The sequence below is a fragment of the Hibiscus syriacus genome, unplaced genomic scaffold (genome assembly GCF_006381635.1).
Source record: "Hibiscus syriacus cultivar Baekdansim isolate YM2019G1 unplaced genomic scaffold, ASM638163v2 tig00111812_pilon, whole genome shotgun sequence".
NCBI lineage: Eukaryota > Viridiplantae > Streptophyta > Magnoliopsida > Malvales > Malvaceae > Hibiscus > Hibiscus syriacus.
In genome coordinates this window covers 435,042-507,130 of record NW_024063187.1, presented here as the reverse complement: position 1 = coordinate 507,130, position 72,089 = coordinate 435,042, and the positions used below count along the sequence as shown (strand labels likewise).

Genomic DNA, 72,089 nt, shown 5'->3' with positions numbered 1-72,089 from the left:
TTCAGCAAGTTCATGACTGCTTAAGTAAAAAGGAAAGTGCTTTAGTGTTTCCTAACTTAATTACTGCCTTATGTCGTAAGAAAAAGGTTGAGGAAAATGCTTTTGATGAAATTTTACCTGGATTATCGGGCATTACTAGAGCCATACTCCCACTGCTATTAGGACTTGAAAATCCTAAATCTAAAAAATCTTCTCATGAGCAATCTACAGGTACTATACAATCAAATGCCGAGGCAAGGCTAATTGCTCTCGAGGAAGCTGTGATGCAGACTCAGACACACCTGCATGCTTTACACTGTGATATCCATAACTTCTTTGGATACGTGAAGCATAGAGATGCTGTGGTGGAATCAATGTTTCAAGAAATTATTCCCTACGATCAACGGAATTTCCCTGGCTTCCCAGACAAAATTCTGCCGGCATTTAATGCCGAGGCATCTCCAGAGCCCGAACAAGATGCAGTTGATCCTCCCGCTGATGATCCGATTCCTGCTCCACACCGTTCTGAAACTCCTAAATATCTGCCCACTGTCCCTGTCGAAGAAACACCCAGCCTTGTCCCAGCACCCAATCCTTCTCCAGCCACATAGTGGTCGACGCACCAAGACCACGGCTGGACGAATTGCGCGTCATTACTCCACTTCTTCCGAGTCCATCCCAGCACCAATACGCAAGCGCACCAAGCAAGGAGCTGCTAGCACCTCCAAGGCACCACCACCACGCAAACATTGAGGTACCTCCTTTGCATTCATTATAATTTAGTTGCATTTCATTGTATGGCATTTAGTTTATATATAGTTTAGTTTAAGCATTGAGGACAATGATTCCCTTAAGTTTGGGGGATGTATTGTTCTTGGTAGGTCATATGCATGATAGCATTAGCGTAGTATTATGCCATGGCATTAGTAAATGGTAGGATAGTTAGATAGAATGTTTTTAGGATACCTGATGATGATGATTTTTATTAGGCTAGATTCTAAATGTAAATGACTGTTGAGAATGATAGAACTCACTCTAGGGCTTGATGCTTTGTGAAAATTTTACACGATTTGTATGCTTTTTATACTTAGAAAATTTAGAAAAAAAAATTTATGAAATAACTCTAGTTAGTTTTGGCATTGAAATATAGTTTTGTGCTTAAAAGAAAAAATAAAAAACAACTCCCTTGGAAATGAAACTGTGAATAAATGCTTAGGCATAGCTGTAGAGGGACACTCCTCTTTGCCGTGGCATTGCCTGGAACTTTCTTTAATAAATGGCAGCCTTGTGCATATGAGTGAATGAAAGTAGTCACGGGATGACTCTACTTAATTAGCTCGGGGGTGAAAGGTATGCTCTCTTTCATCTAGAGTGTGGGAGAGTAGGTGTGATGAGCTGACTCCCATCATAACAACAGTTAAAAAAAAGTTCAGAAAAAAGGGAGTAAAAATGTCCTTAATGAATAAGTAAATGCCTTGGCAAAAACTAGAGGACTATATTAGAAATTGTTTAAGTTTGCTAAGTATAGATTGGATACAATCACGCACACACACTACGACAAAGGATCTTGACCTAGGGAAAAGTACTTGAATTCTTGATAAGTCTAGTATGTTGAAGCTTATTTTTTTTTCTCTGAGGGTTGAAATTCAATTTTATCCTACTGTCTTACTGTCAAACATTGCCATGACATTTTACTTATGTAACTGCTATCCATTGCTTGGGGATAAGCAGTAGCTTAAGTTTGGGGTGTGATAACTTCTTAAAAAGGCTACTTTTAAGGCCTTTTTCACTTGAGTTATTGTTTGTTTAAAAGCTCATTTGAGGCATTTTAGGATTATGTAGTTGCATTTGTGGTGGTAGTGTTATTTTATTTCTTAATGGTGCTCTTGAGGGAAAGGTGCAGTTTGGTTGTGGTGTGCAGGGAATAGCAAGAAAAAGGATTCTTTGGGAAACAATGCCGCGGCATCATACGTTGCTAAAGTAGAATGAAATGCCTCGGCATTTATGGTACAGAAAAAGACAAAAAAGATATTTCTGCACAAGGACAGCTGGCACTAGACAACTGTCTCTGCACGTGAAGGACTGTTGTAACCTCCTGCCAGAGCCGCCAGAGGACCACTTCCACTTGGAGGATAAGATTCACGCTCAACATGTGATTCTAGGGGTATGAGGGGTATTTTTCACCCAATAATATCATCATTATCCCTAGATATTTTTTTATTATATATGAAACCTCATGGGAGAGAGGAAGAGGGGATTCACGCACACGCATACTGTAGCAAAAATCAGATTTTTATTTTCTTTTTCCTTTCTTCTTCCTTGGGATATTCCTCCATTGATAAAGCTCCAAGGAGTGGCAAGCTAGACGCCGAAAGGAGCTAGCGAGCTAGGTGGTTCACGGTGGTCGAGAGGAGACCTCCGGTGGCGCGTCGAAGGCTTCTTCTCAACTTTCCATTTTGCTGCTATTTTATATTTATTTGTGGGTTGTTGGAACAAATATTTTCATGACTTTGTGTTTGGATATTTTGAACCCCACCATGAACTAACTTATTTGGTGGTGGTTGATTTAATGGTTATTTGAACTTTATTTTTAATGGTATATTTAAGTTTATTTTGGTTCTTTATTTGCTTTGCTTATGAATGCTTCACCATCTAGGCTTGTAAGAGGCATGGAAATGTCCATTTTTTAGATGAAGGTTAGGTATTCGGAAAATCCTAGACTAAAAATACTTGTAAGTATTCGGAAGAAACACAAGATAAGATCCTCATAAGTAATGGGTTATAGTATTTTCAAGGGGCTTTGAACAGGCCTAGGAATATTATAACTTAATCCCTTAGATCTCGGAAGAGACTAGGATAGGATTTCAATGACTAAAAATGATGTCTTTATCAATAGGGTAGGCTGGGCAACATCGTTGAGTGAGAGCAGATGCCTTGGCATCCTATTCTGTTAGGTTCTTTTGAACACTTTAGGAAAGCTCTGTCGAGTAAGTAAAGACCAGATAGCTTAAATATACTTGAGAAATAAGTTTAGCATCCTTAGATCAATCCCTACCACTCATTCCATTGGAAGCTTGTCACGTGAGGATTATTTTCTTTACATTCTATTTTCTTTTTATTTACTATTTTTACCATTTTTCATTGCCTTGATATTTCACCATACTGAACATTAAACATCCATCATTGCCATTGCATTTCTATTTGCTACACCATCATACCATCACTCCATATCCACCAGCATACACATTTACATTGCCGTGACATTTGTATATATCAAGACTAACTATACTTAGATAGAATAGTGCATTGTTTTGGTTATACTTTTGTAATTTAACCCAATCCCTATGGAGATGATACCCACTCATCATTATATTACTTGAGCGATTGTGTATACTTGCACATTATTTGCGTATAATTTATAATACTTACAACACGCAAACAGGGTGGTCTGAGGCTAGTTTTGAAGTATTGTTAGGTTTCCTAAAAGATGTCTTACCATTAAATAATACAATACCTAACTCCCTATATGATGCCAAAAAATTGCTAAAAGGAGTAGGTCTACAATATGAAAAAATTCATGCATGTGAAAACGATTGTGTTCTATTCTGGAAAAAACATAAGGATACTTCTCAATGTCCAACTTGTGGCACATCTCATTGGAAGGAGAATACCAAAAACGTACCTTTAAACATTTTATGGTATTTTCCTCTCATCTCCAGATTTAGGAGAATGTTTTCGTCACCAGAAATGGAACATGACTTAACTTGGCATTGACAAGGTCAGACTAATAACAATATGTTAAGTCATCCTCGTGATTCCCCCTCTTGGAAGCTTATTGATAGAACGTGGAAAGAATTCGGAGAAGAAAAATGGAATCTTATATTAGCCTTGTCCGTTGATGGTATCAATCCTCACAAGTCATTAAGTTCCAAGCATAACTATTGGCCGGTTATCTTAATAACTTATAATCTACCCTCTTATTTGTGCATGACAAGAAAATTCATTATGTTGACTCTATTGATATCAGGTCCAAAACAACCTGGTAACAAAATTGATGTCTACTTGGCACCATTGATAGCAGATCTAAAACTCTTATTGGAAACTGGCGTGAAGACATATGGTTCTTATAAGAAAGAATACTTCAATCTAAGAGCAATATTACTTTGGAATATAAATGACTTTCTCGCATATGGTAATCTTTCGGGGTGTGTTACCAAAGGTTATTATGCGTGTTCAATATGTTCAGAGAATACTTGTTCACAGTGGTTGCCAAATTCGAAAAAAGTATGCCTTCTTGGTCATAGAAGATTCCTGCCACTTCAAGATCTTCTTCGTAAAAGAAAAAAATATTTCAACAATCAACAAGAGGATGATGTTATAAAACAACCATTATCAGGTGAAGAGATTTACGACTATCTGAGGGGGTTTGAGACTTCATGGGTTAATAAGACAACGTCTAAGAAGAAAACGCCAACGAAGAAAATGTCAAAGAAGGAAAAAGAAAGAATCGTTGAGAGAGCTAAATTTTGGCACTACAAATCAATTTTTTTTGAACTTGAATATTGGAAGAAGTTGCTTGTTCGTCATCAGTTAGATGTTATGCACATAGAGAAAAATGTGTGTGAGAGGGTTTATGGGACATTGTTGAATTTGCCTGGCAAGACGAATGATAGGTTAAGAGCACGAAAAGATCTTGTGGCGATGAGCATTAAGCCTGAATTACAAACTCAACCAAGAGAGAATAGTACTTGGCTTCTGCCTGCGTGCTACACATTGAATACCACAGAGAAACACCAGTTTTACGAGACCCTGTCTACCATAAAAGTGCCTGATGGGTATTGTTCAAATTTCAAGAATCTCGTGTCTGATGATGTATCAAAGATGAATGGTTTGAAGTCTAATGATTTTCATGTACTGAAGCAACAACTTCTCCCTTTTGCAATAAAGGTGATGTTACATGTGAAATATGTTTGTGTCATTTTTTTCAACGTGTTGTGTAGTAAAGTCGTTGACATTAATAAGCTAGTTAAGTTACAAAGTGACATTGTATTAACTTTGTGTTTGTTAGAGAAGTATTTTCCACCTTCGTTTTTCAATGTCATGATTCACTTGATGGTGCATTTAGTTAGAGAGGTGAGGTTATGTGGCCCGGTTCATTTTAGGTGGATGTATCCATTTGAGAGATACATAAAAAAACTCAAAGACTATGTACAAAATCATAATCGACCCGAAGGTTGCATTGCAGAATGTTATGTGGCAGAGGAAGCCTTGGAATTTTGCTCAGACTACTTAAAAAACATGAAATCAATTGTCAATCCTCATGAACGTACTGATGAAAGAATTCGCACAGGCAAACCTTTATCACGAGGTACAGTCAAGGTTGTAGATGCTAAGCTACTTGATGAAGCTCATCTTTACGTATTACGAAACACTGCTGATGTGGAGCCGTATATAGAGTAAGAACCACTGTGTCTTCTTTGTACTCTATGTAATGCATTAAACTTTTCCTAACTTCTAATATGATTTTAACTTCTAATATTATTTAGGCAGCATATGTTGGAATTGAATGATCATAACCCCCGTGCCTCTCGAAATAGTAAATGGTTGCAGACTCAGCACAATCAGACATTTATTAGTTGGCTTAAGACTAAGGTTGATACACATTTGGCTAACGGGGAAGACATTTGTGAAAGTGTTTATTGGTTGGCCAAAGGGCCAAGTTTTACTGTGAAGAAATATAGTGGTTTTGCCATAAATGAGTATCGGTTCCATACAACATCTCGAGATGAATCAAGAATAACTCAATGTAGTGGAGTATCTCTAGTTGCACATGCTATCCAGATTGCTAGTGCAAAAGACTCCAATCTCGTGTATGGCACTGTTACTTACTATGGTCGTATACAGGATATATGGGATCTTGATTATCGCATATTCACTGCTCTTGTTTTCATGTGTGATTGGGTTGATAGTCATGGAATAAAAAAGATGATTTTGGATTCACAGTGGTTAACTTTTCTAGGCTTGATCACCAATCTGAACGCTTCATATTAGCTAGTCAAGCCAAACAAGTTTTTTATGTTCAAAATCAACAAGATGCAAATTTGTCTGTTGTCGGCTTCACACCACATAAGATGTACAATTATGGAGCAAATGGTGAAACTGATGATATGTTGGAATACCATGCTACTTTTGATTTTTCACAAGACTCCCCTTTAGTAGAACTTGATGATGATTTCTTGTGTACACGCTCAGATAGAAATGGAATATTAGTTTAAAATATTGTGTGCAAAATAAAATCTTTAATTTTTGGTATGCTATTTTTCAACATCTGTATGTTATTAATTCTGTCTCAACTGCAAGAAATAGCAATGTACTTACTTTTTTTATTTAAATCATGTTGAAACAAGTTCTACTTGGTACCATGGAATCGGATCAGTCTTCGAGTCATGATGAAGACTCTAAACAAAGAGGCCCGACAATAAAGGGAAAAACTACTAAAGAAAAAGTTATCGTTACTTGCAATAAAAAGGGTGTTCAATTGGCGTTAAAGCAACGAAACTTGCTACCATTGAGGGCATGGTAGCAAGATCAATGGTGTCTATCACTTATGCCACTTGGCGAGATGTTGAACAGGAAAATAAGAAGACTTATAGCAATACATTCTGGTAAGTCTAACATCTGATCTTAACTTCCAATTATCTTTTTTTTGTTAAAAAAAATATTTATTAATTAATGCTTTATGTTTCAGATGAATTTTGAACTTGATCCAAGGAGTTGGAAGAACACCCTTCAATCCATTGGGATAAAGTGGAAGAACTTTAAGCATTATTTGTATAAGAAATTCATTGAGAAGTTTAAGAATAACCCTAATGCAAATCTGCTCAACCCTCCAGATATGTATCCTTATTTGAAGATATATGACTAGAAGGTTTTTGTATCGCAAAGACTTTCAAAGAAGTGGCAGGTTAGTTAAACTTTTCGTATCTGTATTTGTTATATATATTAGTTTTAGAAACCAATCTTGACAGTTTTAATGTTTCTAATGCAGGAAACAAGTTAGAAAACTAAAAAAAATGTGTGGATAACATAGATACAATCATCAATTGAGTAGAAAAGGATACGCTGGACTAACTCTTGAGATTGTATGTAGTAAATTAATTGAATAGTTTAGATATGCATCTGTTTATGTTAATTCATTGTTGTTATTCTTCTTAATTTTGATGCAAGAAATGGGAAATGAGGAAGATGAGATTAATAGAGCATTGTTGTGGAAAAATGCAAGACAAATGAAAAAGGTGGTTATGACACGAATGTCCAGATTGTTGTTGATAAAATGGTAAGTTCCAGTGAACATTCCTACTTTATTTATTTTCATCTTATTGTTATAGAACCAAGTTAGTATATATATGTCTGCTTATTTCAAACTACTTTATTTATTTCCATACTTGTTACACGTTTGAAGGTGGCAACACCAACTGCATCAATTCTGGCAAATAATTCAATAAACTGGATTCTTTGACTTTTATATTTAGATAAAATTTTCGATAGATGATAATAATAACAATTAATGAAATTAATGAAAGGGTGTTTTACTTGACAAAACCGACCTTTCGACCTCACCAAAGTTAAATTGACTCTAAGCTTGTTCTTCTACAGTTTCCGCCCTTCATTGGCATTAGGGGAAAACAAGTAAAGGATTTATATTCACGAAATTTGCACAAACCGAACGATCTCAGTAGTTAAGGAATTATTAAGGAATTGTTGTTATTTCTTGAGATTTCTTAGGCACATAATTCTAGTTAGAAATTAAGACCTACAATTTTGATTCTTTTCATTTTTGGTCTTAAATGCATAATTTTTATTAATAATTTAACCTCATATTTCTAATTATTTTCAATTAGCTCCTAGAAGTTTAAGCTCTTTTTAATTTGGTCCTTAATTTAGAATGACTTAATGAATTTGGCTTAATTTCTTAAGTAAATATCATTTGACCCATAATTTGTAGGTTAAAATAAATTGTGGTCTGTTCATTATTATGATTGGTGTTAATTCGATCATTAATAATGTTCTCTAATAAGCCTCATATTTCTTCTACTTTTAACTTTTATTTATTTGGACATGTTTGTTATTTTTTGTGCAATTTTATCATTATTTTATCTAACCTCATCAATAGTCTTTTCTTTTCGTGCAATTTTTATAACAAAGTTAAGATTTGCGTGCATATTTAATTGGAGTTTACTTTTATACCATTATCTTATAACTATTAAATTATAATTTTGAATCATTTCAACATTGAAATATACTAAATTATTGATTTTGCCCTTGCATCTAGGTGGACAAAAGAATGGCCAAGTTAACCGGTCACTACCTACTTAACAAATATTCAATGTCGAAATGGAAATAGTTTTACCTAACAATTATTTTTCAGTTATCTTTGACTATAACTTTGTGCACATAAAAACTATAGGACAAGCATTTGTGGTCCTTTTAATTTGGAATTAGTTATGAGGTGTGTTAAAAAAGAGTTTTACCTAATGTCCTTATGTGCCACGGTTAGTTATACTTTGACTAACTAATATCTAGGAATTTGACTACATTATGTGCTTGTGACACCAAATTTCCAAAGAGCAAACGAAAAATAAAATAATGTGATCTCCCCGAGGAATAAATTAAAAAATGATAATAAAAAGGAAATACACTAATTATAGACTTTTTCCTCCTCATAATAGGATAATGATATGCCTTGGGTTTTTGCTTGAATTCGATCAAGATTTTATTACAGTGATGAATAATTGGCGCTAGGAAAAAAATACAACAACAATATTTACAATGCTAGAACTTAAAACCATATGAGCTTTAATCCTTTGGCATTTTTTAATATGAATATTTGCTTTCACTACAGGAAGAGATGCAGAACTCAGAAACTTTAGGATAGGTCACTTATGGAACAAATGACATGCTTACTCAAGCCCTAGGTACCCAGGAACAACGTGGCCGTGTACGAGGGATTGGCAAATTTGTAAGGCTACACCAATACTTTTACTTACCTAAGACCGTGAATAACTACTTAGATGGTGAGAAGAAAAAGATTGAAAAAAGGTTCAACCAAATTGAAGGTGCAATAGAGAAACTACAAAAAGGGATGAATTATGCTTCTGAAGGCACAAGTTGCCAAGGGTGGGACAAAGCAGATTTTGAAGACAACCCACCCGAGGAATTACTTGTAAGTCTTTTTAAATTATAGTATGAATTAAATGTAAGTCTTGACTACAACTAATATTATATATTTATAGGATACTTCCTGTTATCTTGTGATTGATATTGCCTCCAATATAGTTGCCAAAGGAATGATAGTGAAGCACAATGATCTATCGGGTATTACAAAAAATATCAGTTTTCTTTTTTCATTTTTAGAATATTGGATCTTAGTTTTACCTTTATATAACAGGTGAAAACATTGAAGTAATAATGTAAATGAGTGTGCAAGGAGACACTTTACTACCGTTTCCACTAGATGAGGAGTTCATTTACAAGGTTAAAGATATAGTGGGGTTCCTAGTGAAGTGGCTTAGACATCTAGTCATTCGATGCTCTGATTTGGTAATATTTTCATTTATTTAAAGAAATTATATAGGTCTAATTTAAATGATGACTTTATATTTTTTTATAGGAAAAAGTGTTGGCGTTTATGGGAAAAAAAGTGTGAACAGAGATGAAGTAGATATTAAGAAAGGAAAAAACGGCAAAGATAACTTGTTGAAAAGGAAGAGGAGAAAGGAGAAGGGAAACCGAAGACGGAAAAAAAGAAAGTAAAGGAAGAGGGGAAAGGAGAAGGGACACCGCAAAGGAAAAAAGAAGAGGGGAAAGGAGAAGGGACACCGCAAAGGAAAAAGGAAGAGGAGAAAGGAGAAAGGAGAAGGGACACTAAAGAGGGAAAAAAGAAATAAAAGGAGGGAACACTGCAAAGGAGGAGGACGAGAGAACAAATGAGGACAAGGCTAAGAGTTGAAAGCAACCGTGTTTTGAAAGTGTTTGCACGTATGGTTGATATACAACTTAAAAATGTGGAGTCCGTGAAAGTGCAATGTGAGGACGATATGTTTTGGTATGAGAGTTTCACGTACATAACATGGGAAGATTTTGAAGTGGTTTTTACTGTGGATGATATGATCGGTTCTGCGATTACTTGTTATATGATGTAAGTGCTTAATTTTAATTTTAGTAAAACACAATATATTTAATCATTTTAGTTTTTGTATGTTAATATATAGGTACTTGTTTGAGGAAATCAAGAATGGGCCAAAAAGATATCAAGGAATTTGCTTTGTGAGCCCGTCTACAATCTCGCCATCAGGACGTAAGGCAAAATTCAAAAATAACGATGAGGCAATTTGAAGCGTTGCAGATCGATTGTCTCTAAGAAATGATAATGACATAGTCCTAGTGCCATATAATCCCGGGTTTGTTTTTTCATTTGATTATCAATATATTTTAGTAAATTAATTTGTTTTTTGGTTTATATAGAAGACATTGGGTGTTGGCGGTGATAGATATGAAAGTAACAAGTTGTTCTTATCTTGATTCATTGAGGCCTACCAATGTCCATCAACAGTTGAAGCAGATTATTGATGCGTAAGTAACATAAATTATCGAAACATTATAGTATATTCTTTGATATATTTCATCAATTTTTATAGGGTAATGAAATTGTACACTGCTCAAAGTGGATCTAACAAAAGGGTTAGCCTCAATTGAATCAATGATTTGGTGAGGACTTTGATTGATCATTCCTTGTTTAAATTGTAGCTTTCATTTTGACTAATCGTTTATTGTAAATTGTTTGTAGTGTCCCCGTCAGTCGGGAGGTACCGAGTGTGGATATTATATTTGTAAGTTCATGAAAGAGATAGTCGAGAACGAACTTGAAGTGTTGGCCAATAAAATTGTAAGCAAACTTTTCTAATACACATCTGTCATATCATACATACACATTAGTCATACAACTATCATATGGACTTGAAGTAGGATGCTATTCTAAACAAATTAATGCAAGTACTTGTTAGCAAGATTGAAAACTGTGAATTCGTGCCGTGATAATGTATATAATTTATATGGGAATTTTTACTAATTAAATGTGTAAAAGTTACTTTTAAATATGCTTCAAAGAATGCATATGTAAAATTGGTCATTTTAGTACTCTTTGATAGATATATACTTCACTTTAAATAAGTACAAATTATATACTTATTTCATATTTTTTACTTAGGTTGGCGATGGGAAGGAAGAATACATGGATGATGACATTGATGATATTCGCAAAGAATGGGTATCTTATGTGGCAAACTTTATTATGTTGTGATATTTTGTATCGATATATGATTACACTATTTTTTATAACTTATTGTGAATATATTGTATGCAAATGGATTGCTTATATATAATATGATATATATATATTTAGGATTATGAGGCATTAAATGTGATTTAGTTTGATTATTTGTCAATCTACAATATATATATATATACATATATATATATATATATAAAATTTACGAAATACAATCACGACACACGAATGTGTGTCATCGTTTTTAATGATATGTGCTTCAATGACACACAATGTAAGTCATACATGCGTGTCATAAATTTATGACACACAAATGTGTGTCAACTTCATTTATGACTGGGGCTTCAATGGCACACAATGTAAGTCATACATACGTGTTATAAATTTATGACACACAAATGTGTGTCATCTTCATTTATGACGGGGGATTCAATGACGCTCAATGCGCGTCATAAATGAGCGTCATAAATGTGTGTCATAAATGCGTGTCATAAATGCGTGTCATAGATTTATGACACACAATTGCGTGTCATCTGAGATTTATGTCGGTGCTTTCGATGACGCACATTTGTGTGTCATCTGCACCCATAGATGACACACAATGAGCGTCATTAAAGGATTTTTCTAGTAGTGTGCGTTGAAAACCCGCTGCCCGATTTACTCATTTTAAACCAAAAAATTAATTTTAAATGTCGTTTAAATTATTTTGTTAATCAAAATTGATGAATTAGGTTAACTTAGACATCGTACTTTCCATGGCTTTTGGTTGCAATACGTTCATGGAGTGGCTTCTTCGTCGGAGATAAGATTAAATTGAAATCTTAATTTAATTAATATATTAATAAAATAATAGTAATAAATGACACATCATACATAAATGTTATAAAATAAGTCAGGATGATTAAAATAAGAGCAATTTAAATATTGAGTGATTAAATTGAAAATATTTAAAATTTAGTGACCAAAATAGAAGAGGGAAAATAGTTGAGTGATGAATTTAGTGGCCAAAATACAAAAGAGAAGATAATTGAGTGATGACATGTATAATCTACCCAATTTATAACAGTAGCAGTTAACGGAACCATTAGTCAATGATGGAAAGCGTTGGTCAAAGGGCCATATTGGATTCTTTTTTTGAGTTGGAGGGCCATCTTGTTAGAAAAAATAGTATGAGGGCCACATTGATTCTTTTTAAAAGTATAAGAACTTCACATGCATTTAAGTCAAACATAAATGATTAGATTAAAATCTCATATAACTAAATGTCCTATAATTAAATGGTTAGGATGTAATTTACCTTTATTTATATAGTATACAATATGAACTATAACCATTTGAATAATGTTATCTAATTAAAATACTTTTTTCATATTTTAAAGGCTTAATTAAAAAAGAATGTTTAAATTATGCATCTTTAATTGTTTAGGTGTATAATTTTTTTAATTAGTGTAGGTGTCTAACGTTGTCAATGTTATCATTTTAAGTGTGTGATCTGTCATGATCATTAAACAAATCGTTACAAATAAATCAACCACTCAAAATGTGACATGTAGTGCATTTATAAATTTTTAAAAAATCATTTAAAATTTTAAAATTATTATTACTTTAAAAAAATAAAATTTCTTTAAAATCTTAAAGAAGTCCTAAAATCCTTAATCCCAAAACACCAATCCCATTCGTCGGTTGGCCCCAACGCTATCGGCCCCACTAGTCGTCTACATACTCGTCATTAATAGATTATCCCCTTATTGTAGCCTCATTCTAAAAAATCTCAAAACTCCTAAACCCAATTATCTTTGTGTAAGGGCTACATGAGGGATGCAAATTGTCACACCCTAATTTAGGGGTTAAAATTTTTCTTAACTTAATTTTAAAGGATTATAAATTGAAGTTTTGGTTAAATTCGGGGACCAAAATGAAATTTTAATTAAATTTGGATCCAAATAAGAAAGCAACAAAAACTAGATGACATATGGCATAATTTTACCATTTTCTAAATATGTTGGGTTTAACTCAAAATCTGAAAGTTTTGGAAAACTTTAAACGATCATGATCATTGTGTCGTCCTGAGTTCCTTGGTGTTTGTTTTGTCACAATTGTCGGCGACGTGTGGAGGGGTGAGAAAGAACAAGTTTCTAACAAGTCGATATCAACCTCTCTGCAGTTCACCGTTACGAACCGAGCTTGGTAAGTGTCTCAAAACCCCTTAAAATGATTTTTAGAATTTTTTTAGAAATTTTCCCGATATCCCAAGTTGCAGCACGCGCCCCCAAGCGCCACTGTTGTGCATGGAGCCAGCCCACCACTTGGTGGGCTTCTAGAAGCGAGTTAAGCTGACCTGCTGACCCATCCGACCCGCTTGTGATCTGGCCCAATTTTCTTCAGCCTAATTCCTGACCAACCTAAACTGGCCTAACCAAACCAATTCAATCAAACCGGACCAAATTGATCCAGTCGAGTTAAGTGTTGACTATTGACTATTGGTAGTCTTCATTGACCATTGACTGTCGTTGGCTATGATCGTTAACCAACATTAACTTTTTTTGAGACCATGTAACACCCCTAACCCGTATCTGGCCCGGATACGAATCCGATGTGTCACATTGACTTTACAAATCATTGACTATTAATAAGTAGTTGAAAATTTAAACTTTTATTTGTACTTAAAATGGCAGAACCCTTAAATTAAAGTAAATATTAAAAACTCAAACTCAAATTGAAAATAAATACTTAATAATTTACTTAAATACAAAAATGTATGTTTACAAAAACTGATCAGAGTGTATGCAATTTGAACATTTAATTCATGCCAACAAAATTCAGTGTAACAAAAAAGCATACTATTCAAATCGTTTTTGATATGATCTTCAGTAGAGATATATTGTTCTGACCTGTCCTAGCTTTGATCTTCTGGCTTCTTTGAACCTACGTGTGGAAACACTCACACGTTGAGTCTTTGATTTAGTTAGGCATAAAGTGCAAAATAAAACATTAAATCTTATTCTTAACTTTTTATAAAAATCATAGGATAAAGAAACCATAGTACTTTTCATAAAAAAAACATATGCTATCATGCACTGTTCATTCATGTCATTTCTTTTAATAGCCCATGGTATATTACTGAGAACTCAAGGTACGTGAGTACATTGAGGTTGTGCACTGGGTTGCAGTCGAAACTGCCATATAGAATTGCACCGAAGTGTCGCATAGAATATGCATCGAAGTGCCACGTATAAATGTCCCGAAGGACCATGTAGAAATATCCCGAAGGACCGCGAGAATTTGTCTCAAAGGACCACATAGAATTATCTTGAAGGATCGCGTAGATCCCTCGACTCTTGGCATACCAATTATACCTTTAGCTCTCATATCACATACTTTGGCTTTACCATTTATATATTTTCCATAGTTTATAGCACATATTCATATAATCACATAAATAAATAACACATAGTATGCAATATAAGCAGTGCATGTACGCGTAGTAACAAAAAAATCAAAATTATGCCTGCATTCAGGTAAACATGTAATCATAACATTTATTAAACTTTCAAAATATTATTTTAATCAAAACATTGGAAATAGAATCATCGTAAGTTTTCTTTCCATATAGCAATATATTATAGTAGTATGCACTCACCTTTGCCTCACTTGGTCCTAGCAAAATCCTTATCACCCTTGGTCGATATCTTATAACGTTTAATCATTCGAAACTTGCCTTCGTTCAATATCTACACAATAATATGATTAAGATGAATATTGAAGTTCGTATTACTATTAATCAATCATCAATAACTCAAGCTAAAAGAAACACCTAATTCACCATTTCAGGCTGAATAGTATTGGTATTCTATACCTAGTACCGATACTTCCTCACAATGGTATTGATACTATGCTTCAGTATCGATACGCAATCTATATTCTGGAATTCGTCTTTCAAAAAGGGTACCAATACTTATCCATTAGTATCGATACTACCCCTTCGGTATCGATATTGTTCCATTGATTCATACAATTTAATCGGTTTTTTGCTTTGAAGTATCAGTATTATTCATCTAGTACCGATACCCTTGCCCAGAAATTACCCATTTCAACTCGAAAATTGACCAAAACTTACCTAAATCTCCCACATCTATCTCATTTCATGCCTTTAAACTCAACTTCACTTATCAAAACCAACTTATCTCACTTTAACACTCTTAACCATCCAAAACTCTCACTAAACACTTAAAACTAAAAACCATCCCAATTAATCAACATATCCCAAATTCTTTTCCAACACCTTAAACTTCTTATTCTAACTTATGATAAGTCAAATATAACTTCAAAATATATTTACTAATCATTTCTTATTAATTCTCTCAAAAACCCTCTTTACTCAATCACAAATAACTTATCAATCTTTTAATTTCTACTTCTCTTTAAGCTTTCTCAAGCTTCCCTAATACCCCAATAATCAAAACCAATCCAAAAATTACAAGAAATAACTAAGTTAAAGATTTCTTACCTTAGCCCAGAGCTCACGGTAGAAGGAGGAAGAAAAGAGGAAGAGAATTCTAGATTTCTTTCTTTTATTCACATGCTTTAATTCTTTTAAAAGGAATATTAAATTCTTTTCTCTTTAAAAAGACTATAATACCCTTTTAAATCTTCCTTCTTTGAATTAAGTCTTATACACAAAATTCTAGAATCAGTCCTTGAACTATTTAATTAATCAAAATTAACCATGAAGTTTTAAAATCTTACACTTTAGTCATTAATCCATTGTTTGGGGTGTTACATACCACCTATCTTAATGTTTTTCGATATCTTGATTTTTTGTAGGGTTCTTTTCGTCAAATTCTAACTCGATAAGCTATTTTTCGACATTTTATTTTTTGATTCGATCCGATTTACACGTTTGAGCTTCGTTTCTGATGGAATTCTTTTTGCTATGTATCCAAGATATTATAGGACACAAAATTCAAGTTTAATAGTGATCGAGTGGTGTTAAAGATGTTGCAAAAAAATTGAGGTAGTACTTTACTACCTTATGCATGTTTTACGGTACATGTTGATAATGTAAGTAAACTAATTAAGACTCATATGACTGTATAAGGAAGTACATGACCAATATAAATTTTAAGTTGAGTAAAGTTTATACCGTAACTATTCAAATGAGAAATAACAAAAATACCTTTAAGGTTTAGAAAGGACATGGATTGCTGAAAAATAACTTATTAGGTTCAAAAAATAACTCAAACATGGAAATCGAATTGATCAGGCGTGCTGTAACTCGGGGCATCGGAAAAATTTCTAAAAAATTCTAAAATCATTTTAAGGGGTTTTAAAACTCTTACCAAGCTTGGTTCATAATGGTGAATGCGCGAAGAGCTCGATATTGACTCGTCTGAAGCATGTTCTTTCTCACCCCTCCACACGGGCATGATAACAATGACAAAACATGCACTGGTGAACTTGGGATGACACAAGGATCACGATGATACGGAAAGTGTCAAAAACAGAGCTACAGTCAGCGACGAAATGTAGTTTAAAGTTTTCCAAGGAAAATTTACTAAAAGAGGAAAGTTTAGAGAGAAAATGGGTTTTCAATTGATAAAACTTTCATATTTTTGGGTTTTAAACCCAACACATTTAGAAAATGGAAATATTATGCCATAGGTCATCCAATTTTTGGTTCTTTCTTATTTGAATATGAATTTAATTAAATTTTATTTTGGTCCCCAAATTTAACCAAAACTTCAATTTAATCCTCTGTAAAGAAAATTTTAATCCCTTAATTGGGGTATGACAACTAAATGTAACATACCCAAACCAATACGAGTGAGTAGGTGGTCGACAAGTGAGTATGTGATCATCAATGACAATAGTGATTGACAAAGATATTTTAGAGATATTTTGGAGTTTTATGATTTTTGATATATTTTTAAAGATTAAGAAAATTTATTTTTTTAATAAAAAATGATTTTTATTTTTTAAAATGAAAGCAAATTAAAAACTTAATCATGTGTTCAACATTGATTGGTTGATTGATTTTTAACGAATATTTAATGATTGTAACGTACCAAAAAATTAAAATGTTAACGTTGAAAATGTTAAACATCTATTAGAAAAAAATGAAAAACAATATAATTTAAATATTTTTTTATATTAAACTTTCTAATTACATTAAATTATCTAATTGCATCAAATTTAAGGGTTTTTTGTCAACAAAACTACAGGGTCAATGGGATTATGGAAAAGCTTAGACCCCGTTTGGTTCACGTCATATTTCATTTCTGAGAGGAATGGTTTTTTCGAGTAACGATACCCATGTTTGGATGAGCTTCATTCCCAAGTGCAAGGAAAGAATGAATACCAACAGTGGTATTTCTTTTCTCTTTTCCCGGGAATATCAATCCCCCGTCTCTCGAGATATTTTCTTATTCTCGGTTCCGTTGTCTAAAATACCCCTGCTTGATTCTGGCTGAAATAAAATCTTCTGCTTCTTCGATTTGGCGTTCAATTTGCTTCTGGCATATTAGTCTCCCATCTCCCTTTTAGGTATTTGCTTCTGGCGTTGATATTTTCTACATGTTTCTGTATTTTCTCTACTACTACATTGATCTGCCCATTATTTTTCTAATTTTTATGGGTTCGTGGGACTAATTGAGATGCAACTATTTTTCAATGTACCCAGATTTGAGCTCACTTGAGTTGCAGTAGTTAAACCCATTCAAAATCTAAGGAGTTATCCATCTTTCATTGAAAAACTAGGTATGTTTTCATAGATGTGAACTTTTTCTTCTTCGTTTATGAAACTGATGCATTGTTTATTGAACTGGAACTTCTCTGTGTTTGGTTTGATTTCTTCTGGTTGTTAAGTCTTGTATTCTCCATTTTGAAATCTGTGCACTGGCTTTGAATGGTTGTGATTAATTCGTCTTTGGTTAATATTTTTTCTTCATGTACCCTTTTGTTCTGGACATGCCACGACGCCCAGATGCATACTAGAATTTATGCATACTTATTGCTTGGATAATTTTTAATACCCAGCTAAACCATTCTTTAAAATTCCACTGTGTGCTTTGTTCTGGCCAACAATACTGTAGTTCTTCCCAAATGCTGCTTCCTGGTGTGCAATCCCTGATAATGTGAATTCCTATCTCACTTTGGTTTGGACATGACTGACACCTGTGACTATTCATGATTCGTCTGTAATGGAGCATATGATTTGTGGGGGTAAAATCTTGACAGAATTTCCATATTTGAATTTTTATTTTTCTGTGACATTCACTTGCCCACAGTCTTTTGTAGAGCATCTTTTCTGAATCTGCGATTTCCTCTCCTTTAACGCTAGGAAATCTTGTTTCTTCCTTCTTCCTACCAAACTAGGGAGCCCAAGATACTGTTCAAGATTGGAAATACTTGATACTTCCAGTATTCTCCTCACATCTCCTCTGTTCGCATCAATCACGTTTGTGCTAAAAACTAATTCGGATTTATCCAAGTTTATGGCCTAGCCTAAGCATTTCCCATATTTGAGAAGTAAATTCTTTATCTTCCCTACTGTACTTGTTGTGGCTTCCCCAAATATTAAACAATCATCCGCAAACATTAGGTGAGTGATTTGAGGGGCATACCCGTTCAATTTTACACCCTGGAACGTGTTAGTGCTCACTGTTTTTCAGAATAAGGTTAAGAGGCCTTCGCTGCAAATGAGAAAGAGATATGGACTTAATGGATTGCCTTGCCGCAATCCTCTTTGGGGGTAGGAAGGATCTTCTGCCTCACCATTCATCGCAACCGAATATGAGATTGTAGTTACGCATCTTTTGATTTTCCTGATCCACTCTTCATCAAACCCCAATCTGTCCATCATGTGCCAAAGAAAATCCCATTCTACCCTGTCATACGCTTTGCTTATGTCCAATTTTAGAGCGAAGTAGCCTTTTCTTTCCTTCCCTCTTTCCTCTTTCATGTGAATGAGTGTAACAGTTCGTAGGATATGATGATGTTATCTGATATCAGTCTCCCTGGCACAAACGCACTTTGAACCTCGTCTATGCATATATGTAAATAGTCTTGCATTAGACGAACCAGCATTTTTGAAATGATCTTGTACACCACGTTGCATAAACTAATCGGTCTGAACTGGGTTAGTCTACTTGGTGTCTTAACTTTCAGAATTAGTACAATATGAGTTCGGTTTATGTCCTCCATATTATGCTCGTCATTGAGCAATCCTATGTACTAGTCACTTACTTTGGCTCCCACAATGTGCCAGAAGCGTTTATAGAAAATGGCCCCTAGTCCGTCTTCACCTGCTGCTCGTATTGGACTCATTGCTTTCACTGCCCTTGTAACCTCTTCCTGTTTGAAAGGTTTCAACAGATTTTCATTTATTTCTTCTGTTATACAAGGTGTCACTGCTGTCGTTATTTCCTCATCAATTCCTTCCAATTTCGTCTTGAATAAATATGTAAAATATTCACGCGCAAGTCTCTGTATATCCTTGAAATTGCTTTACTTTGAAATTGCTGGAAAGATATAGGTATTTGATGGTATTTCCTTGAAATACCCATGTCCGGATTTGACCCTCTAAGGATCCTCCAAATGCATGGAAAACTTAGAAAAATCTAAACATACCCGTGTTCAGCACATATTCACATCTAACACTCGCACTTGAATCCGAGTAACATAGGGCATTTCACCAAATCATAGTTTAAATTGTTTTAGGTGACTACCATTCAGCCTTCATTATTTCTGGAAGCAGCATTTACCTCCAATGACCCACAACCTGGCTGCGGTTTTGAGATTCTTTTCATATTTCATTCCTGGCTTCGTAGCACTTCGGATTTCTTTACATACTATTGCATTCTGAATGAGATGAACTCTTCTTTAGTCGTTGCATGAGAGCAGACACGAGAGATGACAAGAGAGTAATTGGCAGTCATAATAATAGGTATGTAATTTGCCGTTTTAAATTATTTTATCACTCTCTAAATAAAACCATGACAATCATATGAAATGTAGAACATAACAAGTGAATAGTCAGAAGTAGATTCATGGCAATGACAAAACAAGTATCATTCACTTGTTATGAATTTACATCCATTGTTTTTTTAATGAAAAATTTCCATAAATTATCATATTTCTTTTATTTTGTTCAATTCAATAAATTTCATTCTTCGTATTTAATTTTTTTATCATTTTAATCTTAATTTTTTTATAAGTATTATATTATTTTTCTGGTATAATAACAGTTTAACTATAATTTGTTGTTGCTATAGGAAAACTTATTTAAAAATGTATGGAAATTCAGGGATGGTGCATTGTGATGGAGGGTAGCGGTTTGAACTTTCATCATTATAAATGGTTAAATTTTGATTTTCATCTCTATACTATGATTAATTCACGGATTTAGTCCCCTTCATTTTGGCTTGGCATAATCCGATCTTTTATCATTATTGTTGTTGTCTAGTCCATACCACTAACACTGTTAAAAATGGTCATAAGGTGTCACCAATATTAGGCCTCCTCGCTTATAATGCCGACAGTGATATGAGTTTTGGTAGTCCTTTCGAGCTTGGGATTCTTGCCATTGACAAACCTATTAAAATCGATTTCAGCAACGTTACAAAGGCATCCAACATCACAGGATTCTTGCCATTGTGTGCTGCTTTTGAAGGAAATGGAAAAGTAACATTGAAGAACCAAGTATCACCCAACGATTGTGTGGCAAGCAGGCATGGCCAGTTTGGTGGTGAAGTCGCCGTAGTCGTTGGCTGTGAGGAAGAAGATGCAATGGAAACTGGTGGTGGGATGCTCGGTGGGAGCTGCTTTGGGGGCTTTTCTTTTGGGGTTGCTTTTAGTGGCGATGTTTGTTAAAGTTAAGAAGAAAGAAAGAATGGAGGAGTTGGCGAAGAGAGCATATAAAGAGGATGCTCTTCAGGTTTTCATGGTTGGATATATAAGGGCTCGAACATCACCTGCAACTTATCGTCATCTTTTAAATGGTGGCTATGGATTCTTTTTCTTTTCCTTTTTCATGTATGATCATTCTGTAGACACTAATTTTTTACTTCCCGGTCAAAGCCCGTTTTTTCCGACGTTCAACAAACAACAGCAGGAACCGCCAACCGAGTTCCACGGTCAACCTAAAGAATCCTCTCGCCTCACGCCTCGCACCTCCCTCCACATCACCCGAATCCTCGCCAACAACCAACAAACCGCAAGCAAAGCAAGAATTTCAGTCCTAATGAGAGTCTAAAACCAGATTAACACTATAAATACACATGCAAAACGAGGTAAAAGAGGGAAAAAAGCATTCGGTGAAAGCAAAAACAAATAACAGAGGGGGAAACCATCTTCCTCATAGCATCGATATTTATGGAAAGAGGTTTCAAAAGCTTGAAGGCTAAGCCCGTTCAGCTCCGTGTTTGGTGAAACAATTGCAACAGAACTAAACCATCGGCCTTACCCTTTCTCTTTAGAAACCATTTACTAAACCCCATCAATTCGGCATCTTCTTCGATCTACTTCTCAAATTCCTCAACAAGCTCCCAGATTCTACCCGTGTACGTGATTAAACGCATTTGCGATGCTTTTCCATCTTCAAGGTTAGAAGAAAGTTAGTCGGTTTGCCACTTGGCATGCCGTCGCTTCTTTGAATGGTAAAATGGAAAAGGGCAGAGGAATCGATGACAATGAACCAGTACCATTTCAGTCAGGACCACCCGTGGATAGATATGGTTTTTATAAAGCAAAATGTTAGTAATAGTAGCGCTGTGGAAGGTTTAGCAAAGTGTAGGGAAGCTAGAAGTGTAAGAAAATGGAAGAGAAAGTTGCTCCCAATCGCACAAAGGTTCAAGCAATTTGCGTGAAAATTAAGCAAATCCCACGTGAAAGGTGAAAGTGGACTTTGGGGGTAAAATCTCCCTATGGTCCTTCAAATATTACGAGTGAATTCCAATTTTAGTCCATTTAGTTTGTTCTCTTTACGTTTTAGTCATTGAATCTAATTCATAGTATCTTAATGTGGATTTCGAATTTAATATGTTTTCGTTTTAGTCCCTAATTTATGTTTTAATCGAAAATGGCCTAGGAATTTCTACATGTTTTAATTTAGTCACTATTTTCTTTTCTTACTTTTTTTTATTTAGCCACCGCTATTTTAATTTTGGCATTTTGATCATTATTTATTTATTTATTTATTTAGGTTTTTTAATATTTTATTTTATTTTGTTTCGTCATTTATTTATTTTAATATTTTTTTATTTTTTATCTCTATTTATCCATTTTATTTGTTTTATTATTATATTAATTTTTTTCTATTATTAGTTTTTTTTTATTTTACAATCTGACAATATCCTTGGCTCTTTTTAGGAGAATTTTTTTGATCAAATGTAAGTAATTCGAAACGGGCTTTTAAATTTAAATTTAATTTTTTTTTTAAATTTTCGCAATTAAAGACAACCGATAAATTAATTGGTATCGAAAGGCGGTTCAAAGGTGCTAATCCTTCCTTGATCGTAACCGACTCCCGAACCCGACACGTTTCTGGTAAAATGCAGATTAGGTAAGATGGTGTCCGACCTACCTAAATGTTTTTAAAATGGTCGGTGACGACTCTAACCCAATTAATCACGTCGAAGCCCAATTTTGAGGCCCACCCAAAAGACGGTCGCGACAGCTTAGCGACTCTGCTGGGGACAGGTAAGTGAGTTAGGCCATAATTAATTTTCGGTTGTCTTTTTAAGTGAAAATAGTAAATTTAAATTTATTTATTCAATTCTAATTATTTACCTTCGATTTTTTCAAGTGGTTGACCAACATCTTTAATATTATTTTAGAGACTGCCAAGATGCCAGAGGAGTGGAGAGAGTCTACGGTGATACCAATCTATAAGAATAAAGGAGATCCCCAACGTTGTGACAACTACAGAGGTATTAAACTACTTAGCCATACCATGAAGCTATGGGAAAGGGTGATAGAGGCTAGGTTGAGACAGGTTACTAGGGTTTCAGAAAACCAATTTGGCTTTATGCCAGGTAGGTCTACTACGGAGGCGATTCATCTACTTCGACGGCTTATGGAGAAATTCAGGGAAAAAATAGAGATATTCACATGGCGTTCATTGACCTTGAGAAGGCGTATGATAGCGTTCCCCGCAATACGATCTGGAAGACCTTGGAAACAAGACGGATCCCAACTGCTTATATCCGGGTGATTTATGATATGTACTATAGATCTACTACATACGTCAGGACTACAGTTGGTGACACCGAGGCATTCCCGGTGGAAATCGGACTCCACCAGGGGTCGACTCTTAGCCCTTACATCTTCGCCTTGATTATGGACGACATCTATTGTGCGACACCAGACGGTGTTCCATGGTGTATGCTTTTCACTGACGACATTGTCCTAGTTACTGAAACAAAAACTGAGTTGAATAGTAAACTGGCTACCTGAAAGACTGCTTAGGAAGAAAAATATCTAAGGATCAATATTGAAAAGACAGTATTTATGTTCAAACTTCAGTGGGAACCAAAACTATGAAGATGTCGAAGTATGCATAGAAGGACACATTCTCCCCTTAAAGGATTGTTTCAAGTACCTAGGGTCTATGATACATAAAGATGGGGGTGTGGATGATGACGTTACACACCGTATAAAGGCAGGATGGCTAACGTGGATGGTTGTTACTGGATTTTTGTGTGACAAGAAGGTGCCTCTAAAACTTAAGGGGAAAATTTTATAAAATGGCAATAAGACCAGCGCTGCTGTATGGATCAGAATGTTGGGCAATCAAGAAGGATCACGTAAGGAGGATGGAGGCCGCAGAAATGAGAATGCTTCAATGGGCATATAGTAAGACTCTGTGGGACATGACACCAAACTCTGCTATTAGGATGCCCTTGGGGGTGGTGTCTATATCTGAAACATTGAGGGAGGGTAGACTACGGTGGTTTAGGCATGTCCTTAGGCGACAACCGTCGGATACAGTCAGGAGGGTAGAGTCGATTACAGTCGACGGTGCCAGAAGGAGAGGACGACCAAGGCGGAAGTGGGAAGACTGCTTGAGATCTGATTTGAAGGATTTAGCCCTTACCGAGGACATGACCTCTGATAGGAAAGTATGGAGACTTAAGATCACGGTAGCCGAGTAGTGCGTGTCACATCCATAGAGTGTATCATATATGTCTTCTTTTAATGCCTTTGTAGTAATTTCCATGACTACTACTTTTTATGTCTCTGTAATTGGAATGTATGAAGGCTAAGAACTAGGGTAGCGGAGTAGTGTTGCCTTAGATTAGGTTTTAACCCATTTGACTTTATTCCTTCTCGTTGCTTGCTATCGTGACTTCACTTCTGTGTATCCTTCTTATCATGTTTCCTCTTTTTAAATTTTGTCAGGTCTTACGTTTCTGTCTATATGCAGAGATTTTTACGCAGAGACTCATTTGCAGGGATTACTTTCCATTACAGATGCGCATATGAAGACTACATATAATGACTATTCAACTATGTATTTATATATTTATTTATACATGCATTGTATTTTATCTTTATTTTTAATTTTCTGACGGACAGAGGTCTTCCACGGAAGCTTCTCTCAACTTGGCGTTGGGGGCAGCCTACTACCTTACCTCCCCCTTACCCCATTGTATATGGGAATAGGGTTTTGTTGTTGTTTTTTCAAGTAAATAGTTGTACTGACGTTTTTTTTTCAATGATTTTAGATTTTCAAAAGTTTTCATCTCAAGCTCTATACCCGGGCTCTGAACCCTATTTAAGTGGGGTGAAAACGACACCTTCGTGAGAATTTATTCTCCGTGCGGGCCTAGCAAGTAGCCTTTTGGATTCATATACCTTATGTCTTTGTGTGAATTTATTCACCGTACGAGCATAAGGGAATGTATCCTCTCGAGTTTAACTTAATCCACACAAGCTTGTAATGGGCTTAGGACTAAGGGTCTGGCAAGCCTAAGGGGGCACCAGCAAGGAGAACTCGGGTACCTTATTTTAGAACCTAAACCGGGAGAGTACAGGGAATTAGAGCCCACCCCAAAACCTCATTTCAAACCCTAGGATGTCTGAATTATTTCCTGCTTTACTTTATGTTCAAAGCATGCGAACTAGAAATTTATGCGGTTAGGACTTGTTCAAAATCGACTTCTGGATAGAGATCATGTCCGGGTAGGAATAATAAGCATGTGGGGTAGATATCATGTTGGGTAGGATTTTTTATTTTCATTATTATCCTTATCTCACTAACTTTTTCCTTTCATTGTTTTTTAATTTTTTTTATTATTTACATCATTCAAAATAGGTGTTGATCCACTAAAATGTGCTCGTTAAACCTAAATAATTTGCATTAATGGAAAAAAGGGTTGTAATACAAGAGGTGAAAAACGCAGAGGTCCGACTATGGTTAGAGAGACAATTTGCAAAACAATTCAACCAAGAAGGCGTGGTACCCGTAATAAAAAATATGCCACTATGCTGCATTGCAAAAGACTTAGAACAGACTGGGATTTACACCTAGCACATCAAAAGTCGACCTTTTGAGTTGGCAAAATTTGCAGGGGCAAGACGAAAGAGGCTATTAACCTGGATAGTCCCTTTAAAGACAACAAGAGCAGGGTGACAAAACGACAGCTGAAATTAGAGGCCATGGTTGAGGAATTCAAGAAGCAAGCAAGTAAACTTCAAATATTTCCTTTCGATGGAGGGCTCCAATGACTTATTCGTCGGGAAACGGTTCAACAAAATATGAAAGCCAGAGATGCAGTCATTTGAGACTCCTTGAAATAAGTACAAAAAGCAACTCAACACTTGCACGGTTTAGCCAGAGAAGCTGGAGCGGTTCGACATAGTATTCGACCGGTGACAGACGAAGGCAGAATACTAGCCAACTTGTTTTGGGGTCTAGAGGATTTAGTCTGGTTGTACCTTTAAATATGTTTATTGTCTCTTAAAAGATAAAACTCTTTTGTCCCAATAAAGATTATTTATAATAACAGACATGTTTTCGGATCAATGCCTTGAACATTTCATGCATTTTTGCATTCTGCATCTACATTTCATTTTTAAGTATTTTCATGAAATTTCTTCATGGAAGAATTGATGAAGTGGTCTTAACCACATGACACCACATGGAAGCAAGATTTTAACAATTAAAGAAAAAATTGAAATCAGTATAGTGGGAGCCTGATCAGCTGATTGTAGGACTAAGCCTGCCAGGATAATCTGAGAAAAGAGTCCCCATATCCTAAGGGCTACGGTGTTGAAGTTGTGTACAGTTATCACATAAGAAGCTCCATACATTCCTCTGAGAACTATAAGGCACTGAAGCGCAATATTCAAAACCTGATGGATTTAGGGGCATGGACAATCGAAGAATTGGGCATTGCATCTACCATTTGCACTGAGATCATTATTTTGTTTAAACACGTTTTTGATCTTTCATGTTTGCTTAATCTTTTAAACGGCTGAATTTATGCTACCTTCTAAGGTGGAATAATTGAACAAATTTTAATCTTTAGTTCTTCGAATATTAAATGAATTAAAGATTTTTTTAATTCTTCAAGAATTATAGATTTTTGACATATGGCAAGATTAGACCTTTCTTATCCTGTTTCAAACCCAAAATAAAATACATTGATTCTTTACCCAGAATAATTCATGGTCATTACCAAAAGACCAGATTTTGATATTACCACCCTTTGAAACTTTTGAACATTGTCTTTATCTTTTCGATGCACAAAGAGTCATACACATACATTTCTTTGAGTCAATAAAATCACATCATTGTCTTTTTAGACTCAAAATTGACATTTTTATACCATTAAAACCTAAGGCATTGAGTTGTTCATTTGAGCATGAGCATTCTTCTAAGAAACAACTTGGAGCATCTCGCAGGGAGCCTAAACATTGAGACATGTTGAGAGCAAGAAGCAGAAAGAAGGATTCATTCTAAATAATTCTATCATGCATTAATTACACTGTTTTCATGTAAATAAAATTAATCCTGAAAATCTATCTCCCTGGGGATACCTCTTCTGTGAAAACTTCAATGTATGAAATGATGAACGTCTTTCTTTTTTCATCCATTCACAACTTGAGAAAATATATATCCCTTGTGTCCCCTTTTGAGCCTATAGTATTTTTCTTCTTATTCAACCCTAACTAAGGATCACCCTCCACACTGGGGGCAAGGTGGAAGAAATATGCTTATGTGAGTGAAGACATCAAACCAAAGGAGATACCAAATGCCAAGTGCGAAGATCCAATCAGAACAAAAAGAAAAAAGAGAAAAAAAAGAAGAAAAAAGCAAAGAGAAAATAAAAAAGAGAAACAAAAACAAAGAAAAAGTGAAGAAGAAAAAAGACAAGGCGCATATGCAAAGATTCACTCGATTCAAATGACGGTTCGAGATTTAAATTATGAGATTGATCAAGCACAATCATTTCAGAATCACTTCACTCGAAGATCATGGGATATCTAGAGAAAATCAAGAGAAACACATACGAGTAGATTCAAATTGAGTAAGACAGGATTGAAGGCATCAAAATGAATTGATCCTTGGTTTAATACCTTGAAACACTTGTTTGGGCTTATTTATCCTTTTCTTTCATAACCATGAACCATGGCCTACATTACGTGCCTTAAAAGTCCTTTCTAATCATACATGGATTTCTAAACAGAATAGACTATCTTCATATTTCATCTCGCCCGTCAAGATTAATCTTTATTTGCAAAAAGTTTTTTTAAATTTTTAATGCATGATAGAGAAAAATAACAAAGGGGGGTTCAAGACGTAAATTCCGAATGACATCTTGAAACCAAAGGAGGATTCGAGTTGAAAACCTGAAAAGGCGGCTCGAATATAAAAATTGTGCAGCTGAGGCGATCGCACAAATTCCTTGATAAGGCATCGCACAATCCGAGCGTGACCATGATAGTTGGGAGCCAGAGAACACTTCCAGTAAAAGAGCATACAAGCTACCCCATCAAACCTTTGAGCATCAAATAAACAAAAATGCCAAACCTTTGACCAAACACAATAACCTGAGACTTTTTTTACCCATTTTCCAAAGATAACTTTGATCTTGGCACTTGTCAAATAGCTATAATTTATTGAAGGATTAACAATGTAATTAATTCTTTGATATCCAATGAACTCTAGTTTTATGATTCGCCTCGACTGTAAAACCGTGAAAGGGGCAATATTTTCAAAACTTTTGATTAAACATTTTTCGAAACTCTTTTAATTGATATTTTCAGAACTTTGAAAACAAAAGAGAAAGAAACTTTTTTTTTTCAAACAAGACAATCTCTCTATAGTGGATCTTGGTAAATGACATGTGGCTCTCAGACACAAAACTCATGCTTAGAATCAATGTTGAAGCAAGAAATGAGGAATATTGGGGCATCTTTGAAGATTCAATATCGAATATTGGGGCATCTTTGGGGATTTAACATCCTGATGCGAATTATCAGATCTTCTGAAGGCCTTTTCCTCCACATGCAGAAACAAACAGACAAAGAATGAGGCTCCATTTAAGAGACAAAACAAGAAATAATTCATGTTGCATGCATCTTAGACATACTTAAGAGCATCATATTCATCATTTTTGCATACATAATCTCTTGTAGCTTTTAGAGTCAATTTTAACTTCACAGCGAAGGATATTGGACTCAACAAATAACTTTGCAGCTTTCATAACCAATTTCAACTTCACAGCGAATGATATTGGACTCAACAAACAATTTTCCAACTTTTAGAGTCAATTTCAACTTCACAGTGAAATATATTGAACTCGAAAGAGATGCAATTTACAAGTGTGAATTTTAACTTCACAATGAATCCAATTAAAAGCTCAATTTCACAACGAATGAGTCATCTATGATTTCAACTTCACAAAGAAGGATATCGTGCCCGATAAAGTGATTTAGCGTCACAGCAAGCATATCATCCACAGATTTAACTTCCTTAAGTCAACGATTACAGCTTCTAAAAGGATTTCTTTAACATGCAGGAACAAGCAGATTAACGATCGCCTTTGATATTGTTTCTCTCGAAACAAGGGGTCGTCTTGCTTGAGACTAATTTACTTAAAACAAAGTTTTGTCTCTCTTGAGACAGTTTCCCTTGAAACAAATTGTCTTTCTTGAGACAGTTTCCCTTGAAACAAATTTTGTCTCTCTTGATACAGTTTCCCTTGAAACAAATTTTGTCTCTCTTGAGACGGTTTACCTCGAAACAAAATATTTGAATATGTTTTCCTTGAAAAAATTTTGTCTCCCTTGAGACAATTTACCTTGAAACAAATTTTGTTTCTCATGAGACAGTTTCCCTTGAAACAAAATCTTTCAATACGTTTTCCTTGAAACAAATTTCATCTCCCTTGAGACAGTTTCTTTTGGAACTAAGTTTTGTCTCTCTTGAGACAGTTTCTCTTGAAACAAATTTTATCTCTCTTGAGACAGTTTCCCTTGAAACAAAGTTTTATCTCTCTTGAGACAGTTTCTCTTGAAATACCAACATTTGAATATGTTTCTCTTGAAACAAAATTTTACCTCCCTGAAGACATTTTTTCTTGAAACACAAAAAAAACCTTTGAAATCGTTTCTCTTGAAACACAAAAAACCTTTGAAAATGTTTCTCTTGAAACACAAAGACCTTCGAGTTTGACTACGCTCAGCTCCAAGGCACATCATTTGCAACATAGCTTAAGTCGAGAAGGGCTATCTGCCATCCAAAGACCTTCGAGTTCGATTACATTCAGCTCAGAGGCAAATAAAACTTACAACATAGCTCGAGGCAAGAAGGGCTATCTATCTACAAAATTGTCGAGATCGATTCCATTCAGCTCGATGACACATCAATCGCACTATTGTCCGGTTGTAGTCGAGGTTTTCAAGTCGAGAAGAAGATCTGGATTAGTCATGCCTTAGTGACAAAGAACTATTTTCCGACAGCATAGCTTAAGTCGAGAAAAGCTATCTGTCAACGAAGACCATTTGAGTTCGATTTCGTTCAGCTCAAGGGCCTATCAACCACATGGTGGAGTCAAGGAACTACTTTCCAGAAGACCGAAGTTGACTACAATTTGGTAACGAGAAGCCACAATCCGAACTACGATTTCAATTCTATATCATTTTAAGATGGACTCGACTTCGCAACGGAGGAGCCATCCATAACCCAATTCAACAGGGAGTTGTTCTTCAACTCCACCAAACGAAAATTCGTGTCTTTTTATCTTTGTCCTATTTTTTGTTCCACAAAAAAGGACAAAGAAGGGCAGTTGTAGACACTAATTTTTGACTTTTCGGTCAAAGCCTCATTTTTTCCGACGTTCAACAAACAACAGCAGGAACCGCCAACCGAGTTCCACGGTCAACTTGAAGAATCCTCTCGCCTCATGCCTCCCTCCACATCACCCGAATCCTAGCCAACAACCAACAAACCGCAAGCAAAGCAAAAATTTCAGTCCTAATGGGAGTCTAAAATCGGATTAGCACTATAAATACACATACAAGACGAGGTAAAAGGGGGAAAACATTCGGTGAAAGCAAAAGCAAATAACAGAGGGGGAAACCATATTCCTTGTAGCATCGATATTTATGGAAAGGGGTTTCAAAAGCTTGAAGGCTAAGCTCGTTCAGCTCCGTGTTTGGTGAAACAATGGAAACAGAACTAAAGCATCGGTCTTACCCTTTCTCTTTATAAACCATTTACTAAACCCCATCAATTCGGCATCTTCTTCGATCTAGTTCTCAAATTCCTCAACAAGCTCCCAGATTCTGCCCGTGTACGTGATCAAACGCATTCGCGGTGCTTTTCCATCTTGAAGGTTAGAAGAAAGTTTTGCCACTCAACATGTCGTCGCTTCTTTGAATGGTAAAATGGAAAAGGGCAGAGGAATCGATGACTATGAACTAGTACCATTTCAGTCAGGACCACCTATGGACATATATGGTTTTATAAAGCAGGATGTTAGTAATAGTAGTGCTGTGGAAGGTTTAGCAAAGTGTAGGGAAGCTAGAAATGTAAGAAAATGGAAGAGAAAATTGCTCTCAATCGCACAAAGGTTCAAGCAATTTGCGTGAAAATTAAGCAAATCCCACGTGAAAGGTGAAAGTGGACTTTGGGGGTAAAATCTCCCTATGGTCCTTCAAATATTACGGGTGAATTCTAATTTTAGTCCATTTAGTTTGTTCTCTTTACGTTTTAGTCACTGAATCTAATTCACAATATCTTAATTTGGATTTCGAACTTAATATGTTTTCGTTTTAGTCCCTAATTTATGTTTTAATCAAAAATGGCCTAGGAATTTCTCCATGTTTTAATTCAGACATTATTTTCTTTTCATACTTTTTTTATTTAGCCACCGCTATTTTAATTTTGGCATTTTGATCATTATTTATTTATTTATTTTGGTTTTTTTAATATTTTTATTTTTACATTTTCCTTATTTTATTTTATTTTATTTTGTTTCGTCATTTATTTATTTATTTCTTTTAATATTTATTTATTTTTTATCTCTATTTATCCATTTTATGTGTTTTATTATTATATTAATTTTTTTTCTATTATTAGTTTTTTTATTTTACAATATGACAATATTCTTGGCTCTTTTTAGGAGAATTTTTTTGATCAAAGGTAAGTAATTCGAATCGGGTTTTTAAATTTAAATTTTTTTATTTTTCGCAATTAAAGACAACCGGTAAATAAATTAGTACTGAAAGGGCGGTTCAAGGGTGCTAATCCTTCTTTGATCGTAACCGACTCCCAAACCCGACACGTTTCTAGTAAAACGCAAATCATATAAGATGGTGTCTGACCTACCTAAATATTTTTAAAATGGTTAGTGACGACTCTAACCCAATTAATCACGTCGAAGCCCAATTCCGAGACTCACCTGAAAAACGGCCGCGACACATTCTTTTTGCAAGGTTAGTTCTATATGTCTTCGAAATAGAATCGATTCTTATGTTCACTATCTTGGACCAGAACAACTCTGTTTTTCAAGGACATGTTAAGCTTCACTTCACTTCATTTCATTATTCTCTTTTCCATAATTTCTTGGCTCAATGTCTAAGAAAATAACAACCCAACTGTTCTTTTGCTTATGATTTTTAACAAAGGATATTCTTTGTTCTCTATGATTCATAAACTCATATTTAACAGTGCTAATGAAAATAAAGTGGTTTTGTTGGCCGTCAGCGATTCACCTACTTAGAATGTAAACCTTGTCGATTGAAAAATATAAGAAATCTCCCAATGAATGTATCACGTATGAACCGAAGCTAATTTCCACAATGTAAACATTTAGTTAAATGTTGATGTAAAGTTTTAATATATTTTTACATAAATTATGTAAAATTTAATATTAATTAAAATAAAAATAAAGATGATATATTTAAATACTCAAGTAATATATTATCAACAGATAGAATTTTTATATAAATAATTTTTATTTGAATATTTAGAATTTCAGTTGTTAAAAAATATAGAACAATGACAATTTGGTAAAATATACATTCTAGTAATCTTTTATTCCTTCAACCAAACATAGTAATGTAACATTCTTTCCAAATCAACCAAACACAGTAATGTAACATTTCCAGTAATCCTATTCTCTGGTAATCTTTTATTCTCAGTGGTAATCTTACATTCCGTAAATCAAATACACTCTTAAAATAAAATAAGTCCACGGTCTTGATTCATCGATCTCTGACTCCGTACGTAACTAGAACCACAAAATTGTCTTTCAGATTCAAACCATTGTTTTAATTTTTTCTTATAACGAGATAGTGAAAAAACTGCTTTTTCCTCTTTCCCTTTTTCATGGTCTTTTTTCTGCTAATTTCAGACTGCAAAAGCTCTGAACAAGGAGGCGCCGTCGAACTGTTGAAGAAGAAAAACTCCTAAACCTCCTTTAGCTAATGGCCGAAGCGCTAAGCCCTAACACTAGGCCACGGATCCCTATGGCTGCTCGCTTCCAGTCCCCAACAAGCCCATTCTTCTTGAGCTCTAACGACGACAAACTCGAGCGTGCGCAGGCTCGAGCCGATGCTATCCGCCGCAAGCCCGTAACTTCCCATGCTCAGCCGCCGACTGATCCCGATCCTTGCCTCTATAAAGATCAAATTCTCAAGTTGTTCCAAAATTGCATCAAATTGATCAGTGAAAATGTCTCTAATTCCCGTTCACTCTCTCTATCTCATTAATGCGAGTTTTTGTTTTGTAGATTTAAGTAAATGATATTTAAAATCTGTGCATTCTTCTTCTTTTTTTCAATTTAACATAACAGTAAGCGGTAGAATTTGAGTTTTGGTGGTTGAATTGTTCTAATGTCATTTTATGTATAATTAATTTATTATTTTACTTTTTTTTAACGTGGTGCAGAAAATTAATCAAAAGAATACTTGGGAGTTGAATTTAATAGACCATATTCGCGACATTATCAAGGTTGAAGAAGAAAATGATGTGGAGACGAACTTTCAAAAGGTATGTTTAGCGTTTTTTTCCTTCTTATGTTTAATAAGGTAGGAAGTGGAATAAACAAGATACAAAATTATCCCCGATAACAAGATCAATAAAATAATTCCTAGGTTAATGCTGGGGACTATAATAGGTGGATTAAGTTAGGATTATGTTTCACCTTTATTTCTTATTTATTAGAGAAGGCATTTCCTTTTAGTTATTAATAGTGTTTTTTACCATCTAATACGGAAGTAGATCAATATTTAGACTGAAAGTCCGAAACAAGAAGTTACTTATGTTGTTCTGGATCAGTGCATCTGCATTTTCAACTGCGTCAGACTGAGTACCTGTTGTGTAAATGTGAGCTGAGCCAGTTGCTTATAACTAGACCTTGTAACTCCTATATCCTATAAAAAGCTCAGTTCCATTATGGCAAGGTTCTTATGGGGAGGAGGAATATAGAAGATTAAGATTCATTGGGTAAATTGGTTGATAGTGTGTAAAGTCAAAGAGAATGGTGGTCTGGGTGTGCTGGACCTCAATTTTATGAATAGAGCTCTTCTTGGGAAATGGTCTTGGAGGTTCGCAAATGATACAAAATCCAAATGGAGGAAGATGATATGCAGCAAGTACAATATTGACAAGAGTTTACTGTTGTTCAACGGTAAGATTCCGGCTCAAGGTTCTTGGCTATGGAAATTGGTGGTGAATAATCATTTCAAAGAAGATTCTTTTGGTTCCAAGTTTCGCAACTTATTTAAAGTCCAAGTTGGCAATGGCGAGAACATTCGATTTTGGCAAGACATTTGCGTGTTAAATTCTTCTCTCAAAGTTGCTTTTCCTAGACTTTTTGCCCTTTCTACAAATTAGAATGGTAAGTTAATTGAGTTTACTGAATTTTGTACTGCAGGTTGGTTTTGGAATGTTGAGATGAGAAGGAATTTAAGCGATTGGGAACTGGATCAATAGATAGATTTGTTGACAATCATTAATAAGACTAGTCTTTCGGAAGCTTCGAGGGATGGTTTGATTTGAAGAGGAAACAGGGAGGGTTTTTACACTGTCAGCTCTTGTGTGAAGTCGTGCTCCTATGATTCGGATGCTGATCCTTTTTGGAAGAGCCTCTTATAGAGGGGGTTGTTACCTTCTAGGGTGGAGTCCTTTTTGTGGCAGGTTGTTCATCAGAAATTGGTTGTAAAGACATAATTAGTTAAGAGAGGGGTTCAGGGAATAGTGGACGTTTTATGCCCATTATGTAAACAGGAGTTGGAATCTTCCTCACACCTATTCTTCACCTGCTCAATTGTGTGAAATCTGTGGATTAGGTTCCTGAATTTGTGGAAAATCACTTCAGTTTTTTACGAAAATGCACAAAGATTTCTTTTAGCTTGGGAAGATTTGGTGTCTCATTCAACTATTTGGTCCTTCATTCCGGGTGTTGTTCTTTGGACAATTTGGAAGTATAGAAATGCTATTGTTTTTTATGGGGGATGTTAGATCAGACTGAATTATTTTTTACTGCAAGGTTTAGGCTTGCTTCTTGGTACTTAGCCAAGTTTAATGATGCTTCAATTTCTAAAGACTTTCTCATTAGTGATCCATCTCTTGGGATTTCTGTTTGAATTCCAAAAATCTGTTAGCTAAACAGGTTCCTTGATCCCCTCCTCCCAAGGGCTTTCTAAAGTTGAATGTGGATGCAACTGTCAGTGGTGATTGGAAGTCAAGTGGACTAGGCGAGATTTTAAGAGATGAAACTGGTTCGGTCCTAGGTTCTTTCCAAGAAGCTGCTGGTCCAGGTCCACCTACCTTAATGGAGCTTAAGGCATTTAAGCAGGGTTTAATTTTCTTTGATTCCTTTCGATGGTGCTTCAAGAAATGATTAATTATTGAAAGTGATAGCAAGTTGTCAGTGGAGTGGGTAAAGAATCTGGATAAATGTCCTGATGTGTTTGTTAATAATGTTAAGGATATTGTTGATAGGTTAAGAGTTTTGGAGGGTCTAATTCGCTGGGTAGCTAGGACAGCAAATATCAAGGCTGACGGTTTAGCTATGTCTGGTATTGGCTAAGTTGGGGATCTTCTGTTTGGGTAGTTTATCTTTTTGATTTTCAGGTTTTCAGTTGTAAGGGGGATGATCTTGGCTGTATTCTTCTATATGTATTAATCTTTTATTAATAAAATTTGAGGTAATCTTTTCTTCCTTCCGCTGATTAAGGAATTCCTTTAGGCATTCCATTAATCATGAAGGAGGTTTTTAACGAGGCCTCCTCTTTTTATCAAAAAAAAAAACTCCTATATCCTTGTCGTGTTCACATAATTTGTTGTGTCATAATTGTGTTTATTGTATACTTGCATAAATATTTTTTATATATTAATGAGTTTGTTTATATAGGTTTTCGTACATTTGTGTATTCATGTCTATGTCTAATATTGTTAAGTCTGGTGGTAACAGTGAAAGCCAAAACTATCAGAAATGTTAGGAGAAAAAGGCTAAAACAATTATAGCCTGATTAATTGATTATATTACCATTGTTTAGTCCAGTGGTAACAGTGAAAGCCAAAACTATCAGAAATGTTAGGAGAAAAAGGCTAAAACAATTATAGCCTGATTAATTGATTATATTAACATTGTTTCTTCATGTTTAATGAAGGACTTGCAATATATTTTGTACAGGCCAGTTGTACTTTGGAAGCTGGTGTTAAGATTTACTCGTCGAGGTTGGATTCGGTTCATTCAGAGGCATACAAGGTTCATGGTGGGATAAACAGGCAGGTTATGATAATGAGCAAGGTTAGATTTATTTTATGCTGGTGCCTTCCTTATTTCTCTCTATCACTTTTTGTATGTCTGATTTGACATATCGCGACATAAGCTCTCTGTTGCATTTGCTTTTCTTCAGAATCATATTAGCTTCTTGTTTTTCTTAAACCTGTTAATTAAAGGAGCAGGCTATGCTAAGGGTGTAATCTGCCCAATTGCTCGGCATGAAATGCAAGAGTCTGTACAAAGGCTTGCATGTTAAACATTTAACAAATATTACCAGACATTGTTGTTGATAAACTCTTTGGACCTAACTAATCATTTTCTATAAGTACACACTGAGTAGTAGATGGTAGATAAAACAGACAAGTTAATCCACCTATGCTATCCAAAGTCTAAACATACATTTTATACCGACTTCAAGTTCTAGAACCTCAACTGATGCAGACTAATCAATAAGTTTTTTCATGGAAAATGAGAATAGGTTATAGTCAGGTTTCTATCTGTTGACCTGCTCGGATTTATCTGTCTGATTTTAGGTAAAGGTGATGTTATGTTACAATGCCAGATTCTGGGATGGAGGATATCAATGCTGCCACCGCACAGAAAGGCAATCCAAAGAAAGAGTCAGAGAAAAAGGTTTGTGGTCTTTAAATTCAAAGAAATTTCAAACTCAAACATTATATTAACGATTGTCTATATATACAGATGTCACCTTTATCAACATTGGAATCTTCTTTTGACGTTCTTAATGTAAAGAAATTTTATGGTAAATACACATACCAACAATCTTGATTCCAGTATGAGGCACAAGCTTTGATTATGACACCATCTTTTTTGTTCAGTTGCCTTTGCAGTGGATCCTCTATATCATCAAACATCTGCACAGTTTGATGAAGGTGGAGCCAAAGGTCTTTTGTTGAATAATCTTGGTGTTTATGCTGGATGTCGGGTTCTTTTTGATTCATTTGAAGTTCCAGGGAAGGAAATTCCTTGTTCAAATCAACATGATGTATCTGAAACAATTGATCTATCTTTTTCCGAAGGTTTGTCTTTGGTTTCCTTTGGTGTGTTTTCACATCTTTATTTGAGAAAAGTAGGTATTGATATTTGTTACTACCATTCTTTGATCTGTCACAGAATACCTTGAGCGTATGGTATTGAACATGCAAGCAAAGGATGAGATTTCACCGACTCTCAAGAATAAAGTCAATCAATTTGATGAAGATAACAGAAGGCCCACTGGAGAACTTTTCCTGCAGTCAGAGATCAGCAGACCAAGCTTACACTATAAATAATGAAAATGAGTTCAATGGTGTTGCGTTTGAGAGTTTAGAAACTGATGGTTTTGATCATGTTGACCAGCCAAGCTATGTTTTTTTTTTTATAGGAATAGTAGGTCTCATTAAAATACCCCTTCATGATTAACGGAACTTGAAAATAATTCCTTAATCAGCGAAAGGAGAAAAAGAGTGTCCTAGGATTTCATTAACCTCAAATAATACCAAAGTAATACAAACTAATCTCCCTCAAGAGATACAAAACCAGAAAGAAACAGCCCTTAACAGAACATAATTCAACCGATACCAGCCAAGCTATGTCGATGAGGAATTTAATGGAATGGAACCATCTTTCATGAGTTATCATGAGGTTTAACATATTTTCTTCTCTTAATAGTTTAAAGTGGTTAAGAATTCTTATATAAAAAAAAAGTGGTTAAGAATATATTTATGTGCTTATTAATCGTAATTGAATTTCACAGGATACAGAGCAATTTTCTTTCAACAATCCCGATGCAGATGGCATATTTGAAGAAGTTGATGAATATTTGTTTTTGAGCTTGGGATTTCCTTTGAAGCAAAATGCTTGGGCCGGTCCTGATCATTGGAAATATCGAAAAACTAAAGGTATATGTCGCGAAGCTAGTGACAGGTGCTATATTTTATCAACATTTTTACCTTTCATGGCTCAATAACATGGTTTTGTGCGTTGAATACCATAGGTTCTGTGGATGTCTCTAATGAAGAAAATGCAGCAACCTTAACAACAAAGAAAGCCAGAAATAAGAAACAAACTGAGCCTGATATTGATTTCACAAAAGCCTTGGATAATGAAGTGCCAGACATCTTTGCTCCTCCTAAAAATCTAAAGTCGTTACTGCTACCTTCGAATAGAGCACCTTGTAATAAAAAGCTTCCTGAAGATTGCAACTATCAACCTGAGGATCTTGTTAAATTGTTTCTTTTACCAGATGTGATGGTAATGTGCGATCACAAGTTTGCTACTAAAGTATGACTTGGTCAAATGTTTTTCTCATTTTCTTTTAATAAGACGTTCTTTTGCAGTGCCTTGGCAGAAGGAGGAGAAGGAAGTTGCCAGGTAATTCTCTCATAGATACTTCTCAAATGGTAGTATTTTTCTTGAATGTTTGTGAACTTCCTATTAGTATAATATATCTTTCCCATGTTGATAGGGACAACATTGTAGTCTGTCATATTTCGCTAGTTGTTTCTTGTAATTTTTTTCCTCACATCATGACGGATGGAGTTTTGTTGTTTGAATGAGTTAAAGCTGAAAAGATGGTTTTTACTTGTTCTTTAGCATAGAGGATACAATGTTAATGTTGATTCATTTAAAATGTTCTAAAATATGTAATTTGATTCGTTTAAAATATTCTCTTATGGAAACTATTCTTTTCGGCTCACGATGCATACTATGAACTTGCTTTTTAAAAAATGTTCATCTTAATGGTTCCGTCTTGCGTTGTATCTAATAGATTACATCTTGTCTCATGGCTAAAAAAGAAGGGATCTTGATCAAATGCATCTATTGATTATAAAATGTAGAACATTTAATGAAGTATAGTTATTATCTTCACATGTTACTTGATTTTCAGATGAATCAAGGGAACAGTGTGATAATTATGATCCACAGCCGTCCTGGGAAGAGCAAGGTGCATTTGGTGGTTTTGATGATGAAGTTGATCATAGCGATATTGATGACTCCGGCATGCTTGTTTCTCAGCCTCGACAGGTTGTTCTCTTAGCTTTCTTGTGTTTCTCCATGCTGCCCTTGATGGTCCCCTCTAGACTGAAACAAGGAATTGTAGTTACTGTTTTGTTTTAGTAATTACAATTTACAACCTTAACTACTGCTTTGCGAGTTTTTGGGATGGGTTATTTGTAATTTATCTCGTACATTAAAATATGCAGTTAAATGCTAGTTATTTTATGGTTCTCACTTCTCACTTTCCTCATTCAGGTTAGCAAAATTGAAGTAGAGTATGATAAGACATCAAAACAAGTTGATGTCCAAGCTTTGAAAGAAACTCTTTGGGATCAGATACAACAATCTCAAGAAACATCATTTCAGGTACCAGTTTTCTTTTACTTTTTGTAACACTGTTCTAAAAACATAGATGATAGTTATCTTAACATCCTTATGTTAGCTCACATAGTAAGTGATTAGAATATCCTCGAATTGGCTTTACCTGTACCTGGAGGCCTCAAATTCATCCGTACTGTTTGCACCATTAGGAGTGCAAACACAAAACGTTAAGTAATGCCACTCACAAAAAGGAGATGAAAGGGTATATAAAAAAGGTGAGCTATAAAATGAAGCTGAATAGCACTACCATGTTTAATGAATAATAAAATCAAAGCAGGTTAATGAAAGGAGAACTTGATTTGGTCCCCTAGAAATTTGATTTCTTTCATTGACTGATAATCTAACGTTGATGTTGTCGGAGTCAAAAATGAGGATCGGGGCACTCACTGCTATCACTCTTAACTTTCAGCTTGTTTTCTTTTGTGAAGATCCCTGTAGAGAAGCTATCATTCAAGCATCTCTTGGCAAGCTTTCCTGCCGATTGCAAAGCTGCTGCAGCAACTAAGGAGATCTCCCCTCATCTATGTTTCATATGCCTGCTACATTTGGCCAACGAGCATGGACCGCGCCTTCATGGTCACCCCGACATGGATGATTTTGATATACAACCTCCTCACTGGGGGAAGCAACAAACGAAACGATCTAGTTCATCTCCGCAAACTCAATACTGCTTGTTGAAATTGTTTGTTAGACAAGGAAGCTCAACAACGACTGAGTTGCTGGGGCTTCTGACAGTGTTGTAAACTTGATCTTGTTCATACTTTTAAGTAGGCTGCTTAAATCTCTACCGCAACACTAAAAAATTGATGCCCTGTACCTCAAAATCCAACATTCTTTTGGAACTATTGATTTTTGCTACATAATGTTGTTGGAAGGTTATTTTCTGCCAACTGTTGTTTTAACTATAAGAATTTTGATACGATGCTCAAAATATTTAATCACAATAAAAGATCAAATAAATTCCCACTAAATAATTCATTATTGTGGTCTTATAAATGGGGTCAAGAGAACCTCAATGTTCAATGGAACAGGAACAAGTTTTATGTTCCAAACTACTCTTCTTCCTATATCACAAATCATAATCACTTTTAAGAGTCTTACAAGAATGCCAAAAGAATTTAAAACGGTCTTACAAGAGCAACAACTCACCAAGAACACCAACATCTTCAAGCTTTTTGATGGATGTCACTGTTTCTAGTGGCACAATGAAAAACAAAGGTAACTATACTTAAAAGATAACAAGAGCAAAATTAGACTACCTATAGGATTAACTCTGGAATTCTCGACTATAAGATCAGCTTCAGCGGTAAGATGCAATAAGTTACTCCAGAATCAACATGCCTAGCACCGAGCAGTGTGAATGCATTTTGTAATAATTGTTTTATGAGGCCATGCTGGATCATTTAGACAGCTTGGACATTACCTTGCAAGTTTGTATGAGATTTAGCAACCCTGTCTCTCCACCCTATTTGACGAGCTCTTGTTTCCCACATCGCTGTCAGTTTCTTCTGAGCCACCAGTGCCGCTTCGGCTTTCTCCCTTGCTTCTTCACATGTTTCCATACCTTAACTACACTTGTCTGCTTCCTTTTGATACTGCGATGCTATCTTCTTAGCCTCAAGTGATGCCATGTCGTCCCGTTGCTGACTTTCCAAAGCTTGTGCTTCTCTTAGCTTCAGCTCCTCTGTCAAAAGTTCTGCAAAGTTCTTTTCAGTATCCTCGTTCACCTCTGGATCACGTTTCGCACAATCTGCAGAATATTTACGTAAAACCTTCAATGCACAGGCTGTATAAAAGAGCACAGATAGACTAGTATTACCCTGGAATAAATAGTTTCATTGTTAATTCATAAACAAGGGTGAAACCCAGGGATAACCATTATCTATTTTTTTCCTAACGAACTCTTCCAAAAATCACAAATTTCCTTCGAATTAAGTTTATGTAGTTGTATATTCCAATAAATATAACCATGATATAGACAGTAGAAAACTGACCTACTAAGGAAGCATTGCTCAGTCCTGCCCAAATTAAAGACAGAGTCACAAATTTAGCATACCAATAAAGAAGGAGAAAGAAATAAACAATATGAGCTAACTAAATAAAGAAATCAAATGACTTCAGATCGACCAAACTAAATTGATTACTACTATGGTGCAGTTTTGAGCTTGGGAAATTGATGAAATCCAAGATAAATCAAATGAAGAAAAGAGATCTAACCCAGATCTGGAAATACCTTCAGGGATTGTGAGAAGAGGATGAGAAGAGCAGTCACAAAGGCAAGGTGGGCAGTTGTCGGAGGTGCGGCTGATGGTGGCTAACCCTTCCATGAGGTGCCAGTACAGTGGTGGACCAACTATGTACCCGAACAAACACAGGCCCAATAAACCCAACCCACCTTCAACGCCGCCGCATGGTTCACGGCCATCTCTTTTTACCGGTCTCTGTTTTTGGGTTCAGTGGGAGATGGAAATGAAGATAGAATATTGCCAAAATCTTTTGGATTCAGAGACCAGTTTGAGGTAGAAGTGGACAAATGTGAACTCCTAACATCAGCCCCAACACGGATTTCTTTGACTTTATTACTGCTATTGTTTTGTTGGTTTTTCATTCAACTTCGTTTCGTCGGCTGTAAGTTTTGAATCATTTAACCGTGTGGCCCTTTAAGAACGGTGAGCTTGGTTAGATTTCTGTATGCTCCGATTTTAATTTAATATAATGGGATTATAATTAAATGGGTAAAGTACAGTGTCACGGGCTAGAAACTTGGGTCCGAGATATTGGTGTAAGCATCCGATAAAGGGGTTCAAATTAGAAGATCGGACTTACCGTGACCACCAGACTTAGCCAATTTTTGAAGAATGCTTAACAAGTCCGTGAAGGAACTATTCCGAGGCGTATGAGAGAAGCGACAAGGGCGATGAGGGCAGTGTTATCGAGGCTCGTGGATTCGAACCGAGACATGCGAGCAGATATCTGTAAGAGAATTATACAGACTATTGGGCTTGCCCAAAACCATCAGATCTGGCCCGTTCCTTGGAGGATTCTAGAAGGATAAGGTTAGGTAGGATTGCCTTAAATTAAGGGAGGTGGGTTAGGTGGGAATCAATCCTAGCCCTTCATGTAAAACGATCTTAGCCATCGATTGAGAGGGAGCTCCCCTATAAATAGATAACTCTCCTCCTCATTTGTAATTACCCAATTCCATTCTTCTCTTTGAAAGAGTAATATAAGCTTTGAGGCATTTGCTATATTCTTTCTGAGTTCTTTAGTTCTTTGTTCTTGTTGCCTATCTTGGTGGCCGGGAGTAGCCACCTTCGTGTTAGCACTTCCACACGATAGTCCGACCTTGTGGCTCGGAGTAGCCACGTTGGTGTTTTAAAGCTTCCGCAATCCGAAGCCTTGAGGGCTTGGTTCCAACCTTTGTGAGTTTGCACACTCACTAGGCTTGGGTAAGGCTTACTTAGTCGCCGAGAAGACCGAGGAGCGTCTAAGGCCGCACGACCCGTCAGACCCTGACTCTGATATTCCGACGGTTTGAGGCGTCGAAGTTCTGGGGGCGTGACAAGTGGTATCAAAGCGAGTCGTTGTGAGCAAGCAACAATCATTTCAACCGTGTTTTGGTGGAAGGTGCGAATCGGGTAAGTTTTGTTTACTTACTCTTCGTTCAATTTAACTTGATAATTGAGATGGGCACAAGAGAAAAGGAGTTTCCGCACGCAAAGACAATGAGAGCCATGGTGGGAAACAAGAAGAGAGTCCGGTGGGCTCGAGAGCATCGTCGGTGTCCAAGCATGGGAATGTCGTGACGAGTTCGCAAGGAATGCTCGAGGAAACTATAGCACACCAATGGGAGCCGGTTCTCAAAGTAGAGAGGCTTAAAGGTGACGCCGAAGGCATGTCCGAGCGAGACACGTTCTCTCATAAAGACGGGGAGAGTCTTGATGAGGAACAAGGAGATGAACTCACAATGTACGGGAAATGTGCTTACTTGATGGATGGTTTTGGTGACCACGCAAGGAGGCTCTTCAAGATGGAACAAGTTTCAACTTCATGGGAACAAAGGGTCGGTAGACTTGAACAAGCCGAGGATGAGGCCAAGCAGACCCAGGGTGTTGTGGAGTCCCGCCTTGATAGATTGGAGTCTATGGAGGGCATATTCAAGGTCGAGACGCAACAAGTTCTCGACGAGTTAGAGACGGTTCGAGGGAGAAATGCCCAAGAAGCCGAGGTAGCGGCTTTGAGGAACGAGGTGTATGAGCTCAAGAGGGAGCTACTCATATGTAAGGGAGCAATGAGTGAATGGGGTACGCTCAAGACCTTCTTGGAAGGACTTAGACCAGGGGAGATGCTCGGGGAAGAGAAAGGTGAGGCCCAGAGATTTTCGGAAGCCATAGCTGTAGCCGGAACACCGACTGAGCTTGTAGATGTCAAGCCAAGGAGCGATGTGTCATCCAGACCCATGCCCAGGGATAGTGGCAACAATGGGGGAGACCGGGAAAAGGTGCAGCGGGGAGATGGTATAGAAAGCTCTTCGAGTAGCCAAGTTGAGCCATCGACTGTGATGGTCCTCACTTGATAAGAGGATGTCCCGAGAAGCGTCGCCTTACAACCATCATTGAGAGGATGAGAGAAGGGGAAGTAGCGGAAATTGGCGGAGGCAGAAGAGTTAAAGTTGCCAAGTCAAGGGAAAGACTTGGTCCAATTGATGGGATCAATGCAGCCAAGCAAGGTTCAAGACGATGCAAGGCTATCGATGATGAGGTGGCCGAACCAAGGGGAAAGCTCGATGCGATTGCGGGTGTTCAAGCAATCAAGTCAAGAGTAAGACTTGATGAGGCTACGTGTTCCAAAGTAGCCGAATCGAGGGGCAAGCATGGTGCGACTACAAGCTGTCAAGTAGTTCGCCCAAGATCGAGACATGCCGAGACTGTGGGTGTCAAAGCAGTAGAGCACAGGAAAGGACCCGACGCGATAGCAAGTGATAAAGCCGTCAAGCTGAGGGTGCAAAGTGAGCAGGTTCGCTCACAATATGCCAAGATGGAGGCGTGGTCCAAGTTGAGACGTCTCAGGTATAAGGGGACACTGAAGAAGTATGTGAGCCAATTCAGAAGACTCATGCTCAAAGTTCCGAGTTTGACTGAAGAAGATGCGTTCTTCACCTTCATGTTCGGACTAAAGCCGTGGGTGAAGAAAGTGTTGGAGCGAAGGGAAGTCAAGGAGCTGTCTAAAGCCTTGACAACCGATGAATCCATCAAAGAGTTTGGAGTCAAGAAGAAGACTTCCAAAGCAAAACCCAAAGCCGAGGGTAGCAGCAGGAGATTCCGAGATGAAGGTAAGTCGGAGGATGAGGAAGATTGTTCCTCGAGTGGCAGAGCAAGTCCACTCAATAATGAACCAGATGGGGAATCTGGGGAAGATGTCTGCACTAGTTCAAGTGACACAGACACTAAGCCGAGGGTAAGATCCGAGCAAACGAGGGGCGTAAACTTGAGGTGCCAATAGTATTGCGAGATTACCCGAGGAGAGCCGAGTCATCCAAGGTGACGGATGAGCCTAGGATCGAGTTGTCCGGAAAAGAGGACGAACCAAGGATCGAGGGGGCATTGAGACTTGGCTCAATAAGGTTCATTTCTGCTAAGGCGAGTAAAAGCCAAGGGTAGACCGAGTTGTCCATGTCCAAAGAGTCGAGACAAGGGCTTACCGAGGATGTTCAAGAGAGGAACAATCCTTCAAAGACTTGTAGACAAGAGTCGAAGGGGGCTAAGACGTTGAGGGACAAGGCAACCGTGGAGACACCACCCATATCCAAGGTGGGAAGTGAGCTCCAACCTTCGTGTTAGAAGGGAAGAGGCGAGAAGGAGCATCGGACTTTTCCGTGAGAAAGTGCCGATGCATGATGGCGCAAAGAACTCCAATGACAAGGGTTCAATGCGGGGAGTGTCAGACTTCATGGAGCAAGAAGGACTGATGCAAAAATTTTGAGTAAATGCCAACTAATCAAAGGGGAAGGAGAAACAAAGTTTGGATGGGATCCAAGACTTTTTCACAAGGGACAAGAGGGTCTAAGCCGAGGCAAATCAAGACTTGTAGGAAAGAGTTCCTATGACAGAGATGCACTTGTGGGCGTGTTAGCCCGTTTCATCACATGGCGGCAAGAGCCAAAGCGAGAACAGCCATTATGGGAGGCCGAGTCCTTATAGGGGGACATGAGCAAGTGGAGGCGTCGAAAGGCAACCAAGTTGATGTGATGTATGACACGAAAGATCTTGAAGTTACAAGAGGCAAAATCCAAGGCACCAAAGACTATTCAATGAGGTGTTTCCCAGGATCGTCGAGTGCAACAACGAGGGCGTCGCTAGGTTCGGTGGGGGAGAATGTCACGGGCTAGAAACTTGGGTCCAAGACATTGGTGTAAGTATCCGAAAAAGGGGTTCAAATTAGAAGATCGGGTTTACCGTGACCACCAGACTTAGCCAATTTTTGGAGAATGCTTAATAAGTCCGTGAAGGAACTATTCTGAGGCGTCCGAGAGAAGCGACAAGGGCGATGGGGGCAGTGTTGTCGAGGCTCGTGGATTCGAACCGAGACATGCGAGCAGATATCTGTAAGAGAATTATACAGACTATTGGGCTTGCCCAAAACCATCAGATCTGGCCCGTTCCTTGGAGGATTCTAGAAGGATAAGGTTAGGTAGGATTGCCTTAAATTAAGGGAGGTGGGTTAGGTGGGAATCAATCTTAGCCCTTCATGTAAAACGATCTTAGCCATCGATTGAGAGGGAGCTCCCCTATAAATAAAGAGCTCTCCTCCTCATTTGTAATCACCCAATTCCATTCTTCTATTTGAGAGAGTAATATAAGCTCTGAGGCATTTGCTCTATTCTTTTTGAGTTCTTTAGTTCTTTATTCTTGTTGCCTATCTTGGTGGCTAGGAGTAGCCACCTCCGTGTTAGCACTTCCACACGATAGTCCGACCTTGTGGCTCGGAGTAGCCACGTTGGTGTTTTAAAGCTTCCGCAATCCGAAGCCTTGAGGGCTTAGTTCCAACCTTTGTGAGTTTGCACACTCACTAGGCTTGAGTAAGGCTTACTTAGTTGCCGAGAAGACCAAGGAGCGTCTAAGGTCGCACGACCTGTCAGACCCTGACTCTGATATTCCGACAGTTTGAAGCGTCGAAGTTCTGGGGGCGTGACAACAACATTGACTAGTAGTGCTCAAAAAACTTAATCCGGATGATCCGATTTACCGATCCGATAAAAAAAAATTGAGTATTGCTTTTTAAAAAAATAAGTTTCGAGTTGAGTACCCGCCTTACCCAGGTCACAAAATTAAATTTTTTTCTGGTACCCAGAACTTTCAAATAGTAAGGTACATTTTTTTATATATAATAATATTATATATTTAATTATTAATAATTTTATATATTAAATTAAATTAATAAGATTAAAAAACATCCCACGAAAAAAACCACTTTAAAATTCTATGTTTGGATGTTAGAGTATGTAATTCAAACATTTAAATTTATGTATTTTTTAAAATTAATAATTTAAAAATGATAAAAAAAATCGGGTACCCGATTACCCGTACCCACAAAATCTGGGTCGGTACATAGGTCGGTCAATCAACTACCCAAAGACCCGGGTACGCAAAACTTTAGGTACCCGAATTTGAACAACCCTAGCATTGACCATCTAACTATTTATCTTCATTTTGACCAATGTTTTTAAAATTTTGTCAATCAGGCCATTCAACTATTTAATTGCATTCAAGTCACTAACAATTAATATTTAATGGAAGAGGTAACGTCGCAGACAACTAAAATGAAATAATTATATATTTGATATTTAATATTTACTTTTCTATTGATTTAGTTCTATTTTTAATTTAATTCAATAAATTTAATTAAAGAGTTTTTTTATATAATTTTAATTTTTTAATATATAATATTTGTTGTCCTACCATGATGATAACACAATCTTTGGAGATATTTATTTTATAGTTTTAATTTTTTAATATAATACTTTTTATAATAACACATGTCATAATTTGATTGAGGGAAAATAAAATTCACTGAATTAAGAGAGGAGGAATTTAATCCCATGATTTAACTGTTTGAGGTTATCATTAAAAATCGAGTTTGAGAAGATAAATGACAATTATAAACATTATGTTATAAATAAAAAATATAACATATAAATTATATTTACACTTATATATGAATCATATCAATTTAAACTATAGTAAATTCAAAAAATTATTATTATATATGAAATATGTCAATTTCATCTATAATAAAAAAATATAATTATAATAAATATACATTTCATATAACTCGTTATTAATAATTTAATATATAAATCATTAATTTTATTTATTTTTAAATAATTAAAATAAATTATTAAAAGTAATAATTTTTTTTTAAGGATGTTAGTATTAAATTATTAAAATAAAAAGTAAATACATAATCGAGTGGACCACATACATTAGTAAAGATAAAACTATAATTTGATTTCAAACGCAAAGTTAAAAATAAAAAAGCTACAAATCATAGCTTTTGCGGGTAAAGCTTCTAAAAGTATTTTTAGTTAAAAAGTCCGTTTTGACTGCAAAATCAATGTCAAACGGGTAAAATTAAAAACAACATTTTCAAACTAGCCTCAAAAGCTATCATTTCTAACTTTTTCATTTTCAATGTTGCGTTGGAAACAAATTATAGTTTTACTCTTATTAATGCATGAGCTCCACTCAATTATATATCTATCTTTTATTTTAATAATTTAATACTAACATCCTTAAAAATAATTTATTTTAACTATTAAAAATAAATAAAATTCATAATTTATATATTAAAATATTAATATTGAGTTATATAAAATATATTTGTATTATAATTATATTTTTATTTTTACTTTTTATATTTTTATTATAATTTAAATTGATATAATTCATATATCATAATTTTTTTTTGAATTTATTATAGTTTAAATCAATTTAATTCATATATAAGTATAAATATAATTTAAATATTATATTTTCAATTTATAACATACTGTCTATAATCAATATTTCATATTTTCAAACTCATCTTTTAACAACAATCCCAAATAGTTAAATTTTAAATTGCACTTTATTTTTGAATTTTTGAATGATACTTTTAAAAACTCGTTTCTACAACACTTTCAAAAGTCACTTTTCAAAAACAATACTAAATTGATCTTAATTTTTTTATTTTAAATCTAATTTTGAAAAAAAAACTCAAAAAACTTTCACTTGAATTTTAACTCAACCCTGATCTAATTTTTAAAAATATTTTTTATTATCAAGCAATATCAAAATATGTTAAATTCGAATAAAATTAAAGGATCATGGGCCAAACATATAGGATCATGGTTGGCATGGGCCAGACTTATACAAGGAAAAACATAAGGATAAACAAATTTTTGGTTACTTAACTTTTTCTTTATTTCCGTTTTAATTACTTAATTTTGTTTTTTTTAAATTAATTGCAATTATATTAAATTAAATTTTTTATATAATGGTAAAATTAGGGTCTATTTGATAGACTCTAATTGATTTTTTGAAAAATAATTTATGTAAAAAAGATTACCTGAAAATTATTTTAAGTAAAATGAATTACATGAAAGCTGTTTTAGGTAAAATTAATTACATTTTTTTTGTGAAACAGTTTTCGAAAACTCTTTTACGGTGTTTGATGATATTGTGTAAATCATTTTCACTGATTTTTTGATACATTATAATTAATTTTGTAGAAAATGATTTACATAAAATGAATAAAGTTTGGTTCGGTTAATATTTTCAAAAATAAATTGATTCGATTAACGATTAAAGAAAAAAGTTTGATTATTTAGTTAATGGTAATTCAATTTGATAGGTGGTTGAATTAACCATTTGAACACCCTTAATTTTAATTAATAGTATTTTATTAACATAATACTAAATTATTATATTAATATTACATATATAAATTAATATTACTCATTATTAATAATTTAATAATATTATATTTATAAAATATATAAATATTAATAATTTATTATATATTACTAAATTAAAAAATAATATCATATATTATTATAATATATTTGGGTATATACTAATAAAATATTAAAAATATAATATGAAAAATATAATATTATTAAAATTATATTATATGTATATTAAATATTTTAATAATTAATATTTTTATTAAAATGATATTAAAATATTAATTTAATATTAAATGTATAAAATAATATTTTTTGAGTACCTATACTCTGAAGTGAAAAAGTTAGAAAAATATTTTACGGCAAATCAGATAGTAAAACAGTTTACATAAAATACAAAGAAACTAGAAAAATGAATTACATTAAAAAAATTAATTGTAATTATCAAACACTGAAAAATATTTTTCGCAAAACTAATTACGATTATTAAACACCAGAAAACGTTTTCCAAAAAGTATTTTCCATCTATCAAACACAATAAAATAAAGAAAATATTTTTCAAAAAATATTTTTATGCTATTAAACACATGTTTGATTAGATTAGATCCAATAAATAAATTTAAACTATTTGATTCGATTACATCAAAATAGAACATGGGCCGAAACCTAAACACTTAAATCGAAAACTGGGAAGGAGAACCAGTTATAAAACGGCACCGTTGAGCAGCAAATCGAATCTCCCCCACACCCCGGTCGTCATTCATCGGCTCGCCATTGGAATGATAAAGCGATGCCGATGAGATCAGATCAGATATGACACAAAGCCGATAAAATACAAAAAGATCGTTAATTTAGAAGAAAAATGGAGGTTGGAATATCAAAGGATTTAATAACCCAACTCCAGATCTCACTTCGCAAGCAAGCCAACGTGCCTTCCTACGATCCGAACGACCCATCGCTTCCCGGTCTCCCTTCCTTCCTTCACTCAGTCGATGACTCTCCCCGCCTCCGCTGCCACCACTGCAAGGCCCGTCTCCTTCGAGGCTCCGACTCCCTCCTTTGCATTTTTTGCGGCAATCGCCCCACTGAGACGCCGCCTCTGCCTATCAAATTCCAGTCCACTTCGGGTTACCGATGGTTTCTTCACTCTCTTAACTTGGATGGATCTGTAAGTCACTTTTTTTATTTGTCTATGTTCTTATTTTATGATAAAAGAATGGCGGATTTTAGTTGTTGTTTTGGAGTTTCGTAATTAAATAAACATGGGTGTTGTAGGAAATTGTGGGAGAGTCTTTAGACGGAAATGGAAGGGATAAAGAACGTAGAGAGGAATCTTCTTTATCTGACATTTTAGGTTTAGAAATAAGGTGGAATGATTCAGAGCCAGAGAGGTTTGATTCTGGTTTAAGAAAGAATAATCCGTTGAATTTGGCTGGACTTGATCTTGGTGATGATTTTTTAGCTGAAAGGAAGGAAGATTCTGATCCGATTCCCTCTGAAGGGACATCGGCAGTAAAGAAAGGGATTGGTTCTACTGGAAGTACTGTGCTCGTGGAATCGCCTGGCAATTTTCAGGGTTCGGTCTCTGGTTGGCAGGCTGACTTTCAGTCTTCCGATTATAGAGCTGATCAAGGTGCTATTAGCTCGGCGTGCTTTGATCCTTATGTGAGTTCCTCAAAAGATATTTCTTCCAACATGGGCATGGTCTTAGGACAGGGTACTAGTTTATTTGATGGAAAAGAAAAAAGCAACCAAACTTCTTTGGATTCCAAAACACCAGACTGGTTTCAAGGAGATTTCAAGAGTAATTCCATTTCCGGTGATCAAGCACAAAGCAGTACCAGCAATGCCCCTGGTGACAGGACTATCGATGTCGATGATGATTCCTTTGATGATTGGAATGATTTTAAGGGCTCCACCATTGCACAAGATGTTGCTCATTCTTCGGACCAGACTTCTGGTGGTTTGAAGTCAATACATGAAAAAGGTAGTGATTCTTTTTCTTGATTAGGGGTTGGCTCAGAATTTACTATTTTTGAAACTCACCGTGAGGTATCCAAATCATTTGATCATTTTGCAGGTTCTTCTGCCGATCTTTCTACTCACATGGATAGTGTCTTTGGAACAGGAGACTTCTTCGAGGGAAAAGCAGTAGATAACACAACTTCATCACACAGTAGTAATTGGTTTCAGGATGATCTCTGGGGTAGTTCCACTTCAAAGACAGTTCATCATGCTGAGCAATCTAATGAGAATGTGGGTGATAAGGATGGAAGGACATTAGCAAATATAAATAATTCTTCTGTGAGCATAAACAAAGTTCAAGACGATCAATGGCCATTGAGTAGAGTCGAAGCAGCTGACAGTGGAACCAATGATGAAGATGATGATTCATTTGGAGCTTGGAATGATTTTAAAAGCTCAAGTGTCCTGAATTCTTCAATAAGTTCTTCGAATGAACATTCTATACATGCTACTACTGAATTAAAGAGTAGCGACCCTTTTTCTGGATGGAACCCTGAGTTTCAGTATACTAATTCTGAAAATAATCATGTGGATTCCAAATCATCTGATCCTTTTGTGGGTTCCTCGGTTGATCTCTCTGATCATATTGATACTGTCTTTGCATCGGGAAAAGATTTATTTGATGGGAAGGCAAAAGATAGCTCTAATGCTTCTGATGCAAACAGGTGGTTTCAGGATGATCTATGGTCCAATTCTACCTCAAATTTAACTCATCAAGCTGAAAACTTGGATGCAACTGGTAATAGTATGGATTCTGGAACAGCTAGGGGTGTGCATGATCCCCCCTCGATGGATGTTGATTGGTTTCCTGATGATCAATGGTTAACAGGTAACCAGAAGCCATCTGATGCGAAACCTATTGATGAATCAGATGATTCATTTGGTGATTGGTTTGACTTCAAAAGCTCAACTACCAAGCAAGATTCTCTTAGTAATTCTTCAAAACAAGTTGTTAGAACTGATAATCAGACCATTGATGATAATAACAGCTTGTCTGCTGCCTGGAATGATTTTTCAAGCTCAACTAGAGTGAAAGACCCGTCAAGTATTTCTGTAGAACAAAATGCTGTCCATCAAGAAATGCCTTCCCTTGAAACTTCAGGCAATAACAATTTTGGTAGTTTATCTCAACATGATTTCTTTTCGGGGGCATTCAGCAATCAAAATGGCTCGTCCAAAACCAATATTTTCTGGTCTGCAGCTCCCCTTTCAGACTGGTGTGTACACTTATTCTGTCATTTTACTCCCTATAGAACTGATTTTTTACCTGCATTTTGGTTCTAGCATATTCTACTTCATTATGGCAATTACAATGTCCAGTTTCTACTCAATTATTTTTCACATTTTTTAGTTTACATATTTGATTAATGCTGTCTGGACCCTCTATTTTTGTTAAGTATCCATGTTCCATATTTTTGTCCGATACATATTTTGGACAAAGGATCATTGACATGATTCTCCACATATAAGGGAAAACTTATAAAAAATAGAGTATTAACATGCTTGTTTCCAACTCTGTTTTTCTAATAGTTTGGAGTGATTACAAGGTAGTGTTCTGTTTAGAATTTTGATGTCCGAAACTTGCCGAGAGAGAAATTTCTGATATGTGCATTCACATGTTTCAGGATGGGTGATGCAAATGTAAGAGGCAGCAGTAAAGGTGAAGGTGCAAAAGATGGTGATGTCTGTAATGCAACAGCATCAACAACTGGTTCAAAAAGTGATGAAATAGAGAGATTGATGTTACAAATGCATGATCTTTCATTTATGTTAGAAAGCGATCTTTCAATACCTGCAAAACGTGATTAACATTCTAATGTCTGGGAGCAATTCGACTTCTTTATTATATTATGGTTGCCTTGTATTCTAGGTTTGATTGGTCCACGTATTTCAGCCCCTGTATCCTGTGCTGCTGCTCGTCTTTCTTCCTTGTATTATGAAACGGTGATCTAAGTACAAATTTGTTAAATTGCATTTTTTGCAACTACTGTTCCATTTAAAATGTTTTCAATCATTACTCGAAAGCCATTATTCTCTAACAATGAGTTATTTTAGTAAGTTGAAGTTTAAATTGAATTAACTAAAATTTGAGTTTGAGTTGAGTTTGAATTTATAGAACTCAAATATTCACAAAATAGGAAAAATCAAAGACTAAAACGACATCGTTTTGATCTTTAAATAATTAATTTGATTTTTTTATATAATTTGGCATATAATTTTCTTGTTTCTTTTATTTATTTATTTTTTGCGAATTATATTTTCTTTAATTTCTATAAAATATTTTTGAAACTTTAATTTCTCTTTTTGGTAACATTTTTTAATTTATTCTATTTAACTTTGTATTTCATTTAATTTGGTCCTCTGATTACACAATTTTATAATTTTTAATCAATTTTTGGCACCTTTCAATACTTTCTTCTCAATATCTATTCTTTAAGAAATAATATTATAAATATATATTATATAATTTTAGTGGATATTTAAATTATTAAAAAAATACTAACTTATTTATTGATGTTAAAAATATGAAAATAATCTGTCTACTAAAGAAAGTAATTTAAATTGGAACTATAAATTAAAAATAATTATCTTCAAATTCGATTAAAGATTTAAACAAATCTATTGGTTTGACCAGACACAACTCCAAAAAAAAAAAATTGAATGAAAATAATTCGATTAATTCATTTTTTTTACTTTATTCACCTAAATAGACTCTTAATAATAACGACATAGATATGAGACAGATTAAAAATTTTACATGCACTAAAATTTCACAATGATCATACAAAGAAAAAATTAAAAAAAACCTAACTAAATAAAATCGGATAAACGGTAGATACGAACAAATTTGATCACATCGATAAACGAACCACAAAAGGGGATGAAACTATTGAAAGGCCATCGAGAAATTGCAAATCATAATTGAGCAACGTTAAAATATTATCCACACACGCAAATCACGTATCCAAATCCAATCCGAGGGTCCAAAGCATGTAATATCATAATGATAACAGATAAAGAGCAATCTTGATCAGTCGTGACGATATCAAATCTAATCCTAAAAAAATTATTACAAGAAAAAACGCTATAATAAAGAAGAGAAAAACGTGTCATAAAGGCAGAAGAAGACGTTTCATAAAAGTAAATTATTAAAAAGAAAAAAGAAAAAGTTATAATAAAGCAAAAAAAAAAAAATGAATATCACGATCAACGATCAACACCAAGATTAATATCCCCTAAAGATGAGTGAAAAAAAGAGACTAACGAAGGTTAAAAAAAAGAAAGAAAAATAAGACTGAAACAGAAAAGTTATAGTCGATTATTTGGTATAGATGGGAATTCTAAATAGATTACTTACGGCAAACTCATTAAAATGGGAAAGCAAATTGATAGTTGTTTATTCTCTCAAAACTATCCTAAAACCAAGGATCACTTGTTTAATTATGTAGACACACATTTTCATCCGACCTTTTATATAATATATGGTTTATATTATATAAATGTATTGTTATATGTTTATTAGTATAGTATATGTTTATGTTGCTCATTTATATTATGTGGTACATACATTTATACTTGCATTATATAGTGTATACATAGTATCTTATATATTCATATTATATAGTATAGGTATATGTACCATTTATACGAGCTATTATATGTTAACATGTGTTGTTTTGTTTTTGTGTTAGGCCCCAAACCCGAAGGCCAATACTCAAACTCAACAACCCACTAACAATGATACAACCCAGTAGTAGACCCAGATCCAATTACAATTGGAGCCTGACCCGAGCCGACCTAATCTTCAACCTGAATTAATTAGGGTTCCAAAATCCTAACCTTTCGCCCGTTCCCTTAGTGTCGCGCCTCCATCAGTTGAAGACCAAACCGTCGGGCAGAGGGAGGACTCTTGGAGAGTCCTCACGCCAACAGCAACAAGCCCACCGCTTCGAGATATCCGACGCACGACAGAGTCAAACCAATAACAGAAAACACGTTAGCAATTTGAGTCTAAATAGGAGTCTAAAACCGAACTAAAAATAGAGATTCCTAGGACTATAAATTTGTGTCAACCCAAAGCAAAAAAATATGATAGAAATACATAAAGAAAAAGAAGGAAAACACAAGAGAAATCGTAGAGATACTTGTAGCTTTCGAAAGAAAATACGAAATAAAAAAGGTATCATTTTTACCTTGCTTGGTTGTCTATTTTACTTGCATGTGGTTCGTTTGTTTGGTTTCTTGTTGTTTTTGACTCAAAAAACCCCAAAAAATGAAGGAAAGCCGATGATCGGGGGAGGGTTTTCAAGAATATCTTTCTCAAATCTAGCCCTCCCCGAGGCTATTTTGTGAAAACAAATAGTATTTTTGAAGATAAGATAAAAAGGGCTTTCGAAAAATGGTTTTTTTGGGGGTTTTGCCACTGATGCCGGCCAGATTCTGGGTTTTCCATGAAACCAGGCGGCCGTGTTCTTCATTTGTGAAGAACAGTTGAGAGGAGTTTTTGGTTTCTAGTTTTGATCGGTTTGGGGATAAGGAAAAAATGAATTTGTTGTTTATTTTGTTGGGTTATATAATCGACCCGTTGACCGACCTGTTGACCCTACTAGATCCCCTAGGGGATCCACGTGTTTTCACCTGGATAGAGGATAAATGCAGGATGAGTCCCTGATTTATTTTCAACATCCGTTTCACGCCTAAAATTCAATTTTAATCCTATTTTTTCTTAAATTTACCACCCACTTTACCTTTTCTTTTAATTTAGTCATTTTTATTTAATTCACATTTTCATTTAATTATTATTTTTTTAGGTTATTATTATATATTTTTATTTTTTTAAGTTCACATTCGTTTTCTATTTCGTTTTTTTATTCTTATTTTTTATTTTTTTACTTTTTTTATTTTCTTTTAAATTTAGCTTTTTCTTTATTTTTAATAATTGTTTATATTTAATTTCACAATTAGTATTTTTTTACTTTTAATTTAATAGACTTTTTTCTAACATTGTTTTTTTTATTTGCTGTGTGTTTTTAATATGTGCAATTTGCCTTTGTTTTTTTTTTATTTATGTTAATTCCTCAATATATATATATATATATATATATATTCTTGTTTACTTAAAGTATCATAATTTAACTTTTATTTTTTTTCTTTTGATTCAACATTTTACTTTACCAATCTAACATTTTTTTACTTTTTAAGGGTATTCTTCGACCGGAGTAAGTAATTTGGATCAAATTTTACTTTTTAATTTACCTTGCAATTTTCTCAATTTTCTCAATCAAGGGTGCTAATCCTTCCTTGACTGTAACCGACTCCCGAATCTGACATATCTTTGGCAAGATGCAGATCAAGTAAGAAATCGACGTATCCGATCAACCAATTTTTGTTCTTAAAATAAATGATTGGTGGCGACTCTAACCCACTTACTCAAGTCGAAGCCCAATTTCGGGCCCACCCGAAAAACGATTGGGACAACTTGGCGACTCCGCTGGGGACATGTAACTGAGTCGGGCTAAGGCTAATTTCCAGTTGTCTTTTTTTAAATGAAAATTGTAAGCTAAAGTTTAAGATAAATTTTCGATCCTTATTACTTACATTTGATTATTTTTCAAGTAAATAGTTGTACTGATGTTTTTTTAAATTATTTCATATTTTTGAAAAAGTTTTCATCTCTGGCTCTATACCCGAGCTCCGAACCATTCTTAAGTGGAGGTGAAAGCGACACCTTCGTGGGAATTTATTCTCCGTATGGGCCTAGTAAGTAACCTTCGGGATTCATATACCTTATGTCTTCGTGTGAATTTATTCTCCGTATGGGCATAAGGGAATGTATCCTCTCGAGTTTAACTCAATCCACATAAGCTTGTAATGGGCTTAGGGCTAAGGGTCTGGCAAGTCCAAGGGGGCACCAGCAAGGAGAACTCGGGTACCTTTATTTAGAATATAAACTGGGAGACTACAGGGAATTAGTGCCCACTCCGAACCTCTATTTCAAAACCTAGGCTGTCTTGAATTATTTATTGCTTTACTTTCTGTTCAAAGCATGCGAACTAGAAAGATATGTGGTTAGGACTTGTTCAAAATTAAAATACGGGATAGAGATCATGTCCGGGTAGGAATAATAAGCATGTGGGGGTAGATATCATGTGGGGTACAACTTTTTATTTTCATTATTATTTTTTTATTATCTTTATATCACTATCTTTTTTTCTCCCCTTTCATTTTTGTTTCATTTTACTTTATTTTTTATTATTTACATCATTCAAAAGAGGTGTTGATCCACCAAAAACGTGTTCATTAAATATAAATAGTTTGTAATAATGGACAAAGAGGCTGCAATACAAGAGGTTAAAAAACGCAGATGTTTGGCTATGGTCAGAAAATACTCAGAACGAAAAGGGAGACACTCTGCAAGGCAACAATGTGTCACATTCAATCAAGAAGACGTGGTACCCACAATTGAAGAGTATATCACTCTGCTGGATTTTGAAGGAGTCAGAATGGACCAGGCTTACACCAAGAGCATCAAAAGTCAACTTTTCAAAAATGGGTTGGCAAAGGTTACTGGGGCAGATGAGAAAAAGGTTACTGACCTGGAGAGTCCTTTCAAAGACAACAAGAACAAGATGGAGAAACGATAACCGAAATTGGAAGCCATTGTTGACGAATTCAACAGAAAAGCAAATGAACTTCGGATAGCTTCTATCGATGGAGGGCTCCAATGGCGTTTCTGTTAGGGACATGCTTAATGGAGAGTGAAAGCGAGAGATGCAATCATTTGAGACTTATTGGAGCAAGTACAAAAAGTAACTCGTCACTTGCACGGTTTAGCCAGAGAAGTCAGAGTGGTTTGACAGGGTATTCAACAGTGAAAAATGAAGGAAGAAAACTAGTCAACCTGTTAGAAGTTGTTCGGGGTCTAGAGGACTTAGTCATAATATACCTTTAAAATGTTTTTTGTCTCTTCAGAAATAACACTTTTGTCCCCAATAAAGATTATTTATAATAACAAACGCGTTTTTTGATCAATGCCTCGAACATTTCATGCATCATGTATTTAGAAATATTTTGCATTTTATTATTTTCATTTCTTTACATTCGCATTAACTAACATAAAAATGTCTCATCAAAAAAGGGAACAAACACTGGGCACACCGAGCATTGGACACACCTGATCCTTACAATACCCGTTCAAACAAAAAGGAAGTGGAAGCTAAGATTTATCAACTTGAAGAGAACATGCTAAGGTTACAGAAGGAACTGGAAGAAAAAAATAAGTAAAAATCAACGAAATACCTTGAATTCCATCACTATGAACCAAGACTTGTTGGTTGACCAGATTATTTCAAGGTTGTCTGGCCTGAATCAAATGAATGCTCCTGGTGCAGGGGCATCTGAGGGGGTGGTTTTACCACATACTCCATAGTCAGTTATTTCACTTAGAATCTTACCAGCATGTCAAGGGGATTCATCTGCCGCGAATGAACAAGCCATTATAATCAGCCCTCAAAATAATCCAGATTATTACCACATTTTGAAGTTTGATGAGGAAGTCAAAACAAATATGGTATAAATGACCATTAAACAATGAGAGACAAAAAGAGGTAGGTCGAGTAGAAAACCACCCATGAAGAAGAAAGAATGAGAGATCATTAGCGCTTTCAACACTATCAAATACGTTACAATCTCCAAATCAAAACCAATTGTAGCTGTACCGTTTGATACTTCTAGACAAGATTCGAGGGAACCACGGAGAAAAAGAGGAAATGAGCATTTCGATCCTATTCCCATGACATATAAGGAACTTTATCAATAAAGTTTTAACACACATGTGGTGTCACCATATCCATAAAAACCTCTAAGCCCCCATACACCAGATGATATGACGAAAATACACACTATGAGTATCATGGCGGTGTTCCGGGGCATACTATTGAAAAATGCCTCGCCTTTAAGAGGATTATCCAAAGAATGAGGAAAATGAAATCAGCAAGGAGAAGGGTAAGAAGGTCAAAACTAGAGTTTCCGAAGTGAAGTCACCTCTTGCTTGGGTACGGAGGCAAATGATAAATGCAGGGTTTCTTGCACTGCATCCTAGCATATTAGATTGAAAAGGTGGCAATCATTGCTGTTATCACAATGGGGATGGACATGATGTACAAGAATGTGTCGAATTTAGAGCCTTAATCCAGCTAATTATGGATAGAAAAGAGCTGGAATTTTACGATGAAAGCAAAGACACTCCCGAAGTAGAAATTTGTGCGTTTGAGGGTACACCAAAAGGAGCCATGGCAAGTTAAATGATCGAGAAATGGGGAGCAAATGCGGATGAAGGCCCTAATCCAATTAGACACATAACATTCTAGAAATAATGGGGTATCCTAATACAACTTTATTCTATTTTGTAGCATCTTGTTTGAACTTTTTTTTTTAACTTTCTTATATTTCTTTTTGTAAGGATATTTAAATGAATTTATACTACTTCAAATATGATGAGCATTGAATCCAATTTGCAGACTTGAAATTCTTTGAATATTAATTGAATTAAAAACTCTGTAAATGATTGGAGTTATAGATCTTTGACATAATGACAAGATTGAAAACTAAAAAAACAAGGACCTTAACCTTACCCTAGAAGATACGTTCAAACACCATACCCTTCTCTTGCAATACCCAATATAGCCTTCTCCTCTCATTAGGAAATGAACAAGAGGCTTGGTATTCAAGTATGTACAGAAGCAGACAACATGGGGTATCTTTTATGTATGACATTACTATACTTTTATTGAGGACATTCAATGATGATGATGATCCTTACATATGGAATAGCCGAGTAAACAAAACTAGTTTAGGTCAATTGCTTGGAAATTGAACTCTAAAGATGAGATTTCTGGACTTTTAGCAACACCTAGACTATAACAGGTTCTTCTTGACAAACTTAAGAAATTGGATCCGTATACCCAGATTATAATATTATATGTATACAATAAAGTTTGAGTTGTCCCTCTAGAGCAATTGGTTAAACGCCCCGACTTTATGGATAAGATTCAGCTAGCCTGATATATATGATTAAGATCCATTTACACTGTATAAAACTCTTTTATTTTTACACATTCTTAGGACTATAACATTTAGAGAACTCAAATATTGAGATTAACTCCTTGTTTTTCCCCAGTAAATACCTTCTTATGTTCTACTGTTAATTACACTGTATAATTTTTTTAGTTTTACACCTTCTTATGATTATAGGATTGAAGAAAATCAAAGGTTGAGATTAACTCGTTGCTTTTTTTTTCCAGTGAATACATTCTCATTTTCTACTATTAAATCTCAACCTTTAATTCACTATAGCAAAATTGTTCTATAGTAGCCTTTTCTTAGTCTTATAGTGGCATTTTTAAGCGCCGCAAAAAAGCTTCTCGGTACAAATGTTAGCAACATCTGTAAACTAAAAACGCCGTAATAGGTTAGGATATTTAGCAGCGTTTATTTTACAAATACCAAAATAAGTTAGGTCATTTAGCGGTGTTTGTAAATAAAACACCATTATATACTGTGATATTTAGCGGTATTTTTTTTATATAAAAGCCGTAATAGGTTAGGTCATTTAACGACGTTTTTGAAACAAACACCACAAAAGGTTAGATCATTTAGTGGCGTTCTGGGACAAAAGCCGCTTATTTTCATGATATATAGCGACACTTTTAAGTAAAACGCCGTAGAAGGTAAGCAATTTAATGGAGTTTTTAAACTGAAAATGCCACAGTTGTGTATTCATTTAGTGGCGTTTTTATCTTAAAACACTGCAAAATCAACATGATTTGCAAATGTTTTTATCTGCTATTTATTACCCAAATTTAATATCATTTAGTAATATCTAATAACCCTAAACCCTTACATTTTAATTACGACTCAAATTAAGTAAAAATAGTTGACATAAATAAATATCAATTTACAAACATTCAAGTGAAATGTAAATCAAAATTTACAAACATTCAAGGAAAACAACATGAGAGAGAGAGAGAGAGATTTTTTCATGTACAATCTGTGAGTCTTCATTGCTCCTTCATAGGAAAAGGAAGTAAAAACAGTTTTCTTTGTTTGATGAAGCATCATTAAGTTTTTCCTCCGTGTAAACTATAAATGGAGAACCTGTTCATCCATTTCACCAAATAAATCCCCTAGCTCTGATCACCTAGACTCCTTGCATGCTTGAATGCTTCACTTGAAACATATAACGACCTTCCACATGCAGTATGAAACAAAAAAGAGAGTTACCACAACCATTTTCCAATGGAATCGCTTTACCTGTGTAGCAAGTAAGTTTTTCCTTTAAAACAAAACAAAACAAAAGTTTGGTTCAACAATTTCAAAAAGGTTTTAGTTATTAAACAAAAAAAATTAAAGTAAAAGAGAGAAGCTTTTACTTGGAGTAACAATAGATGTAGCATCGTCTTCATCGAGGATAGATAATGCTTTTGCAATTGAAGATTCTTTCTTTGCCACAGATTTCTCCAATTCGGTTATAAACATCATGTATTTATCTACTCCTCCACCATTGTTCTCAATAAGCTTCGAACATCCTACGTAGGATCTATGAAATTTGAGATCACAAAGCAAAAATATAAAGGCGAAAAGATCCAGAGATTATTAACTTGAAGTAAAAGATCGGCCATGGAAGGGAGTGGAGCAACCGGAGCTCCATTCAGGTCATCATCGGGTTTCGACGGCAGGAAAGGATCGGAAGCCTCCCAACGATAATTTGTTCCAGTGTGAGAGCAAATCTGCTACGTGGACATTCTGACAATTTTGCTTAGGGATTGTGTATTAATTTTTTTATTTAATCTACAATGAATTTTTTTTTTACTCAGTCCATGCATATAGAAGTGGGTTTTAGCACTAATATTAGTTAATTCTAAAGTTCACAATATTAACCTAACAATAGATTCAGCTCAATACTAAAGTTTAGATTATTAACCAAATAGAACCTAGACTGTGAAGCAAAAGCGATATGATATTCATAAACTTAATGTGCATCCCAAGTAAAAGCGATATGCTATTTTTATTGGTGAAGAAAGCTAGATAAAAAGTACTAGAAACACTTTTACATCCTTAAAGTTCAATAAAAACAAACTTAACCAGTATATGATTATTGTTTACTTGTTTGCTTTGTATCTGTTAAACTGGATTTACCTTTGTCAGCAGATGGTTATGTTCTTTGAATGATATTAAATTGAAATACACAAACCTAGTTAGTAACTTAGCATGTGATATTCTTATCAACATAAATTCTTTTCTTTAATTTTTTTGAGTTTAAGAAATTACATCAACAAAGTGTTTACATTTATTTTATGACATTATCAATTAGCTAAAACTTTTTTAATCAAATGTTATCTTATAATAATCTAAGACCAATAAAAAGAACTCCATAAATTCTTAGGAGTGAGCAATATAGAGTTGAACAGGGTCTTGGCAGCTGGAATAATGAAATTTTGTAGCCTATTGTTAGTGGATGTTAGTGTTGTATGAGCTGATAATCTTATAAGATAAACCCTAAACTAGTTTTCTACCAATATTTGAACATAATGATGGGGGAATATTATAGACGAAAGGAGGAACACATCTATGATACCTCTCTTAACGATTTCACAAACCATTCACCACAACAATTTATGAGGAAAATAATGGACAAGTCGATTCAAATAATGGCTATGGAAATTTTGAAAAAACAAAAGGGAAAAAACAAAGTAGCCAGTTTTTAATGTTTGAAAACGCAATATGTAAATGTTTACCTTGACGGCAGTAGTTTCGTGACGACATTTAACGGCGTGACGTTGGAGGTGACGACGGCTTCGAACGACAACGGGAAATAGCGGTTTCGTGGAGTAAACGCCTAAGATGATTGAAAATAGGTAAAGAAATAGATGGAAACAAGGGAAAGGGTTTCGCAGGATTAAATATATAACCTTTGAGGTGTTTGTAAATTCAAACGCCACAAAATGACTACAATACTGTTGTTTTTTTGAAAAGCCACAAATTGATGAGACTAATGTGGTGTTTATTAAAAAAAACACCACGAACGACATACATATTGCGGTGTTTGAAAATACAAACACCACTATATGTTTAGTCTATTGCGGCATTTTTTTATAAACGCCACTAAAGGGTACGGGACGACAACACTTGCAGCGTTTGTAATTACAAATGCCACTATATGTTTAATCTATGGTGGTGTTTTTCTAAAAAACACCACTAATGTTACTATTTTGTGGCATTTTGCCTATAAACACCACTATATGTGTAAAGTTAGCGGCGTTTGCTATCAAAACGCCGCTAATAATGCCGCTATAGACCTATTTTACAGTAGTGATTCTTTCATCTAATGGTCCTAAAAAAGTGTAAAACTAAAAGAGTTTTACACAGTGTAATTGGATCCTGGTCCCCCCCGCCCCCCGCACACACACACGTCATACACGCACACATTCCACATACGCACACGTACGCGCACGTGCACACACACATACACACATATATTGAATAGTCCATGGTATTACAATATAGTATATGTTCAAAATCTTTTTTTAGATATTTGTGATCACCATTTTTTTCATTTAACCGGGCCCCAAACCAAAATAGAATCCCAAACCCTTTACAAATATAATCGAGCTTCCATACCTAAAACCCAACCAGACCCAAGACCTAACCAGAACCAGACCCGACCTCGAGACCCAACCCGGGTCTAACCCTAACCCCTAGGGTAGCCACCCAAATACCCCAACCAAATACCACCATTTTCTACCCCAATGCCCGAAAAGCACTCTAGCACGCCACCTTCAGCTGCACCCTCTACGCCACCTGCAAAAAACAAAATGCAAGAGACAAGGAATCATCATTTTTATTTTTCTTGTAAATGGGTATAAAACCCGAACAAAAAATATGTAAAAGCTCTCTCAAATTTTCGTTTTTCAGAAGCAATAATACAGAAAGTTTCAAGGTTATTTTATTTTTCTTTTTTGAATAACATTTTGTTTGTTTTCTTCTGTGTTCCTTTTTTAGCCCTTAATATGATCTTAAGAAAAAAGGAGCCTTTTAGTTTACAAAAAACAACGTTTATTTCGGTAAAAAAGGTAACATATAGAAATTTCTTTATTTCGAATAATAAATAAAAATAGAGGCTTTTTACTCAAATAATAATAATAACCACCCATTTCTCAATAAAAATACATAGGAAAAAAAGAGGGGTTAGATCGAGTTACCTTGCGACGAGAGTGAGCTTCGTCGGAAGTCGGCGAAGTCGAAGGGTTTAGGGGGAGTTTCGAGGGGTTTTAAAGCTGTTTTTGGTGCTTTTAGCCCTAAAAAGGGACCTAGGCTAGTGGATCTACATTTTTTAATTTGTTTGGGGGGTTTTGAGTTCTCTGATCGCCTTGTGTGGCGGTCGGAATGAGTTCGGGTGACCGACCTACTGCCGACCGAGGAGAGAGGGGAGAGCTCTCCCTTTTTTTATTTTTTTATATTTTTTTGCTTCAAATGAAAAAACAATTGTTGTATTTAAAAAATGAGTTAGGGGGAAATTGCACTCAGGTCCCCCTAACTTACGCACGTATTTATAAAATGATCACTAGAAATGACCTATTTCATAATTTACCCATTTATGTTTGTGCTTTGTAATTTTTAATATATTTACTATTTAGCCCCCCTACTTTACACGTGTTTTTATGCATGTTAGTCACCTGTAGGGACTGATTTTGTGATTTACCCATTTATGTTTTATACATGTTAGTCCCCCTACTTTTAGCGTGTTTTTGCACTTTAGTCATGTGTAGTGGCCTTTTTATTTTTTTTAAATGCATGTGGAATGATTTTGTATTTTTCCATTTTTAGTTTAACAATTTATTTTAGGTTTAAATAAAGTGGATAATTGCCTTTAGGTCCCTATAGTTTCCACATGTTTTGCATTTTAGTCTTTGATCTGTTTTTTTATTTTGTTTATATTTAGCCATTAAATTTAAAGTTTTTTTAATTTAGCCCATATTGTATGTCTACTTTATTTTATTTTTTAGATTGGTAATTTAATGTTTATTCAATTTAGTCATTTAATTTAATTTATTTTAATTTTATTTTTACCCTTCATTTTATAGCGCTTTAATTTTAGTACTTTTATATATTTTATTTGTATTTAATATTTGTATCCTTTTAGTCCCCATCTAGATTACTTTTATTTTAATTTAGTCCTTAATTTGAAAGAATTCTTAATTTGGTCCTTACTTTTGATCGAGGTTCCAATTTAATTATTCGAATAGTAAAATTAATTTAAATTAATATTAAAACCTCTATTTCAGTTAGATCTCAATTTAGTCTCTTTAATTTACGGAATAATCTGAGTTGGCCCTCGCCTAAATGCTAAAGGGACCATCTCAATTATTCGATTGAATAATTCATTAAAATCAAATAAGATTAATATTAGAATTAACATTTCTAGATTTTTGTCTTTAGGTTCTTTTATTTTCATAATTTGACACTTTAAGATAGAAAAAGCCTTAATCTACCCTTAGTTAATTAGGATTAATAAAAATTTGTTTGATTGCATGTTATTTTCAAACTTAAGGCAATGCTCATTTATTAGGGAATTAATGGTATATCTCTCGCAAGTATGCTCAGGGGGTAACTATTGGTAATTCCCGAAATATGTCGACATCCTTTTCAAAACCACATCATGATTTCTGAAATTAAGGCAATGTCCGATTAATAGGCACAATAGTTGATCTCCCATATTTATGCTACGGGGTGAATGTTATCGGCCTTAATAAACGAATACTCTTTTTAACTTTTTACATTTGTAATGATTTTCAAATTAAATAAAGATCGAACTCAAAATTTCTAATTTTTAAATATAGGATAATCAACTAGGTACCAATTTTTGGGCGCTTGTGGGGGTGTTAATCCTTCCCCACGCGTAACTGACTTCCGAACCCGATTTCTTTATTTTCATAAACCCTAAAACTCAATATTTTGATTAAAATAAAATGTTCTTTTTTATTAAAATCAACCGGTTTTCATGGTATCCCAATCGCACCTTAAATGATTGGTACTTCTCATATTTCAAAATTATATTCAAAGAAAAACCCCCAAGTCGGTATTGGTCTTTCCCTGCCCGGGAAAAAAATGGTGTAGACAACTTGGTGAATCCACTAGGGACATTTTTGTTTTCAAAACAACTTGAGAGTCGAGCCACGAGTTAGTTACCCTTTATTTAGGATTCTGGAAATTATGAGTTCGATCTTATTTAATTTACAGTTCGTTATGTTATTTCAAATAAAAAAATATTTTCTCTCTAGTTAATGCTTACACTTCCGTGAAATTATTTGAGACTGTTGCATATCATAGCTCTAAACCCGAGCTCCAACCCGGTTTACACAAGTAGGGAGAAACATCACACCTCATGAGGAACATTGGCCTTCCTTCTGTGGGTCTGATAAACTATCCCTGGAAAGCATCCTAAGTTGCCTATCCAAATATCAGATTCGAAGTACGCTTTTAGTAGTGTGATCCCCTAAGTTGAATCCGATTCGTAAGTTTGTAATGGGTCAGAATCAAAGTCAACCTTAGCAGGTCGTAAAGATGGCTTACGAACCCTTTGCTAGAACCCAACCTCATATAGAGAATTTAGTAAACCTACCCCTCTAGATCCATGTGGATAGCCTAGGAGAATTAGAACGCATGCGGTTAAGACTCTTAATTACCTTTTATGTTTATTTTTTCATTCTCAACTTTGAGTCACATTTAATTATTTTTGCTAATATTACATTTCTTTGACTAATCATTTCAACTAACTTGATTTTTTGTCTTGTTTCTACTAACTTGATTTCCTTTTGTCTTGTGTTGTGCTTTGTTGTGTTTTCGCATAAACATGTCATATCCTTCAAAGGTATTGATCCCTAAAATAGCTGCTCTTTTAGAAGGTTCTTGAAAAATAATGCCCACAGCAATGCCTTTCTCTGGGATCGGTAGAATTTCGAAGATGCTCTACGTATATCGAATGGCTTCAATAGAGAGTCTACCTAATAAGGAGACAAGCCAAACATCTACATGCTGAGATAACAAGGTGGACTCAAGAAGATTCGATGCTGAAGCCAAAAGTTGAAGATCACGAACCAGCTCGAAAGATTTCTAAATGTAGGAGATGAAGTAGAAGCTTTGAAGATGATGCAATACCCAAACGCTCACAGGAGTTGGACAACTTACAAATGGACCATATTTTCACTTCCCCAATGTACCGAGACATTGTCGATTTTTCAAGAATTGTTCAAAGAACAGTGTTTTTTGTATCAATTCCTTGTTGCATTTGCATTTTGTATTTTGCACTCCCATTTTTGTGTCTTTGCATTTGCATGTGCATCTTTTCATCATTGCATTAACATATATACATTATACAATACATGGTATGCATTGCATCTCAACGTGCATTAATCATGGATCCTGAGAGTAACTCGTGGAGAATCTTGTGATAAAAGTTTTAAGGTAAGATGAAGTCACCCCATTCGTACCAAAAAAAGGATTGAGAGCTATGGACGTGATGTTGGCACCATCTGAAGTTTGAGGCACATCACCTAGAATTTCTCTGACATTTTCATGTGTGGAGAAATGATCGAAGCAACTATCAAGAATGACAAAATAAGAGGCTCTGATAGTACTGACATCAAGAAATGAGAAGTCAATACAGTGAGGTCTTATTCAGCTAATTATGGGACCAAACCTTATAGAGTGGCCCGAGAGAAGATTCTTATTGGTGAAATTCCACTGACATATAAAGAACTACTCCCATTACTGGTTGAAAAGAATCTCATGACTCTAGTTCAGTTTAAACTGAAAGAACCCTTATTTCTTAAAGGGTATAATGTTAGTGCAGTATGTAGCTCCCACATGGGAATCTCAGGGCATAGTACTGAGGATTGTGGGGTATTGAAGTGAAAGGCTCAAAATTTAATTGATTAGGGGGCATGGACATTCGATGAATAATGGGTATTCTGATGCAAATTGAGAAAAATCATTGCAACCACTAGGAACTTTTGATGCACTCGCATATTGTCTTGTTTGAATTTATTTTCTTTCTCTTTTCCTTAAAATGTTTGTAAGTCACTTGACAATCGAACATCTTAAATAAAATGCTACATTTTGAGGTTATGAGAAATGAGTAATTTTCAAACTTGAAATTCTTTAAGTATCAACTGGACTAAAAGCTCTTTCAAAAATCAGAGTTATAGATCTTTGACAAAATAACTAGATTGAAAACTAATAAAACAAGGACCTTTGACTGTACCCCAGAAATGCATTCGAACACCATATCCTTCTCTTGGAGGGACCAATATAGCCTTCTACTCTCATGAGGAAATGATCAAGAGGCTTGGCATTCAGGTATGAATAGGAGTGGACAACATGGGGCATCTCTTGTGTATGACAATGCAAAAACTGCCTAGACTACACTCCTATTGTGGACGTTCAGTGATGATACTAATCTTCACAAATGGAATGGTAGAGTAGATGAATTTAGTTTAGGTCAGTTGTTTGGGAACTGAACTCTAAATGTGAGATTTTCTAATCATCAAAGACATCTGGACTATAACAGGTTCTTCTCAATGAGCTTAAGAAATTCTAAATCTGAATACTCAAAAGGTTAATAAATTATTATTATTATTATAGATTATACAATAAAGTTGAGTTATTCCACTAAACCAATTGGTTATAGAGGCAACTCAAAGGCCCTGGCTTTATGAATAGATATCATTCAAACTATGACATTGATCAGATACTTGGCACTTCGGTGTTTGCTCCACTGCGATTGTCAAGTTGAAGACTTTGTGATGAGATGAATCCTTCAGCTATGCCTGAACAAAGGCAAGTTAAATAAATTCCAATAAATAAAGGCTATAATGCCTATGTTTGATCTAATAATGAGTATCAATGAAAATGGACTAAGGGAGTTGAGGAACACCTGTAATAGTCGACTTCATAGAAGCACTCAAGAATTTTATATTTAGACTGATGTCCCTGCACTACCTCTGCTAAAGAAAGTCTATGAAGCTTGAACAAATGAAATATTTTAGAGAACCGAAACAGAAGTGTTATAGAAGTGTAGTAACTGATTATGCTAGTTGTGTCATTTTGTCTGCATCTGATTAAAATGTCAAGCCAAAAAGAGGGGCATGTTGTAAGGTTCATAATGACCGAGAAAGAAATGACATCTTGATAACTGAAACCTTATAAGCTTTAAGGAGCCAACTTGAAAACCAACCTATCAATTTTTGACATTTGTCAAGGAATATAACTTTGAAAGAATAAAAGAGCTGTTGATTCTTTTGATATTTAGTGAATTCATGTTATGTGATTTGCTTCAATTGTGAGCTTAAAGGAAGGACATTTTTCTTCAACAAACTTTCCATATTTTGAAAATAAAAAGAAAGAAAATATTTTCAAACAAGACAATCTCTCTAGAGAGTTTAGCTTGGAAATTTACAAAAGTCCCTCGGATTTAGAAATTCATAATCAGAAATTGGGGTAACGAATTTGAATGTTAGGGATCAAGAAAAGCATATTTTCGCAAAGAAATGCAATGGTACACCTTGGTGTGGGAGGAGAATGAAGGCAAACATATCAAGAAGAGAACCAAGATTTCTTGAGCACCTCTTCACTGCTATTAATCAAGAAAAACATGCATTACACATACATGATTTTGCATCATTTCATTAAACATCCATCATCTTATGCAATAAAAACTTTAATTTTCCCTCTCACGAGGGTACCATTAAAATTTCTTTTGAAATTATGTCTTTCTCAAGGATATTTTCTCTTCTCATAGATGCATTCAGATACATATTTTTTTTAAAATATTTCAAGAAAGAATGAGATTAAAAGACAACAAGGCGTCTTAGCAAGAAGGAGCAATCATCTTCAGATTCAACATTTTCAAACAAAAAATTGTCTCGCTTGAGACAGTCTCATTTAATACAAAAAATTTATCTCACTTGAGATTATTTTTCTTAAAATAAGGTTCATCTCACTTGAGATAGTTTCACTCGAAGCAAAAATTTTATATCGCATGAGATAGTTTCATTCGAAACAGAATATTTATCCCACTTGATATTTTTTTTGTTAAAACAAGATTCATCTCAAATGTGATAGTTTCACTCGAAACAGAAATTTTATCTCACTTGAGATTTTTTTTCTTAAAAAAAATTTCATCTCGCTTGAGATTGTTTCACTCGAAACAAGAAATTTAATTTCACTAAAAATTGTTTTTCTTAAAAAAAATTCATCTCGCTTGAGATAGTTTCACTCGAAACAAGAAATTTCATTTCACTCAAGATTGTTTTTCTTAAAACAAATTTCATCTCGCTTGAGATAGTTCCACTCGAAACAAGAAATTTCATTTCACTCAAGATTGTTTTTCTTAAAACAAATTTTTATCTCGCTTGAGATAGTTCCACTTGAAAACATAAATTTTATCTCACTTGAGATTGTTTTTCTTAAAACAAGATTCATCTCGCTTGAGATAGTTTCACTCGAAACAGAAATTTTATCTCACTTGAGATTGTTTTTCTTAAAACAAGACTCATCTCGCTTGAGATAGTTTTCACTCGAAATAGAAATTTTATCTCACTTGAGATTGCTTTTCTTAAAACAAACTTTGTCTCGCTTGAGAATTTTTTTACTCAAAACAAAAAATTTCATTTCACTCAAGATTGTTTTTCTTAAAAAAATTCATCTCGCTTGAGAAAGTTTCCCTTGAAATATAAAATTTGAAATTGTTTCACTTGAAAGAAGAAGTTTATCTAACTTAAGATTATTTTTCTTAAAACAAACTACGCCTCACTTGAGGGATTAACATTTCCTTTGCTTGATTCACGACATTTCGAATCAGTGACGCCCCACTTGAGGGATTAACATTTCCTATTGCTCAATTCACAGCATTTCGAATCAGTAAAAGTCCTTCGGGCCATCAATAAATCTTTCGAGCATGATGCTTAAATCCTTTGGGTTATCTATAAGTCTTTCGAGTAAGATGATAATTCCTTCGGGCCATCTATAAGACCTTCGGGCAGAATGTTTACACATTTCCTTTTCTCGATTCACGACATTTCGAATCAGTGATGCCTTACTCGAGGGACCA

At 35.0% G+C, this 72,089-nt stretch overlaps 3 protein-coding genes and 2 pseudogenes across 3 annotated transcripts; 4 read left to right on the top strand and 1 right to left on the bottom strand.

Moving 5' to 3' along the window:
* Positions 1-3,774: 3,774 nt before the first annotated feature.
* On the top strand, positions 3,775-6,030 carry LOC120171121. The gene is made up of 2 exons (XM_039178909.1): positions 3,775-5,435; positions 5,526-6,030. The coding sequence occupies exons 1-2, from the start codon at positions 3,775-3,777 to the stop codon at positions 6,028-6,030; spliced, it is 2,166 nt and encodes a 721-aa protein (XP_039034840.1).
* A 13,577-nt stretch (positions 6,031-19,607) lies between these two features.
* On the top strand, positions 19,608-21,196 carry LOC120171120. The gene is made up of 2 exons (XM_039178908.1): positions 19,608-19,689; positions 20,790-21,196. The coding sequence occupies exons 1-2, from the start codon at positions 19,608-19,610 to the stop codon at positions 21,194-21,196; spliced, it is 489 nt and encodes a 162-aa protein (XP_039034839.1).
* Positions 21,197-33,121: 11,925 nt separating this feature from the next.
* LOC120171200 lies at positions 33,122-40,717 on the top strand (annotated as a pseudogene).
* On the top strand, positions 36,909-53,871 carry LOC120171198 (dentin sialophosphoprotein-like). The gene is made up of 5 exons (XM_039178950.1): positions 36,909-36,919; positions 50,740-51,065; positions 51,173-51,884; positions 51,978-53,139; positions 53,548-53,871. The coding sequence occupies exons 2-5, from the start codon at positions 50,760-50,762 to the stop codon at positions 53,729-53,731; spliced, it is 2,364 nt and encodes a 787-aa protein (XP_039034881.1). The 5' UTR covers positions 36,909-36,919; positions 50,740-50,759; the 3' UTR covers positions 53,732-53,871.
* On the bottom strand, positions 40,993-42,516 carry LOC120171199 (annotated as a pseudogene).
* Positions 53,872-72,089: the final 18,218 nt, after the last annotated feature.

Excerpts from the sequence above, each read along its gene's own strand:
- LOC120171198 (XM_039178950.1), top strand. The coding sequence starts at position 50,760 with ATGGAGGTTGGAATATCAAAGGATTTAATAACCCAACTCCAGATCTCA. Across the intron at positions 51,066-51,172 it reads CTCTTAACTTGGATGGATCT|GAAATTGTGGGAGAGTCTTT; the intron begins GTAAGTCACTTT and ends TGGGTGTTGTAG. Across the intron at positions 51,885-51,977 it reads GAAGTCAATACATGAAAAAG|GTTCTTCTGCCGATCTTTCT; the intron begins GTAGTGATTCTT and ends ATCATTTTGCAG.
- LOC120171121 (XM_039178909.1), top strand. The coding sequence starts at position 3,775 with ATGTTAAGTCATCCTCGTGATTCCCCCTCTTGGAAGCTTATTGATAGA. Across the intron at positions 5,436-5,525 it reads GATGTGGAGCCGTATATAGA|GCAGCATATGTTGGAATTGA; the intron begins GTAAGAACCACT and ends AATATTATTTAG.
- LOC120171120 (XM_039178908.1), top strand. The coding sequence starts at position 19,608 with ATGGCCCCTAGTCCGTCTTCACCTGCTGCTCGTATTGGACTCATTGCT. Across the intron at positions 19,690-20,789 it reads AACCTCTTCCTGTTTGAAAG|TCCATACCACTAACACTGTT; the intron begins GTTTCAACAGAT and ends GTTGTTGTCTAG.